The 72,089-nt window shown below is 43.0% G+C and overlaps 1 protein-coding gene across 1 annotated transcript; it reads left to right on the forward strand.

Moving 5' to 3' along the window:
• The first annotated feature begins 47,687 nt into the window (after positions 1 to 47,687).
• Positions 47,688 to 48,590, forward strand: LOC137352834 (probable G-protein coupled receptor 139). Its single transcript, XM_068018690.1, has one exon. It carries the CDS (start codon positions 47,688 to 47,690, stop codon positions 48,588 to 48,590), a length of 903 nt encoding a protein of 300 aa, XP_067874791.1.
• Positions 48,591 to 72,089: the final 23,499 nt, after the last annotated feature.

Genomic DNA, 72,089 nt, shown 5'->3' on the forward strand with positions numbered 1-72,089 from the left:
CTTCTTAAACAAAGGCCCAACATTGGCTATTCTCCAGTCCTCTGGGACCTCACCTGTAGCCAATGAGGATGCAAAGATTTCTGTCAACGCCCGAGCAATTTCTTCCCTTTCCTCCCTCAGTATTCCGGAGTAGATCTCATCAGGCCCTGGGGACCTATCTATCTTAATGCTTTGCAAGACACCCAACACCTTCTCCTTTCTGATAATGAGATGTCTGAGACTATCTACATTCTCTTCCCTAGGCTCATCATCCACCAAGTCCTTCTCTTTGGTGAATACTGATGCAAAGTACTCATTTAGTTCCTCGCCCATTTCCTCTGGTTCCACACAAAGATTTATTTCTCTGTCCTTGTGTGGGCCAACCCTTTCCCTGGTTACCCTCTTGCTCTTTATATACGGATGAAATGCCTTGGGATTTTCCTTAATCCTGTTTGCCTATGACTTTTCGTGACCCCCTTTAACCCTCCTGATTCCTTGCTTAAGTTCCTTCCTACTGTCTTTATATCCCTCAAGGGATTCGTCTGTTTCTAGCCTTCAAGCCCTTACGAATGCTTCCTTTTTAATTTTGACTAGGCTCACAGTATCCCGCGTTATCCAAGTTCTCGAAACTTGCCAACTTCCCCTTCTTCCTCACTGGAACCTGCTAGTCCTGGATTCTAATCAACTGAAGTTTGAAAGATTCCCACATGTCAGATGTAGATTTACCCTCAAACAGCCGACCCCATTCTAAATCCTTCAGTTCCTGCCTAATATTGTTATAATTAGCTTTCCCCCAATTTAGCACCTTCACCCGAGGACTACTCTTATCCTTATCCACAAGTACCTTGAAACTTATGGAATTATGGTCATTGTTTCTGAATTGCCCCCCTACTGAATCTTCGACCTGTGTTCATTCCCTAATACCAGGTCCAGTACGGCCCTATTCCTAAGTGGACTATCTACATATTGTTTCAAGACGCCCTCCTGGATGCTCCTTACAAATTCAGCCCCATCCAAGCCCCGAGCACTGATTGATTCCCTGTCTCATTGGAGTTAATATCCCACTCCCCAACGCCATCTGCTGGTGTGCTTGTCTCACTGCAGTTACTGTCCCCCTCTCACCATCTCCATCTGCTGGTGTCCCTGTCTCACTGCAGTTACTGTCCAGCACTCAACATCTCAGTCTGCTGGTGTCTCAGTCCCACTGAAGTTCCGGCCCCCTCTCATCATCGCCATCTGCTGGTGTCCCTGTCTCACTGCAGTTACAGCCCCTGTAACCATCTCACAATGAGGGGTAAATTTTTCACGCAGAAGAGACGTGTCGGTTTTTTTTTTAGAATTATAATTAGAACATTACAGCGCAGTACAGGCCCTTCGGCCCTCGATGTTGCGCCGACCTGTGAAACCATCTGACCTACACTATTCCATTTTCATCCATATGTCTATCCAATGACCACTTAAATGCCCTTAAAGTTGGCGAGCCTACTACTGCTGCAGGCAGGGCATTCCACGCCCCTACTACTCTCTGAGTAAAGAATCTACCTCTGACATCTGTCCTATATCTATCACCCCTCAACTTAAAGCTATGTCCCCTCGTGTTTGCCATCACCATCCGAGGAAAAAGACTCTCACTATCCACCCTATCTAACCCTCTGATTATCTTATATGTCTCTATTACGTCACCTCTCCTCCTCCTTCTCTCCAACAAAAACAACCTCAAGTCCCTCAGATTTTCCTCGTAAGACCATCCCTCCATACCAGGCAACATCCTAGTAAATCTCCTCTGCACCCTTTCCATAGCTTCCACATCCTTCCTATAATGCGGTGACCAGAACTGCACGCAATACTCCAGGTGCGGTCTCACCAGAGTTTTGTACAGATGCAGCATGACCTCGTGGCGCCGAAACTCGATCCCCCTACTAATAAAAGCTAACACACCATATGTTTCTTAACAGCCCTATTAACCTGGGTAGCAACCTTCAGGGATTTATGCACCTGGACACCAAGATCTCTCTGTTCATCTACACTACCAAGAATCTTCCCATTAGCCCAGTACTCTGCATTCCCGTTACCCCTTCCAAAGTGAATCGCCTCGCACTTTTCCGCATTAAACTCCATTTGCCATCTCTCAGCCCAGCTCTGCAGCCTATCTATGTCCCTCTGAACCCTACAACATCCTTCGGCACTATCCACAACTCCACCGACCTTAGTGTCATCCGCAAATTTACTAACCCATCCTTCTACACCCTCTTCCAGGTCATTTATAAAAATGACAAACAGCAGTGGCCCCAAAACAGATCCTTGCGGTACATCAATAGTAACTAAACTCCAGGATGAACATTTGCCATCAACCACCACCCTCTGTCTTCTTTTAGCTAGCCAATTTCTGATCCAAAGCTCTAAATCATCTTCAACCCCATACTTCCGTATTTTCTGCAATAGCCTACCATGGGGAATCTTATCAAACGCCTTACTGAAATCCATATACACCACATCCACTGATTTACCCTCACCCACCTGTTTGGTCACCGTCTCGAAAAACTCAATAAGGTTTGTGAGGCACGACCTACCCATCACAAAACCGTGCTGACTATCTCGAATGAACTTATTCTTTTCAAGATGATTATAAATCCTGTCTCTTATAACCTTTTCCAACATTTTACCCAAAACCGAAGTAAGGCTCACAGGTCTATAATTACCAGGGCTGTCTCTGCTCCCCTTCTTGAACAAGGGGACAACATTTGCTATCCTCCAGTCTCCCAGCACTATTCCTGTCGACAATGACGACATAAAGATCAACAACAACGGCTCTGCAATCTCCTCCCCAGCTTCCCAGAGAATCCTAGGATAAATCCCATCTGGCACAGGGGACTTACCTATTTTCACACTTTCCAAAATTGATAACACCTCCTCCTTGTGAACGTCAATCCCATCTAGCCTAGTAGCCTGAATCTCAGTATTCTCCTCGACAACATTTTCTTTCTCTACTGTAAATACTGTCTATGCTGTATGACTCTATGACTGTGATTTGCAGCGTTGTCCATGTTGCTGTGGGTCCAGAGTGGTTTTACTTGTCGTCCAGCTGAGCTTTTCAGTGACACCTTTTTGAGGAATAATTCACGAATTTTCTTCAGGGCACTTCCCGCCTCACTAGGTCAGATTATCAATAAAATATATTCTCAGAATGAGATTTAAATTCATTTCAGGGCTCTGTACTGTGACCATGAAATGTAAATTCTGTCCTGTGGGGAGTATAGGGAATATAATATGAAATGGGATTTAATCCCTGTGTTTGAAACCCTTCAGCTCTTTCTATGATCTCACTAATTTAACAATGAGATTGTGAAGGGATTTCACCGACTTCTTCATCTCCTGTCTGCATTTTGTCCGCATCACCGTGTTGGTGCAGGAACTGAGAAGCTGCAGCATCTTTGCTGTTTGAGTTGTGATAAAGAGAGGGCCAGTGTTGGAGCAATAATACCAAATAAACACAATTCACCTGTAAATGTTGTACACAACTCGGGTCAACCATAACAGTATAAAACTGCCGGATATACTGAACAGTAAAATAATTGATTTTCTGCGCTTCTCCATCTCTGGGTCCTTGTGATCCTTTCCATTTCTGTGGCCCCGGAATCCTCTGCGGGCTTTACTGGCAAATAAAATGCAACTGACAGTCAGAACATTGAGCAGCAAAATCAGAAAGACCGGGAAACCAGTGGTTAAAATGTAGTCAAACAATTCAAATTTACCCCGTTTGGGGGAAGTATGGAAGCTCGGTTTATGGACACAATTTATGGGAAGATAATCAATAATGCATTTTTGGTCCTGTGTAAAGTACCAGGGGACAACTCTAAACAGCCCAGCACACTCACAGTTCCTACAACCACAGCTGCCGGTTTGTCACTGCGATATTTTGTTTTCAGCTTCTCACAACAAATGGCCTCAAATAGATCAAAGGCGTAAGTGACTGTGAGCCAGACAGAAACAACTGTGGCTGCAGAAAGCAGAGCAATGATGAACGAACACACAGGAGTAATTCTAAGGAATGAATCAGGGAAATAAATTTCAACAATCCAATTCAATATGGCATCAGTGATAACGGCCAGGAGATCAGCCACTGCCATTCCCACCAGGTAGACAATGATACAATTGGAGAGAGCGTACTTTCCTCAGGACAGGATCACAATCGCCATCATGTTAACTGGAAGAGAGAGAAAAGGAAGCAGAAAAATTACTTATCAGACCTGGAGACAAAGCAGCAGTTTGATAGGATCTGGGCTGAAATTCCCAGCTATGTTGCAGCATCGAACAGTGGAAACTGATTCCTTGACTTGGGCAGTGCTTTGTCAGTGAAATGTTTGAAACACAATTATTAATAATGAATTTGGAAATTGATGCATAACGTGAATAACGTCAGCACCAGATCGACTGGAAGTATTGAGTGAGGATGCAATACCGGTGCAAAAATGAGCAGGGGTTTGACAGAGATCAGGCCCAATGGGTTAATTGGGAATTTGGCTCCAGACTGTTGGTCGGCAAAGTGTGAGGAGAGCGGGACGTGCAGCTCGGTAGATGCTCTGGGTTCAGCGAACTGACAGGGACTATTAACAAATGGAAAAGGGTCAACACTACAGTGCTGAGCTTGAGTCCTCATATCAGCCATGAGATAGAATAGCAGATCAGGCTTGAAGGGCTGAATGGCCTCGTTCTGCTCCTATATTCCTGTATTCCGATTAGATTGGACGAGGCAGCTGGTGATGGAACCAGTGAGTGAGATTTGGAGAGAGAGAGAAGGAAAAGGATATGTTGGAGCTGGAGGGGAGACTGGAGCAGATGGGTGGTAAAGTGAATAAACTGAAGCAATGGATGAACATTAGAACATAAGAAATAGGAGCAGCAGTTCGAGCCCACTCCGCCTTCAATGAGATCATGGCTGATCTATTACTATAAAACCATTTTCCTGCACTATCCCCATAACCCTCGATGTTTTTTATATGTTCAGATCTATCGATCTCTGTCTTTCACATACTTAAAGACTGAGCCTCCATCGTCCTTTGGGGCAGAGAATTGCAAAGATTCAACACTCTGAGTGAAGAAATGCCTCCTCATCTTAGTCCTAAATGGGCTGGCCCTTATTCTGAGACAGTGACCCTTGGGAGGGAGGCAGAAGGACCGAGATGGTGGGACAGAGAGTGGGATGGAAACAGAGGGATAGACAGAGAGAGAGAGAGCATGAGGGGAGACAGAGACAGAGAGAAGGAGGGAGACAGGGAGGGTAGGAGTGAGACAGTGGGAAAGAGGGAGGGAGACAAAGAGACGGAGGGAGTGGTACAGATAGAGAGCGGGACGAGAGAGTTAAGGGAGAGAGGAAATGAGAGAGAGAGTGAGAGAGATGGAATTAAAGAGGGAGAGAGGGATAGGAAGGGAGGAAGAGAGGCAGGGAGAGAAAATCGCAGAGAATAAGGGGGAGCCAGTGGAAGGGAAGAGAGAGAGAGACTGAAAGAAGAAGTGAGGGAGAGAAAGGGAGGTACGGAGTGGGAGAGAGAGAGACGGAGATGGAGGGGAGGTGGGGAGAGAGAGAGAGAGAGAGAGAGAGAGAGAGAGAGAGAGAGAGAGAGAGAGAGAGAGAGAGAGAGAGAGAGAGAGAGAGAGAGAGAGAGAGAGAGAGTGAGAGAGAATGAGTGAAACAGAGAAGAAGGGAGAGAAAGAGAGATAGAGGTAGAGAAAAAGAGGCAGTGAGATAATAAGGGAGAGACGAAGAAAGACAGAGGGGGAGAGGGATGGAGAGAGGGAGAAAGAGTGGGGGCGAGAGAGAGAGACATGGATCGTGAGAGAGAAAGAGAAAAGGAGGGAGAAAGAGACACAAAGAGGGAAGGAGAGGTAGAGATAGAGACAGATAGATAGATAGATAGATAGAGAGAGAGAGAGACAGAGAGAGAGAGAAGGAGGGAGGGAGTGAAAGACGAAGAGAGGCAGGCATAGAGAAATAGAGAGAGAGCGGGAAAGAGGGAGACAGAGATGGATGGAGAGGAAACGAAGATAGCAAGGGAGAGTGAGTGAGATGGAAAGACCAGGAAGAATTGAAAAAGTAAACTGGTGTTGAATTTGTGACTCCTGCATCGTGGAATGCTTTAGTATTTGCTGAGAATGTTGATCCAGTGCACTTTTGCCCCTGTGGGATGAATAAAATCTATATTAACTTATTAGAGTATTAAGCTGGCGTTTGTGCTTAGTGTAATGTTTACAGTTTCCATTCATATAATATACTTTGCTGACTGTATTATCTGAAAACAGACATAAAATATCCACATGTTTTGCTATTTATGGCGCGGCAGACAGGTGAAGTGTTTATTTTGTCTGTGATTTAACTTGACCCCTAATGATAGCCAGCATGGCGGGAGATAGTGTTAGACAGAGAGAGATGGACAGAGGTAAAGTACTGTAGACATAGGTACAGATAGAAACGGAGAGAGAACAGAGAGGTATTGAGGGATAGAGACAGAAGCAGAGGAATAGAACTTGGCAGAAGACCATGAGACACTTTAGAAGCAGGGGGACAGGAAGACAGGCTGTATGGGGACGCTGGGTTAACATTATGAGACCAGTGACAGAGACACACACACTTCCTCTATACGTATAAAATTGAGGGAGCTCTCCTCTCCAAGTATAGAATGGAGGGAGCTCCCCCTCTACATATAAAAGGGAGGGACCTTCCCTTCTGCCTATGAAATCGACGGAGCTCCCTCTCTGCATATAAAATGGAGGGAGGTTCCCCTCAACGAATAAAATGGAGGGATAACCCCTCTACGTATAAAATGGAGGGAGATTCTCTTCTATGTATATAAAATGGAGAGGGATTCCTGTCTATAGAACAGATGGAGGGAGATCTGCTCTACATATAAAATGGAGGGAGTTCCAACTTTGTGCATAAAATGCAGGGGAATCATACAGACACCTCACCTATTTTAAAGATTTTTCAACCATTTTTATGCCAGAGACAGGACTGAGTGAATTATAAGCAGAAGCATGGTCAAGTACAGTCTTAACTGGTGCATTCGAGTGAGGAAGAAAGAGAGAGCGAGACAGGCCGAAGGAGAGAGATACAAAGTTATGTAGGAAGGAAGCTCTGAGCAGGACACAAAGAGGTTGCAAAGGCAGATGGGCGGGTTAAGTGAGTGGGCACGAAAGTAGTGGCAGGAATATCATGTGGAGAAATGCGAGGTTCTTCACTCTGTCAGGAAGAATAGAAACACAGAACATTTTTCAAATGGTGAGAAACTGCTAAATGTTGGTGTTCAGAGGGATTTGGCTGCCCTTGTACAAAAATCACAGTAAGTTAACATGCAAGTACAGCCATCAATTAGGAAGGCAAGTGGAGTGTTGGCATTTATTGCAAGGAGGTTAGAGTACAAGAGTGAGGAACTCTTGCTGCAATGGTGCAGGGGTTGGTGAGCCCACACCTGGTGTAATGTGGACAGTCCTGGTCTCAGTACTGAAGAAATGATATACTTGTCTTTGAGGCAATGTAGCAACAGTTCACCAGATAATGGCAGAGCAGTCTTGAGGGGCCGTATGGCCCAGTCCTGTTCCTATTTCTAATGCTCTTATGACAGGAAGGGAGAAAGGGACAAAGTGGTGTTGATAGAGGGAAAGACACAGTGAGTGAGGTGGAGGGGTAGTGAGAGAAATGTGGGATGGATCGTACAGCTGAATACCTCACGAGAATGTCTACACAGAATTCAGAGGCAGTTCCCCAGTGTGCAGTCACTGGAATGGTGTGGAGATGGATTTGAACCCTGTATCCATTGATTCACAGCTGAAATGTTACCACTATACAGAAGCCTTCTTCTAGAACATTGGTGCAAATGCACTGATGGATTTTTGTTTGAAAAATGATGACCAGGCCGGGGTTCACACTGACTCCAATGAAATCTCCTCCCGGCCTAGTAACTACTCATGGACTCGTGTCTCAGGGAACTGGTCAATGTTTGTGGTACAATTTCTCTCTATGCTGACGGGTTAATAAAGCAAATGTGATCCTGAGCTTTATAAACAGGTGTAAAAGTCAGGAAGTGATGCTAAACCTTTACAAAACAGTAGTTTGTCCCCAGCTGGAGTGTTGTGCCCAATTTTGGGACCATACTTTAGGAAGGACATGAAGGCTTTGGTAAATGTACAGAATATGTTTATGAGAACAGTTCCAGGGATGGGATTATTACAGTCACTCTCATAGACTGGAGAAGCTGGGGTTGTTCTCCTTAGAGCAAAGAAGCTTCCAGCCTCCAACTGCATTTTACTACTCTATGATTCCATGGTCCTCTTCTGAGAGAGAGAACAATAGATGGGTTGAGGGAGAGTGAGAAAGAGAGAGATAAAGAGACAGGGTGAGGGAGAGAGAGAGAGGGGGCGTGGGAGAGAGTGAGAAGGATGAGGGAGAGAAAGCGAGGGTAAGGGAGATGGGCTGAGGGGGAGAGAGAGAGAGAGAGAGAGAGAGTGAGATAGAGACGGTGAGGAATAAAATGTCCCAAAGGGATGGGAAGGGCTTGAGGGCCGAACGGCCTCCTCCTGTCTTTCTAAGGGCTTTAATAATATGATTTACTAGAGGTGCTTAAAATGATAAAAGGTTTAGATAACGCAAACAAACAGAAACTGTTTCTGATGGCTGAAAGATCGATAAGCAGAGAGCACAGACTGAGGGAGATTGGCAAAAAAAAACAGAGACAAGATGAGGGAACCCGTTTCTTTTTAACAATGCGTCCTTTGTATTTGAAATGCACTGTCTGATAGGGTGGTGGATATGGATTATATAGTAGCTTTCAAAAGGAGAATTGGACAAATAATTGAAACAGAAAAAATGAAGTGTTGGGGAAGAGCAGCAGAGTGCGACTAACTGGACTTGTTGTCAAAAGAGACAGCACAGATTCAATGGGTCGAGTCGCCTCCAACTGCATTTTACTACTCTATGATTCCATGGTCCTCTTCTGAGAGAGAGAACAATAGATGGGTTGAGGGAGAGTGAGAAAGAGAGAGATAAAGAGACAGGGTGAGGGAGAAAGAGAGAGGGGGCGAGGGAGAGAAAAGATGGATGAGGGAGAGAAAGCGAGGGAAAGGGAGAAAGGCTGAGGGGGAGAGAGAGAGAGAGAGAGAGAATGAGAGAGACGGTGAGGAATAAAATGCCCCAAAGGGATGGGAAGGGCTTGAGGTCCGAACGGCCTCCTCCCGTCTTTCTAAGGGCTTTAATAATATGATATCCTGAAATGAACAATTTCGTGATGGTCATTTTTAGCAAATCAAATAGAATTAATTTACCTTTAAAATTCTTTAAAATTATTAATCCGAATTCAAAATATTACTTATGTGAATTTAGAATATTTGCTGTTTATTAACATCATGAAGAAATGAATATTGAAAGATTCAATGTCATTTTGTTTCCATCCTTGTTCAAACTCCTACTGACTCACTCGTAGGTCTAAATCTAAGGAACAGTTCTGTCGGTGCAGGGTCCCTTTAAGAGGTCGGGACTGAACCAGCGCTGCTCCCCTACCCCCACCCGCACCCCCTCGGGGTCGCAGCGCTGGGTCAAGGATCGCAGACTGCATGGAAACATTAAATGGCTCATGACCCCCCGACTCTAAAGACAAGAAAAGGAGACCAAAAATTCTTCTGAACCCTATGGAATCAGATTGACAATAATTTTAAACCCTGGGAGTGAAATACCATTGGAGAAAAGGGAGAATTGGATGTTTGCAAAAAACATTCTTTAAACAGGGGGAAGTGTTTGTGTTTATCTGTCTAAGTTGGTCAATGTGAATAGATGTGTCTCTGTGTGGGTTTTTCTCCCTCTCAGTCAGTGGGAACGGATGTACCTGGATGTGCATTTATATGTTTGTGTATGTGTACGTGTTTGTGTGCTTATCTGTACAGGCTTGTCCGCCTGTGTTTATTTGGCTGTATTTGTGTCTGTGTGTGGCTTTGTATCTCTTTGTGTTTGTGTTTCCAATGCAGGATGTGAGGGTGGGAGAGGATACAGAATGATACTCTCTAATCTTTTTATTAAAGATCTTTCATCTTCAACAACTCTGATGAGTAAACAGATATATCCTCCACGCAATGTCATGCAGTTATATCTTAATACTTGCCGGGAAAAATGTGCCTCTCTCAAACACTGCCTATGTTGGGTTTATATGGGCTGATGATGCAAAGTTTGGTAAGACAGTAAGCTGTGAGGCGGACACAAAGAGATGGCTAAGGAAGATGATGGGCTAAGTGAGTGGGCAAGAAAGCTGCAGCTGGAATACTGTGTGGGGAAATGTGAGGTTCTTCACTTTTGGAGGAGGAACAGAAACAGAGAACGTTTTTTCAAAGCGTGAGAAACTGTTACAAGTTGGTGTTCAGAGTGATTTGAGTGTCCTTGTACAGAAATCACAGAAAGTTAACGTGCAGGTGCAGCCATCAATTAGAAAGGCAAATGGAGTGTTGGTCGTTATTGCAAGGGGGTTAGAGTACAAGAGTGAGGAAGTCTTGCTGAATTGGTACAGGGTTTGGTGATCCCACACCTGGACTATTGTGTATATTCCTGGTTTTAGTACCAAAGGAAGGATATACTTGTCTTAACGGTGAGAGGAGAGAGAGAAAGATGGAGTGAGGTAGAAGGCATGAAATAAAAAGTCCCAAAGGTGCTACACAGGGTCCCACAGTGTCCATTATGAAAAGGAATCTAACATCAAACCCACACAAGGAGAGATTAAGGCTGATGACCAAACGCTTGGTCAAAGAGGCTAGTTTTAAGGAGCGACTTCAAGCAGGAATGAGAGGAAGAGAGGCCATGAGGGCGAGGGAAGGAATTATCTAGTATTAACAGGCAGTGGCATTAATTCTTGATTGTCGGTAGAGATTTGATAGGGAAGGGTATTAATGTATACGGAGACTGGACAATTCGATGTGGATAAGGAGCAAATCAGACATGACTTGATTGGGGCAGGCTCGAGGGGCCAATCGGCCTAATCCTGTCTTCGTCAGGACTTTATTAATATCACTGCCAATGCATTAATGGTTTTCGTTTGAAAAAATAAAGATGAACAGTTCACTGTTCCCTCTAGACCCCCCTAAACCCTCCTGCCAGCCTTGTAACGACTCATGGCTTCATGTCTAAGGGAACTGTTCAATGGTTCCGGTAGAATTTCAATCTTAGCTGATGGGATCCTGAGCTTTATAAACAGAGGTCCGAAGTATAAAAGTCAAAAGGTGATGATAAACCTTTATAAAATAATAGTTTGGCTCCAGCTGGAGTATTGTGTCCAATTCAGGGATCACACTTTAGGAAGAAAGCGAAGGCATTGGTGAATGTACAGAAAATATGAATGTAATAGTGGCAGCAGTGTGTACCATCTACAAGATGCACTGCAACGATGCATCAAGGCTCCTTCCACAGAACCTTCCAAGCCCGCGACCTCTACCACCTAGAAGGGGAGCAAATGCATGGGAAAACCACCAACTTCAAGTTCCCCTCCAAACCACACACCATCCTGACTTGGAACTATCTCGCCGTTCCTTCACTATCGTTTGGTCAAAATGCTGGAACTCCCTTCCGAACAGCACGGTGGATGTAACTACCTCACATGGACTGCAGCGGTTCAAGAAGGCAGCTCACCACCACCTTCTCAAGGGCAATTAGGGATGGGCAATAAATGCTGGCCTAGCCAGCGACGCCCACATCCTTAGAATGAATAAAAACACCTGGAACGGTTCCAGGGATGAGATTATTACAGCTGTGCTGACGGACGCGAGAAACTGGATAAATCCCCAGGGCCTGACCAGGTGTATCCTGGGATGCCTTAGGAAGCAAGGGAGGAGATTGCTGGGGCCCTGGCAGAGATTTTTGTGTCATCATTCGCCATGGGTGAGGTACCAGAAGACTGGAGGATAGCTAAAATTGTGCCTTTATTTCAGAAGGGCAGCAGGAATAAGCCAGGGAACTACAGGCTGGTAAGCCTTACAGTTATTGGAAGGGATTCTGCGAGACAGGATTTATATGCATCTAGAAAGGCATGGTCTGATTAGGGATTGTCAGCATGGCTTTGTGCATGGGAAATCATGTCTCACGAACTTGATGGAGTTTTTCGAGGAGGTGACCAAGATGATTGACGAGGGCAGGGCTATGGACGTTGTCTACATGGACTTTAGCAAGGCTTTTGACAAGGTCCCGCATGGTAGGTTGGTCCACAAGGTTCGAACACATGGGATACAGGGTGAGCTAGCAAATTGGATACAAAATTGGCTTGGTGATCGGAGGCAGAGGGTGGTAGTGGAGGGTTGTTTTTAAGATTGGAGGCCGGTGACCAGTGGTGTGCCGCAGGGATCAGTGCTGGGCCCTCTGTTGTTTGTCATATATATTGATGACATTTATGTGAATGTAAGGGGCATGATTAGTGAGTTGCAGATGACACCAAAATTGGTGTTACAGTGGACAGTGAAGAAGGTTGTCTAAGATTGCAACAGGATATCGATCAACTGGGAAAGTGGGCAAGGGAGTGGCAAATGGAATTTAACGCAGACAAGAGTGAAGTGATGCATTTTGGGAAGTTAAACCAGGGCAGGACATAATCAGTGAATGGCAGGGCCCTGGGGAGTGTTGTTGAGCAGAGAGACCTTGGGGTGCAACTACATGGTTACCTGAAAGTGGCAACACAGGTAGACAGGGTGGTGAAGAAGGCATATGGCATGCTTGTCTTCATCGGACGAGGCATTGAGTGCAAGAGTTGGAACGTCATGATACAGTTATACATACTGTTGGTTAGGCCGCATTTAGAGTACTGTGTGCAGTTCTGGTCGCCGCACTACAGGAAAGTTGTGATTAAGCTAGAGAGAATGCAGAAAGATTCACAAAGATGTTGCCTGGTTTGGAGGGCTTGAGTTATAAAGAGAGATTAGATAGGCTGGGTCTGTTTTGCCTGGAGCAAAGGAGGCTAAGAGGGGACACGGTAGAGCTTTATAAAATTATGAGAGGCATAGATAGGGTAAATAGCCATGAGTCTGTTTCCCATGGTCGGGGTGAGTTAAACTAGAGGGCATAGACTTAAGGTGAGAGGGAGGAGGTATAAAGGGGATCAAAGGGGTACATTTTTCACACAAAGAATAGTGGGTATCTGGAATGAGCTGCCTAAGGAGGTGGTGGAGGCAGGAACAGTAGCCGCAACTAAGAGGCATCTGGACAGGTATTTGAACGAGCAATGCGGAGAGGGATATGGAATTAATGCAGGCAGGTGGGATTAGTATAGATAGGCATTGTGGTCAGCGTGGACGCGGTGGGCCGAAGGGCCTGTTTCTATTCTGTCCGACTCTATGACTTTCTAAGCTGGAGTATCTCTTCATAGAGCAGAGAAGCTTAAAGGGAGATTTGGTCGAGGTGTTTAAAGTCATAAAAGCTTTAGATAGAGGAAATACAGAGAAACTGTTTCCTACAGCTGAAGAATTGAAAACCAGAGAGGACAGATTGAAGGTAATTGGCAAAGAACACAGAGGTGACATGATGTAAAACGTTTTTTTGTCACACGGGTGTTTCAGATTTGAAATTCAATGTCTGATAGTGCGGTGGAGACAGATTCAATTGTATCTTTCAACAAGAGAGTTGGATAAATAATTGAAGAAGAAAAGATCAACAGGCACTTGGAGAGGTTTGAGTTCATTAAGGAAGGCCAGTATGCATTTATAAAAGGCAGAATGTACTTGACTGATCGAATCGAATTGTTTGATGAAGTAACAGAGAAGGTTGATGACGGGAATGCAATGGATTTTACATGGATTTTAGGAAAGCATTTGACAAAGTAGCAACTAAAATTCTGTTAACAAAAATGAGACTCATGGAATAGGAGAGCCAGTGTTGGCTTTGATAAAGAAAAAAAATTGTGAACGGGCAGCAAACAGCGAGTCATGGGAAATTGTTGTTTTTCAGAGTGGAAGACGGTAGATAGTGGTGTTCCCCAAGAGTCAATGCTAGGACCACTGCTTATTTTGATATATATAAATGACCTGGATATTGGAACACAGAGTAAAATTTGCCAATGATACCAAACTTGTAGGAAATGCGAACAGTGAGGATGATACCAATCGACTGCAAACAGGACATAGCTAGGCGAGCAGAATGGACATGCAAGTGGCAGATGGAATTTAATACAGGCAAATTTGAGATGATGTATTTTGACAGAAGGGATAGGAAGAGGCAATATAGATTTAATGACACAGTTTGAAGGAGTGTTCATAGACAAAAGGACTTGCGGGTACATGTACATACATCTTTGAAGGTGGCAGGACATACTGAGAGAATAGTCAGCAAAGCATGTGACATCGTACGCTTCATAAGTAGGGATGTTGAGTGCAAAAGCATGGAAGTTATGTTGAACATTTACAAAGCCCTGGTTAGGCCACAACTAGAATATTGCATCCAGTTTTGGCCTCCACAGATTAGGAAGGATGTGTGGGCCCTTCAGAAGGATCAGCTGAGATAGTAGTTCCAGGGATGTTTTACCAAGTGGATTGCAAACAGCTACCTGAAGGTAAATGAGTGTCAGAGCAGTGACAGTTAGTGAGGGTTGAGAACAAGTATTTTCCCACATAGACAAAAAGGGTGAGACTCCCAAATATGGAGTCCCTATACAACAAGGATCAAACCGGGTAGAATAAGGAACAAAAGGGAATCTTATGTCTGATACCGAGAGCTCAATACCATAGAAAGCCGAGAGCAGTGAAGAAAGTGCAGGGGTGAAATTAAAAAGTAAATTAGGAACGCAAAGAGAGGGCCAGATATTACCAAGCAAAATCAGGGAAAACGCAAAGATCGATTATAAATGCATGAAGAGCAAGAGTATAACTAAGGATAGAGTATCAGGAACCAAAATGGGAACATGCGTGCATGGAGATTGGAGATGTGGCATGGTTCTTAATGAAAACTTCTTGCCGGTCTTCATAAAAGAGGGGAAGGATGCAGACATTGTAGTTAAAGCGGAGGAGTGTGAATTATTGGATGGGATGAACAGAGTCAGACGGGAAATATTACGTTGTATGCCATCTTTGAATGGGGATGAATAGTCAGGCATGGTTGGATTGGAGTCAGTTCAGAGAAGGTTCACTAGGCTGACTCCTGTGATGCAGGGGTTCTCATACTAGGAATGGTTGGACAGGTTGAGCCTATATTTATTGGAGTTCAGAAGAATGAGGGGTGGTCTTATTGAAACATAGAAGATTTTGAGGGGACTTTACAGGGCAGATGCTGGGGGCTGTTCCCTTAGTGGGGGAGTCTAGAACGAGGAGGCAGTTTAAAAATAAAAGGTTTCCAATTTATGACAGAGAAGAGGAGGAATTTATTTTCTCTCAGCGATTGGCTAGACTTTGGATTTCTCTTCCCAACGAGCAGTGAAGGTTGGGTCATTCAATATATTCAAGACTGTGTTGGACAGATTTATGATTGTTATATATTGTTATACTATCTGTAAAGTGTTAAGAAATAATTAGCTAGGAATTACTTGTTATGTCTAAGTGTTCCATTGGAGGGGGCACATTCATGGCTACACTGCAGAGTCATGTTCGATGTAACACAAAAAATAATTGTACTAGTTTCTACAGCAGACAGAATGGTGCTGTACTAAACAGACTGACTCCAGCACTTCCACGTCTAAAGTGACTATTTCCAACATCTGGGAACCAGAAAAAAAAAGAAGAAGACGTAAGAGATACAGCATTGAATTTGAGGATTAAATGAAATGTGGAGAAGCCATTGGAATTGAGTTTCAGGTTCTAAAAATGGATTTGTCAGTCACTCTTGTTGACACGCTTCAGTGCAGAGACTGTGAGTGGGATCAGCATTCTAATCTTTTCAAACTGCAGAAAAGTGCCTCTCTGATTGGGGGTGGACAAGAGAGACAGGATCTGGTGCTGTCCAGGGTGTAGTTTCTGTCCAGCTCCCAGCCTATGGAGTCAATCCTCTCATTCCCACCTTTCCACAAGGTCGGATATAGAAAAATCAATAATGGGACCGTAATGTTGAAAAATAAATGTTTCAAAGAAAAAGAACAAAGAACAAAGAAAATTACAGCACAGGAACAGGCCCTTCGGCCCTCCAAGCCTGCGCCGATCCAGATCCTCTATCTAAACATGACGCCTATTTTCTAAGCGTCTGTATCTCTTTACTTCCTGCCCATTCATGTATCTGTCTAGATACATCTTAAAAGGCGCTATCGTGCCCGCGTCTACCACCTCCGCTGTCAACGCATTCCTGGCACCAACCACCCTCTGCGTAAAGAACTTTCCACGCATATCCCCCTAAACATTTCCCCTTTCACTTTGAACTCGTGACCCCTAGTAATTGAATCCCCCACTCTGGGAAAAAGCTTCTTGCTATCCAACCTGTCTATACCTCTCATGATTTTGTACACCTCAATCAGGTCCCCCCTCAACCTTCGTCTTTCTAATGAAAATAATCCTAATCTGCTCAACCTCTCTTCATAGCTAGCGCCCTCCATACCAGGCAACATCCTGGTGAACCTCCTCTGCACCCTCTCCAAAGCATCCACATCCTTTTGGTAATGTGGCGACCAGAACTGCATGCATTATTCCAAATGTGGCCGAACCAAAGTCCTATACAACTGTAACATGACCTGCCAACTCTTGTACTCAATACTCCGCCCGATGTAGGAAAGCATGCCGTATGCCTTCTTGACCACTCTATTGACCTGCGTTGCCACCTTCAGGGAACAATGGACCTGAACACCCAAATCTCTCTGTACATCAATTTTCCCCAGGACTTTTCCATTTACTGTATAGTTCACTCTTGAATTGGATCTTCCAAAATGCATCACCTCGCATTTGCCCTGATTGAACTCCATCTGCCATTTCTCTGCCCAACTCTCCAGTCTATCTATATTCTGCTGTATTCTCTGACAGTCCCCTTCACTATCTGCTACTCCAACAATCTTAGTGTCGTCTGCAAACTTGCTAATCAGACCACCTATACTTTCCTCTAAATCATTTATGTATATCACAAACAACAGTGGTCCCAGCACGGATCCCTGTGGAACACCACTGGTCACACGTCTCCATTTTGAGAAACTCCCTTCTACTGCTACTCTCTGTCTCCTGTTGCCCAGCCAGTTCTTTATCCATCTAGCTAGCACACCTTGGACCCCATGCGCCTTCACTTTCTCCATTAGCCTACCATTGGGAACCTTATCGAACGCCTTACTGAAGTCCATGTATATGACATCTACAGCCCTTCCCTCATCAATCAACTTTGTCACTTCCTCAAAGAATTCTATTAAGTTGGTAACACATGACCTTCCCTGCACAAAACCATGTTGCCTATCACTGATAAGCCCATTTGCTTCTAAATGGGAATAGATCCTATCCCTCAGTAACTTCTCCAGCAGCTTCCCTACCACTGACGTCAGGCTCAGCAGTCTATAATTACCTGAATTATCCCTGCTACCCTTCTTAAACAAGGGGACAACATTAGCAATTCTCCAGTTCTCCGGGACCTCACCCGTGTTTAAGGATGCTGTAAAGATATCTGTTAAGGCCCCAGCTATTTCCTCTCTCGCTTCCCACAGTAACCTGGGATAGATCCCATCCGGACCTGGGGGCTTGTCCACCTTAATGCCTTTTAGAATACCCAACACTTCCTCCCTCCTTATGCCGACTTGACCTAGATTAATCAAACATCTGTTCCTAACCTCAACATCCCTCATGTCCCTCTCCTCGGAGAATACCGATGCAAAGTACTCGTTTAGAATTTCACCCATTTTCTCTGACTCCACGCATAACTTTTCTCCTGTGTCCTTGAGTGGGCCAATCCTTTCTCTAGTTACTCTCTTGCTCCTTATATATGAATAAATGGCTTTGGGATTTTCCTTAACCCTGTTTGCTAAAGATATTTCATGACCCCTTTTAGCCCTCTTAATTCCTCGTTTCAGATTGGTCCTACATTCCCGTTATTCTTTCAAAGCTTCGTCTTTCTTCAGCCACCAAGACCTTATGTTTCCTCGAGGAATTTGAAGAGGCAGCATCGCTCTTTCTGGGATCTGAGGGGAAACTTTGTGATTATCGCCATTGCCACTTGTGGGATCTTTCTGTGCATCAAGTGCATTGCAGAATTTCCTACAAGACAACAATGAGGACTCCTTAAAATTCAGCTGCCTGTGGGTCTGAGTGTGGATTTATTTGGGTTTCTCTCCATCTTCCTCTGGTCTTCTTTCCCCACACTTTTTCTATTTTAACCATTAATCACAGGAACATATGAAAACAGGAACAGGAATAGGCCATTCAGCCCCTCTCGGCTGTCCCGCCATTGAGTGAGATCATGGCTGATCCGCAGCCTAACTCCATATACCTGCTTTTGGCCCATATCCCTTAATATCTTTGCTTAATAAAAATCTATCTGTCTCAGACTTAAAATTAACAACTTTTCCAGCTTCAACTACTGTTTGAGGGAGAGAGTTTCAAACCTCTACCACCCTTTACGTGAAGAACTGCTTCCTAACAACTCTCCTGAACGTTGTGGCCCTAATGTTTAGACTATGCCCCCTAGTTTTAGAATCTCTAACCAGTGGAAATAGTTTTTCTTTATCGAGCCTGTCACTTCCTGTTAATATCTTCACGACTTCGATCAGATCACCCCTTAACCTCCTAAATCCCAGAGAAAACAGGCCTAATTTGTGTAATCCCTCCTCGTAACTTAACCCCTGTAGTCCAGGTATCATTCTTGTAAATATACGTTGCACTCCCTCCAAGGCCAATATATCCTTCCGAAGGTGTCATGCCCGGAACTGCTCACAGTACTCCAGGTGGGGTCTAACCAGGGTTTTGCACAGCTGCAGCATAACCTCTATGTCTTTGGACTCCATTCCACTATATATAAAGGCAAACTTTCCATCACACTTTTTGATTATTTTCTGCACTTTCTCGTGACATTTTACAGATCAATGCACCTGATCCCCCAAGCCTTTTTGGACATCTACTGTACTTAACCGCTTCCCATTTAGAAAGTACTCTGCTCTATCATATTTTGGACCAAAAGGGATAACCGAACACTTGCCCACATTGAAATCCATCTGCTACAGTTTTGCCCATTCACCTAGTCTGTCAATATTTCCTTGTTATTTTATGCTATCATCTAGACTGTCTACAATGCTGCCAAACTTTGTATCAACAGCAAATTTGGATATGTGACTTACTATGCCATAATTCAAGTCGTTAATGAATTGTGTGAATAATTGTGGCCCCAACACAGATACATGTGGGATGCCACTAGTCATATCCTGCCATTCAGATTACTTACCCATTATTCCTACTCTCTGTCGCCTGCCACTCAACCAACTTCCTAACAATGTCAATAATTTGCCCTCAACGCCATAGGCTTCTACCTTAGTTAGTCTCTTATGTGGGGCTTTATCAAATGCCCTCTGGAAGTGCATATATATAACATCCATAGTTATTCCATTGACCTTAGCCACCTTCTCAAAAAATTCAGTGCGGTTTGTTAGGCATGACCTTCCTGTCATGAATCCATGCTGGCTGTCCCTGATTAACAGAACTTTTTCTAGGTGTTCAGACACCCTATCCTTGATTATAGACTCCAGCAACTTCCTCACCACAGATGTCAGGCTTACTCGTCTATAAAATCCTTGGTTCCCCTTTCACCTTTCTTAAAAGGTGGAGTGCCATGTGCAACTTTCCAATCCAGAGGGACCACTCTTGAATCTAAGGAACTCTGACAGACGGCAGTTAGGGCATTTACAATATGCTCCCCTACTTCCTTTAACACGCTCGGGATGGAAACCGTGAGGTCCTGGGGATTTCTCACTCTTTAGTTCCTTGTTACTGATGTTTTACTTCCGACAATTTAATTAAGTCCCTGTATCCTATTGGCTATTAATTTTTTCGGAACTTCTGGCAAGTTATCCTCCTTTTCAACTATAAATACTGAGGCAAAGTAATTGTTCAATATGTCTTCCATTTTCCCATTATCAATGACAATATCTCCATTTCTGGCTTTTAGTGGGCCTGAATTGCTCTTGACCACCTGCTTTCCCTTGAAGTAACTATAACATTTCTTCTTATTGATTTTGATGCCCCTTGCAACTTTCTTTTCACCATCCCTTTTAGTAGCTCTTATGAGCTGCTTTGTGAACCTTTGCTGGTCTTTGTATCTATCCCATTCGGCCGGATCTGTGCTGAGTTTTGCATTTTTAAAAGCCTTTTCTTTTAGCTTTACGCTATTCCTAATCTCTTTAGTTGTCCATGGCTGTTTTTTTCCCTCTGAAGTGGAGCTTTATCCTCTCAGGGGTATATACTCGCTCTGTATTTCGTTAAATGTTTCTTTAAATATTCCCCACTGTTATTCAGTCGTTTGACGCATTAACAGATCTACCCAGTTTACCGTGGACAGTCTGTGTCTCATCCCGGTAAAATCAGTCTTACCCAAGTCTAAAATTCTAGTCGCTGATTCGTGCTTTTCACTTTCAAACACTACCTTGAATTCGATCATGTTGTGATCACTATTTGATAAATGTTCACGCACAGTTAGGATAATAGTTAAATTTGACTCATTACTCATAACTAAATATAATATTTCCTGTCCCCTTGTTACATCTATGACATATTGCTATAGGACGCATTCCAGAAATTCTCTACCTTTCTGACAGGTGCCAGTCTGCCTCTCCCAATCTATGTGTAAGTTAAAATCCCCCATTAATACTACTCTGCCTTTGTTACAAACTTGCCTAATTTGTGCATTTATGCAATCGAACACCTCAGAACTGCGACTGGGGGTCTTTATACAACACCCATGATACTTTTAGATTCTTTTTCTGCTCCTCAGTTCCACCACTGGATGCTTTCCCCTCATTATATCCTCCCTCACCAATGAGGTGATGTTATTCCTAATCAGTGAGGCTACTCCACCCGCTCTGCCTTTTCCCCTGTCCCTCCTGTAAACTTTATAACCAGGTATGTTTAGTTCCCAGTCCCGACCATCCTGCAGCCACGTCCCCGCAATGGCCACCACATCATAATCTTCCATCTGAATTTGCACCTGCAGCTCATCTAATTTATTCCTTACACTCCATGCATTTGTATATAGAACTCTTATTTGGCCTCTACCCCCTAACTTGTCTCTCAACACTAATGCTTTACTCCCCTGTTTATTATTTGCTCTTCTGGTTTAACCAGTATACTTCTTGCAGTTTTGCCATTACCAGCTGTTCTTGAGGTAGGGTTCCTGACAGTTTCTTTACTCTCTGCCCTGTTGCTTGGTTTTGAAATTGTACTGACTTCCCTGAGGCTCCCCCACCCCACCCCACCCCCACCCTGCGCATTTACTAGTTTAAAGTCCTTGAAACCACCCTATTTATCCTTCCCGGTACAACTCTGCTCCCAGATCATTTCAGATTGAGCCCGCCCCAACGGTACATTTCCCTCCTGTCCCAATACTGATGCCAGTGCCCTATAAATGGAACCCCTCTTTCTCACACCACACCTTTAGCCACGTGTTTACTTTCCTAATTTTCTTATGCCTATGCCAATGTGCAGGTGGTTCGGGTAATGATCCAGAGATTATAAATCTTGAGGACCTGTTTTTAACAAAAATGTTGTTCTTAGTTCCTGATAATCCCCCAACATGTCCTCTTGCCTAGTCTTGCCTATGTTGTTTGTCCCAACGTGGACCACAACAACTGGATACTCTCCCTCCCTCTCCAATATCATTTCAAGCCTGTTAGAGATGTCCCTCACCCTGGCACCAGGTAGGCAACATAGCATGTGGGACTCTCAGTCTTGCTTACAAAGAATGTTGTCAGTACCCCTAATTATGAAATACTCTACGACTACCACTTTTCTTTGTGCTCTCTCGCTTGAATGGCCTCCTGTACCACGGTGCAGTGGTCAGTTTGCACATCCTACCTGCAGTCCTTTGCCTTATCCACAAAGGAAGCACGTACCTCGTACCTGTTAGACAAGGTCAAGAACTGAGGCTCCTCCGTTCTGATTTCACGATCCCTCTACCTGCCTCACTTGCAGTCTCACCCTCCTGTCCCTGACCACCGGCCAAATTTGAGATACTTAATCTACGTGGTGTGACTGCCTTCAGCACAGTGCCCAGGAACCTCCCCCTCTCCCTGATGTGCCACAGTGTCTGAAGCTCGGACACAAGCTCATCAACTCTGTGCTGAAGATCTTTGAGCTGCAAACACTTGCTGCACATATGGTCAATGTGGCTCGCAATGGGATCTGCCAGCTCACTCATCATGCAGCTATGGCACATCGCTTGCTCTGCCATCTCTATCTTTCTTAATTAATTAATAAGCCAATGAAGAAAATGCCACAATGTGATGTGTCGTTATTTTAAACGGTGACAGAAACATTTCAGAGGACGTTTTAAACAAGATTAAATCCGATATCGAGAGAAAAAGTAACAGATGTGGATGGTGGTGGGGGTGGGGGAGGGTGGTTGGTAGGCGGAGAGGGGAGCAGGGGAAAGAGAGGGAAAGGGATGTTTCAGTTTTTCAATCTGCAGGAATGTTCCTCTCTGTGGGATACCTCAACTAACATCACGAATAACAGATTACCTGCATATTATAATATTGCTGCCTTTGGCGTCTTGCTGTGCACAAATTGCCACTGGGTTGCAACAGAGATGACCCTTTCAAAATTAATTCATTGAGTGTCAATTGCTCCTGAGGGTCATGAATAACAAGAGCTAAATGTGAATCCATATAAAGGCTTGTTATAAGTTCAAAGATGGAGTTTAACATTTTTTGAAGACTATGATGGATATCCGGCTATTATCTCATTGTGCGATCTTGCTGTTCATACATTCCAGGCATCAATTTAGACATTATAGCACTGAGGCAGAAACAGACAGACAGAACAGTAGGGACAGTGAGAAACAGCTGGAGATAGCAGGTGAAACGCCTGGAGAGAGAGAGAGAGAGGCTGTTGGAGAGTGTGGAGGTGTGGGGGTGGTGAGTGCAATGGACAGACAGAGCAAAATGGAGAAATACAGAGACACAGAGACTAATAAATGAACAATCAAAACCTTAGTAAACTGAATTTTGAAGTGGCATCTTACTGTGTCCAACTTGCCTGCAGAATTCCCTTTATTATAACAGTGATGGCATTTTAGAAGTGAATCCATTGTGTGTAACGCTTTCCTAAAGGCCTGGAATTAAAGTCCTGAGCTTGAAGCCATTAAAATTGGCAAATAATGCTGGTGTTTTAAGCAGTGCCGTAAATTTGAGGAATAAATGAAATGTGCAGCAGCCATTTGAATTCAGAGTGATGTTCTGAGAGTGGATCTCTCTCTCCCTCTCGCTCTCTCTTTCTCCCCATCTGTCTCTGAATGAGTGTAATGGGGGGAGAGAGATGCAGGAGAGTGAGGTAAATATGAAGGGAATCAATGGAGGAGAAAGGGGTAACCAGCTGTTATCACACTGCTGCTTGTGGGATCTTGTTGCACACAAATGACCTGCAGTGTTTCCAACATTGCAACAGTGACGACCACTTTAAAAATAATTTATTGAGTGCCAAATGGTTCCAATTCATTTCAATTCATTTTACTGAAGTTGCAGATTTAGATTTCTTTCTTTGTCTCTCTCCAGCTTTCTTTCCCTGTGTCTCTCTATTTCAACCTTTAATAGCTAAAGACAGGCATGCAATGCGATTTGTTGTTATTTTAAATGGACAGACAAAAATCTTTCATCGATCATTTCAATTAAGTTTACATATGAGTTATAGGTTAGAACAAAGATGGACAGAGAGACACACAGGGGCGACTGAGATAAGGACACACACACACACACACACACACAGACGTGACTGAGATAGGAACAGAGAGAGAGAAAGAGAGAGAGATAAAGAGACGCGTACACACACACATACCCACACACAGAGGCAACTGAGATAGGAACAGAGAGAGTGAGATACAGAGGCACGGGGAGAGATAAAGAGGCAGACACACACACAGATCATATGGTCATGCAAATCAGCCCACTCCCACCCAACCCGCCACCACAACCGCCCCCCCCCCCCTCCCCCAAAATACACACACAGAGGTGGAGGTAAATATCTCAATCCTTTTATCCCCTTGTTTATAACTGTGATTTGCCTACATTTCGGTGTTGCTGAGAGATTGTCTGTATAACTGAGGCGGAATTCCTGGGCTCTTGCTGTGCTATTTTTTAAAGTGCTGGTGCCTTTTAACCAGTTTGACTGGGGCCTGTTCTTGCCGCCGAGGTTTGGTGAAGAGGTTAGGGTCAGCACTGCTATATATATTTATAATATTGCTAAAAACAGATTATCTGATGACAATCAATTCACTAAGTGTCAAATGATCCTTAGGCTAGGAATCAAACGTCCTAAATGCAAAGCTGTCTAAAGGGTTGTTATCAGTATACCGAGGGAGCTTATCATTTACTGGGGGCTGTAATGCGATATCTTGCTATTATCATATTGTGGGATCTTGCTCTGCATAAATTGCCTGCATCAATTCCTACATTAAAATGCTGAGGCAGAAACAGATGGAAAGAAAAAGAGGGAGAGTGAGAAACAGCTGGAGGTGGCATGTTAAACACAGGGAGTGAGAGACACACACAGGCTGTGTGTGAGTGAGGGTGTGAAGGCAGAGAAAGATGGAGAAAGAGAGAGAGAGAGAGAGAGAGAAGTACACAATTAAATCCTTCGTAAACTGAATTTTGAAAGGGCTCCATTACTGTGATCTTGCAGTGTGCAGCTTGCCTGCAGAATTCCCTTCATTGCAGCAGTGTCTGTATTTTAGAAGTGAATTCATTGTATGTAAAACTCTACCGAAGGCCTGGGATTTAAGTTCTGATCTTGAAGCTGGTATAACTCCCCAACAATTCTGGCGTTTTGCATAGTGCCATAAATTTGAGGATTAAATGAAATGTACAACAACCATTTGAATTCAGAGTGCGGTTTTGAGAGTGGATTTTTCTGCCTATCTTTCTCTTTCTCCATCTGTCTCTCTGAATGAGAATAGCAGGAGGGACAGAGAGGCAAGAGAGTTAGGGAAACATGGGAATGAGAGTGGACAAGGAGGGGTAGCCGGCTGTTATCGCACTGCTGCTTGTTGCATCTTGCTGTGCACAAACGGCCTGCAGCATTTCCAGCAACAGCAACGACAACGTTAAACATTAATTCATTGAAAATTTAATTCTTCTGTGAGTCACGAATCAAATGGTCGGTATTTGAAGGTTTGTAAAGGCGTGTTATCATTCCTGAATAATGCTGGTGTTTTCGGCAGTGGGCTGAATTTTTGACAGTGAAATAAAACGCCTGGGTGGCCATTTGAATTCAGATTTTCAAGGATCAGAATGTGGATTTCTATCTCTATCCTTCTACGCGAGAAGGGATGGGGTTCACCAGTCTTTATGTGTTTTTACAATGAATAACCAATGTGGAGACACACATAGGGAAATAGAGGGAGAGTGAGAAAGAGAGAGAAAAAAACAGCTGGAAATGACAGCGTAAACACAGAGGCAGAAACACAAGTTCTTGGGGGTCAGCAGTGCTTTGGCACTGCCCAGCTGCCAGCCCCTGTAGAGAAACTCACTTCCCATTCCCCACCCTCTAGCTCTCACCCTTGCCGGATGTCTGATTTTTAATGATAAATGCTGGGGCAGTGATTAATTGTTCGTACTTTCATGTCAGTTTAAAGAGAGAATTTCACAGTTCTGGGAACAGAACGGAGCTGATTGCTGCGAATGTCTGTCTGTAAATTACAACAATGTTGTCCACAATGGGATTTGGAGTGAAAAGTTTGCAGGTCATCAGGAAGCAGCTCCTTGTCATGTCATTGCTCAGAGCTGGCTGTGTTACCTGGATGAACAGGACAGTGGGCATGTACTTAGCTCCCAAATCCCTATATCACATTTCCAATCACATCCAATTCTCTGGCTCTGTATCAGGGGATGTTTGTAAAATGGGGATTCTCTGAGAGATGTACTGGACCTGGTATTAGGGAATGAGCCCGTCCAGGTGGTCGAAGTTTCAGTAGGGGAGCATTTCGGGAACTGTGACAATAACTCCATAAGTTTTAAGGTACTTGTGGATAAGGGTAAGAATAGTCCTCGAGTGAAGATGCTAAATTGGGGGAAGGCTAATTATAACAATATTAGGCAGGAACTGAAGAATGTAGACTGGGGGCGGTTGTTTGAGGGTAAATCAACATCTGACATGTGAAAGTCTTTCAAACGTCAGTAGATTAAAATCCAGGAAAAGCACGTTCCTGTGAGGAAGAAGGATAAGTTTGGCAAGTTTCGGGAACCTTGGATAACGCAGGATATTGTGAGCCGAGTCAAAAAGAAAAAGGAAGCATTCGTAAGGGCTGGAAGGCTAGTAATAGACGAATCCCTTGAGGAATATAAAGACAGTGGAAAGAACTTAAGCAAGGACTCCGGAGGGCGAAAAAGGGTCATGTAAAATATTTGGTAAACAGAATTAAGGAAAATCCCAAAGCTTTTTATACGTATATAAAGAGCAAGAGGGTAACTAGGGAAAGGGTTGGCCCACTCAATGACAGAGAAGGGAATCTATGTGTGGAGCCAAAGGAAATGGACGAGGTACTAAATGAGTACTTTGCATCAGAATTCACCAAAGAGAAGGACTTGGTGGATGATGAGCCTAGGGAAGGGAGTGTAGATAGTCTCAGTCATCTCATTATCAAAAAGGAGGAGATGTTGGGTGTCTTGCAAAGCATTAAAGTAGATAAGTCCCCAGGGCCTGATGGGATCTACCGCAGAAAACTGAGGGAGGCAAGGGATGGAATTGTTGGGGCCTTGACAGAAATCTTTGCACCCTCATTGGCTGCAGGTGAGGTCCCAGAGGACTGGAGAATAGCCAATGATGTTCCTTTGTTTAAGAAGGTTAGCAAGGATAACCCAGGAAATTATAGGCCGGTGAGCCTTACGTTATTGGTAGGGAAATTATTAGAGAGGATTCTTCGGGAAAGGGTTTACTCCCATTTGGAAGCAAACGAACTTATTAGCGAGAGGCAGCACGGTTTTGTGAAGGGGAGGTCGTGTCTCACCAATTTGAATGAGTTTTTTGAGGAAGTGACAAAGATGATTGATGAAGGAAGGGCAGTGCATCTTATCTATATGGACTTTAGTAAAGCCTTTGACAAGGTCCCTCATGGCAGACTGGTACAAAAGGTGAAGTCACACAGGATTAGAGGTGAGTTGGCAAGATGGATACAGAACTGTCTCGGTCATAGAAGTCAGAGGCTAGCAGTGGAAGGGTGCTTTTCTGAAAATAGGGATGTGACTAGTGGTGCTCCGCAGGGATCAGTGCTGGGACCTTTGCTATTTGCAGTAGTATCAATGATTTGGAGGAAAATGTAGCTGGTCTGATGGTCTGATTAGTAAGTTTGCGGACGACGCAATGGTTGGTGGAGTTGCGGAGAGTGATGAGGATTGTCAAAGGATACAGCAGGATATAGATCGGTTGGAGACTTGGGCAGAGAAATGGCAGATGGAGTTTAATCTGGACAAATGTGAGATAATGCATTTTGGAAGGTCTAAAGCAGGTGGGAAGTACACAGTAAATGGCAGAACCCTTAGCAGTATTGACAGGCAGAGAGATCTGGGCGTACAGGTCCACAGGTCACTGAAAGTGGCAACGCAGGTGGATAAGTTAGTCAAGAAGGCATACAGCATGCTTGCCTTCATCGGTCGGGGCACAGAGTATAAATATTGGCAAGTCATGCTGCAGCCGTACAGAACTTTTGTGAGGCCACACTGATAATATTGCGTGCAATTCTGGTCGCCACACTACCAGAAGGACGTGGAGGCTTTGGAGAGGGTACAGAAGAGGTTTACCAGGATGTTGCCTGTTCTGGAGGGCCTTAGCAATGAGGAGATGTTGGATAAACTAGGATTTTTCTCACTGGAACGACGGAGGTGGAGGGGCGACATGATAGAGATATGCAACGTTATGAGCGGCATGGACAGAGTGGATTGTCAGAAGCTTTTTCCCAAGATGGAAGAGTCAGTTATCGGGGGCATAGCTTTGAGGTACGAGGGGAAATGTTTAGAGGGGATGTGCGAGGCAAGTTCTTTACACAGAGGGTGGTGAGTGCCTGGAACTTGCTGCCGGGGGAGATGGTGGAAGCAGGTATGATAGCGACGTTTAAGAGGCATCTTGACAAATACATGATTAGAATGGGAAGATAGGGATACGGTCCCCGGAAGTGCAGAAGCTTTTAGTTTAGGCAGGCATCAAGATCGGCGCAGGCTTTGAGGGCCGAATGGCCTGTTCCTGTGCTGTAATGTTCTTTGTTCTTTGTTTGTTCTTTGATTGTTTATGTCATTAAGTGAGAGAAGTAGCCCTGAAGTGCTGTAACCAGCAAGGCTATGGACCATGTGCTGAAAGGTGGGATTAGATTGGGTGGCTAGTTTTTTTTGACCGGCACAGACACGACGGGCTGAATGGCCTCCTTCTGTGCCATAACTTTTCTATGGTTCTATGGTTTTACGAGCTTTTCAGAGGCTGGAAACTCTGTAGCGAGTATCTCACCGCCTGACTCCACAAACTCTGTCGAACTTCTACCAGACACAAGTCAGGAGTGTGATGGAGTACTCTTCACTTACCTGGAAAGCTGCAGCGTCAACATCATTCAAGAAGTGACACCATCCAGGACAAAGGGGCGGCACAGTGGCGCAGTGGTTAGCACCGCAGCCTCACAGCTCCAGCGACCCGGGTTCAATACTGGGTACTGCCTGTGTGGAGTTTGCAAGTTCTCCCTGTGTCTGCGTGGGTTTCCTCCAGGTGCTCCGGTTTCCTCCCACATGCCAAAGACTTGCAGGTTGATCGGTTAATTGGCCATTATAAATTGCCCCTAGTATAGGTAGGTGGAAGGGAAATATAGGGACAGGTGGGGATGTAGTAGGAATATGGAATTAGTGTAGGATTAGTATAAATGGGTGGTTGTTGGTCGGCACAGACTCGGTGGGCCAAAGGGCCTGTTTCAGTGCTGTATCTCTAAACTAAACTAAAGCAGTTCGTTTGATTGGCACTCCAAGCACAACTTTCAACATTCAATTCCTCCACCACCAATGCACAATGGCAGCAAGGTTTGCCATCTTCAAGTTGCACTGCAGCCACTCACGAAGGCTTCTACTGCAACACCTTCCAAATGCGCAGCTGCTTCCACTTAGAAGGACAAGGGCAGCATATTCATGGGTATATTCAAGTGCCCAAACGGCACATCATCCTCCCTTGGAACAATATCGTTGTTCCTTCAATGTCGCTGGTCAAAATCCTGGAACTCCCTCCTGAAAGCACTCGGACTATACCTACACCACATAAACATCAAGAAGGTGGCTCACAGCCACCTTTTCAAGGGTAATTAGGGATGGGCAATAAATATTGGCCTCGCCAGCGATGCCCAAATCCCGGCAAAGAATAAAAGAAAACTGTATGCGACTCAGTAACAAACTGTGGCACATTTAGCAATCTCAGCACTGGCCAAATGGAACCTAACCCCATCCCGCTGTGTGCCGAGCTCCATACTATACTGGGTGTGATCTGATAACTCGACACAGTTCAAGAATCGATATTCGGCACTTGTTGCAGAATTTGGATCTGGTTATCAGAGGAAGTGAGTTCCGCAAAATGCAACTTGTCAATGCAGCCGTAGGCCCTTTTTGCTCTCAATGGGCTTTGGGTGAGTTTAATTAATTCAACATTCATCGGGAATGGAGTCTTGACTCTTTCTGAACTGTGTGGAGTGCAGTGCCATGTTCGAGGAGATCAATTCACTCAGCAGAGGCCGGGTAAGAAGCCTGGACTCTTTCTGCTTTCCCTCAGTGTCAATCCGACAAGGAATCAGATTGGTGGATGCAATACGGGCTGTGAGGAACCTGGGTAATTTATGTGAGGCTCGTGTCGCACTGGTTGAGATCAGCCAAATAAGCATAGATCGGGTATGTAGTTTTGGCACTTTCTACACTCTATGTGCTTCAGTACCACTCCAGGTACGAAGAGTTAAAACTACAGGGCAAGGATGGAAACGAGACCGTTTCTGGGAAGTAATCATAGAATCATAAGCTTTGGGTTATTTATGGAAAAGGACAGGGAGCAATCCAGACCAAAAATGTACAGGAGTACCAATTTCAATAGGGTGGTAAGGGATCTGGCCCAGGCAAATTGAAAAAAAAAGGGTTGGCAGCAAAATGGCAATGGACGAATGGGTTACCTTTTAAGAGGAGATCAATCAGTTACTGTCGAGGCATTTTCCAACGAGGTGTAAAGGTAGGACAAATAAAAGTTGGATAGAAGCATTGGAAAAAGGCATAGAATAAGATGAAGCAGACAAAGGGTAGTTATGGTGCCTATGGCAGATGCCAGGTGGATAATTCAAGTAAGCTGACTACAGGAAGTTCAGAGAGAAGTTGAAAACATTAATCAGTCGCAAAGTGAGTGCATGAGAAGAGACTGGAAACTAACATTAAAGGTAATCCAATTTTTTAATACAGGCGTATAAGTAGTAAAGTAGTAGTAAAAGGAGGAGTGACATCAAAATGACGACTTGTACATGGAGATAGAGAGTATGGCTGAGCTACTAAACCAGCACTTTACATCCGTCTTGTTGCAGGGTATTCCCAAGCGCAGAGGCACCTGCAGTAAATATCATACTGTTTAAATGTTATTTGAGTAAGTAGATTCATATAATCCTAGTGAAACTATATATATATACACTCATATACAAGTTGAAAGTATAGCCACATATTGTTACATAAAGTTAAAAGGAAGACTCAATGATAGTTGATGGGGGGTCTGGGAAACATCACAAGATGATCAGGGGGCTTGCACGAGCTGATCACGTAGCCACATGATGCCTAATGAGTAATCTAATTGGTAATATGTGTAATGGACGTAATCAATAACCGTTATGATTGGATTATGTCCAGCCAGGATGGGCTGAGTAACTGCATATCTGTTGTGGATTTTCCTTTGTTCGGTGGAGAGGCATCTGGACAGGCCAGTGACCTGCTCCCCGCTGGCGTAATAAACTGTTTGACATTGGAGCAGACCTGAGTGTCGAGTGATTCTTCCAGATTCATTCCTGCTAACAATCTTTACTAAGAAAGAACATCCTGTCAAAGTCAGAGTGAAAGAGAAGGTAATTGAGACAATGGATGGGCCAAGACTTCATGAAAGGCTGGCTGGACTGAAAGTTGATATGTCGACAGGGCCGGATGAGATGAATCCAAGAATACTTAGGGAAGTAAGAGGGGAAATGTAGGAGGCACTGGCCATAATCTGCCAATCCCTTTTGGATACAGGAACGCTGTCAGAGGATTGGAGAATTCCCAATGTTACACTGTAGCTCAAGACAGGGTGGAAGGTTAAGCCCAACAACTACAGGTCAGCCGGCTTAAACTCAGTGGTGGGAAATCTTTTAGAAACGAGAAATTAGGACAAAATTTACAGCCACTTGGACAACATTGGATTAATTAAAGAAAGCCAGCATGGACAAACCACGTTTAATTGATTTGAATGAGATTGTTGATGAGGTAAAAGAGCGGGTTGAAGAGGGGGGTGAAGTTGATGGCGTCTCCATGGACTTCCAAAAAACGTTTGAAAATTTCCACTCAACAGGCTTTTCATCAAGTTAAAGCTTATGGAATAAAAGGTAGCATGGATATGAAGTTGGCTGAGTGGCAGGAAACAAAGTGGTGGTGAACCGTTGATTTTCAGACTGAAGGAAGTTATGCAACGAGGTTCTCCAGGGATCCATATTAGGACCACTGCTCTTCCTGATCTCTAATCATGACCTACAATTTGTGTGCCGGGTGCAATATCACAATTTACAGACGATACAAAACTTGAAAATATTGTGAACTGTGAGGAGGATGGGGATAGGCTTCAACAGGACATGGACGGGTTGATGGAATGGGTGGACACGTGGCAGATGAAATTTGATGCAGGGAAATGTGAAGTGATACATTTTGGTTGAAAGGACAAGGAGAGACAATATATAATAAACTGATATAATTCTAAAGGCCATGCAGGAGCTTAGGGAGATGTGGGTGTATGTGCACAAATCGTTGAAGTTGGCAGGACAGGTTGAGAAAGTGGCTAAGAAGGCATACCGTAACTTGGGAAGTATAAATAGAGGCATAGAGCACAATGGTATGAATGTTATGGTGATATTTTATAAAACACTGTTCTGACCTCAATTGGAGTATTGTGTCCAATTTTGGCACCACACTTTCAGAAGGATGAGAAGACATTAGAGAGGGAAAAATTTTACCACAGTGGCATTACTGGTGACTTACGTGGATACGTTCCAGAAGCTCAGAATGAGATTACATCTGGAGTACAGTTTGCAGTTTTGGTCTCCATACCTAAGGAAGCGCTTGTTTAGTTTAGAGATACAGCACTGAAACAGGCCCTTCGGCCTACCGAGTCTGTGCCGACCATCAACCACCCATTTATACTAATCCTACACTAATTCCAGGAGGAAACCGGAGCACCCGGAGGAAACCCAAGCAGACACAGGGAAAACTTGCAAACTCCACACAGACAAGTATCCAGAATTGAACCCGGGTCGCTGGAGCTGTGAGACTGTGGTGCTAACCACTGCACCACTGTGCCGCCCACTGTGTCTTAGCTATCGTGGAATAAAGATTGACTAGATTGTTTCTGGGATGACAGAGCTGCACGAAGCGGAGGGATTGAGTAGAAAACATATCTTTTCTGGGCTTTCGAATCATGACTTGGGATGTCTTTGAAATGCATAAAATACTTAGAGGACGAGACAGTGTAGATGCTGAGAATGTTATGTATCCCCTGACTGCAGAGTCAGAACTGGGGCCATAGTGTCAGGATCTCTAGTTTGCCATTCCAGACTGAAAAACCGAGAGATTTTTTTTTCCAGTCAGAGGGCTGTTAATCTTTGCAGATCGCTTCCTCAGAGGTCTATGGATGCTAAGTCGCTGAGTATATTCAAGACTGAGATCGATATGTTTTGGAGCACTAACGGAATCAAGAGATATTGTGAGAGGGCTTGAAAGAAGAGTTATGATAGAAGATTCACCATGATCTTGTTGAATGGTGAAGCATATTCACATAGCCTACTCCTGCCAATTGTTCTGCTGTTATTAAGTTGAAATTAAATTGTAATTCGAGCAAGTCCTTAGTTGCTTTCCTTATCTAAACAAAAATGCTGAACAAACTGTTTCAATGGATATATCACCATTTTCCTTAACTCTTCTCTGAATTTAACCTGGGTCACTGCATAAATAAATGTGTTCGTGCAGCAGCTCAGAAGTAGGAGCATATATCCTGTCTCTTGAAAGATATAAACAGGATCATCGTAGCCTGTGTAAGAATAAGTATTATTCATTCGATAATACATGTAATGGATTGTGTGCGTCAGCCATAACAGTATAAAGTTGGCTGATATGCTGAAGAGTAAAATTATGGATTTCTTCCTGCTCTGCATCTCAGAATCTGAATTATTTGCAGAGCTGGTGTTGCCTTTCAGTGCCCTGCGGACTCTGCTGGCCACTAATATATATCTTACCGTCAGTGCATTGAGAAACAAAACAATGAAAAATGGCAGAAAAGGAGTCGCTATGGAGCTTGAATAAGAAAATGCTTGCCACAACGGTGAGCTATAAAAAACTGACCTGATCCGACAATACCAGGGCAATTTGTTATCTATGTACAGAGGTTCATATATGAAGTACCAGGGAATGCTTCTTAAACAGCTCAGAGTGAACACCATGCCGATAATTGCAGCTGCTCTTTCTTTGTTGCAATACCTGTTTTTCAGCTTCTGGAAACAAATGGCTATGGAACGATCAACGGTGAATGCGACGGTTAACCAGACAGAAATGTCTTGGGTTGCATAAACTAGGACGGTTTTTGTCCGACATACCGGGGTGAGGAACAGATAATTTCCTGGAAAGTAAATGGAAATGATCCGATTGAGTATAACGCCTGTGATTACAGCCATCAGATCAGCCGTTGCCATAGCCACCAGGTAGTAAGTGATGCATTTGGAGAGACCGCACTTTCGCGGGCGAGGATCACAATTGCCACGAGATTAACTGTGGAGAAGCGTAGAAAACACGTGATTAAGTGTAGAGAAGGGGAAAAAACCAAACGATAAACATTAATACAAAGAACCAGAGTGTGCCCACAATAGAAAGTGGCTGGACATTGACTTTGCACGATTATGTGAAATGGTGAGAGTGAGTCACCATCTGTTTTCTCTCTCCATTAAAGTCAATGGGAATGAAAATCAGTAGTGATGCAAAACCCCTGCCACCTCATTATCACTCATTGTACACTATTGCACAATTTCAAGATTGATGCCTTTGTACTGCATCCCATAAGGAAACAACATTTCCGTTAAACATATACATATATATATATATATATATATATATATATATATATATATATGCACATATATATTAGATACAAAATATGTGTCAAATTATAACATTTAAAATGAAATAAAAGTGAAATAGTCTGGGTTAATCTTTCAGGATATTTGTAAGTTATACGAAGAAACCAGTCTAACCAAGAACTCGAACATTAGTATTTCAAATGGACTAGCTTTTTTTTTTAACGAAAACAGGAATGATTTAAAAATAGATTACCATAAATTTAGTTGGAGTAAATAATTTTCCAATAAGTAACGACATTAAGAAGAAACAATAATTAATCAGTTAATTGAACAAAAGACAAAATATATCTCAGTAGAACGCGATTTAAGTAATTCATATTCAAATTGGAACTGCAAAATAAAATTAGGAAATGTCATGAAGAACAGACAGCTGGATTGCCCCTCTAAAGCATGCGATCCATCGTGTGGAAGAATGAATAAACTGATTGAGTTCATATTGTTTCTTCAGAAAGGCTATTGAAACATCATATAAGGCAAAAAAAACAATCTTGGAATGAGGATAGGGCCACTCACTGACCAACACTGCTCTTCAGACTCGAGGGATTTTTCAAAGCGCCAAACGTAGCTCTTGTGGCCTTGTGTCCAGAAGAACTGATTTGTCAAACTTACAAAACAGCGAGTAGCAAGGGCAGTAAAAGCAGAGGGAGGATTAGTGAAAATGGCTAAGTGTAGCTGATATGAAATAACAATGTGGAGCTGTGATGCAATATCTAGGAATCTAAATGAATGAGCCTCCTTTCAAAATGGCGCATTCATAGCTAACATAGAGAGGAGACGTCTGCCAGCATCAGTGGAGAAAGAAGCAGGGTTAACGTTTCAGGTCACTGACCCTTCTTCAGTTCACTGACCCTTCTTCAGTTGAATCAATGCTCCATTGCATACGCAAATCCTAATATCACAACATTGCTCATTCTCGCAATGCAACTATTATTATTTCTGGAGGATGTCAGGCAACAGCTTTAAATCTTTACGTGCATCAAATTTCGCTGCGTCTTTTTCAATTGATAAGTAGAATTTATATGGCGCAGTTTGTCTTCATGATAGATTGCATTGCATGTAAGCTTAAAGCACCAGAACTCTATTGATAGGTTTCAAACTAAGCTGCAGAAATAGGGAAATCGAGCATAATTCCTCATCGCATCTATCTGTTGATCTCAGAGGTTTTGATGTTTGTGATGCAACAAGACTCAGGAATGAGGGTAGAGCAAGTAATGCAGCCGATGTTCTCTATCAGGACTAAAACGTAAGTGAGTGGATGCTCCAGTGAGGGCAAATCTAATCAGTGAAATCACCTCCGTGGTGAAAAGTTTGTTAAGTCTCCCTATCACGTGGCATATGAAGAAGAAATTGGACATACAACGGCTGGAAGAAACTATGGAACCTGAACACGTGAAGACAAGTGAGAACAATAATTTCTTCTGGAAGTTCATGAGTGCTATGTTTGGGCTTTGGATGCTGATCTACACCCAATAGAAGCTTAAGCAACATGCAGCACCAATGAACAACATTTATAATCTGATTAACAGTTCATTTTGGTTCTGCGATAACAATTTATTTGAAAGAAATGCTTGAAAATTCCAGTCAGTGTTGGAAATCAGAAAACCACATATTTATTCAACATTAAATTGGATATATAATTCATGCCAAACTCTAACTTAGTCCTTGAGTGGTTACCTCAGAAGATGTGACGACTGAGAAAGCACATGCACCCAGGCAGATTACGTTAGCAAATACGCAGCAAAAACAATGAAACAGTTTAAGGCAGGTTTGCTGGGCTGGCAAAGTTACAACTTACCTGGGACACCAACAGCAGCAAGATTTGGATAGTAAATCGAATACACTGGACCAGTTGCTGGCTGATGCATTTTCTTTCAGAAGCGATTATGTCTCAACTGTCTCAACACAGGTCTGCAGCAGAGTCAATATATAGATCATGGAAGTCCCCAGTGAGAAAGTTAGGTAATGTTTTGATTCGGTTAGTTCCATGCGTTTGCACAAACAAACTGAGCGAGATATCTTTATTCCAATGCTTATGATTGTACTTTGTTAAAGGTTATTCGTTGTTTTTTTTTCCTTTATTGGAAACATCTAACGGACCAATTAATATTGTGTTTACATTGGTTCTGAAATACAATTGAAAGGAAATACAAGCAATGATTCAGATCGTTCTAATGCCCAGATTTGATCTTTGGAGTGTGTTGATTTGGATGCGTTATCCACAAAATGATAGCGGGACTGATGAAATTGATTGACAGTCCACAAGCTGGACAGATTGAAAATAAGCCCACGTGTAGCAGACATGGTCTCTTCAGACTACTAGAAAAGATCGGATGTCCACCAAAGCTGCTAAGTATCATCGCCTCATTCCATGACAATATGAAAGGCACAATTCAGCATAGTGGCGCCTCATCAGACCCCTTTCCTATCCGAAGTGGCGTGAAACATTGCTGTGTTCATGCATCCGCACTGTTTGGGATTTTCTTCTCCCTGCTGCTCTCACATGCGTTCAAGTCTGCAGAAGAAGGAATTTTGCTCCACACAAATCAGGTGGCAGGTTGTTCAACCTTGCCCCTCTAAGAGTGAAGACCAAAGTACGGAAAGTCCTCATCAGGGAACTCCTCTTTGCTGACGATGCTGCATTAACATCTCACACTGAAGAGAGTCTGCAGAGTGTCATCGACAGGTTTGCACCTGCCTGCAACGAATTTGGCCGAACCATCAGCCTCAAGAAAACGAACATCGTGGGACAGGACATCAGGTATGCTCCATCCATCAATATCAGTGACCACGCTCTGGAAATGGTTCAAGAGGTCACCTACCTAGGCTCAACTATCACCAGTAACCTGTCTCTCGATACAGAAATCAACAAATGCATGGGAAAGGCTTCCACTGCTATGTCCAGACTGACCAAGACATTGTGGGAAATTGGCGCACTGACACGGAACACAAAAGACCGAGTTTATCAAGCCTGTGTCCTCAGTGCCTTGCTCTATGGCAGCGAGGCCAGGAGAACGTATGTCAGCCAAGAGCGACGTCTCAATTCATTCCATCTTCGCTGCCTCCAGAGAATACTTGGCATCAGGTGGCAGGACCGTATCTCCAACACAGAAGTCCTCGAGGCGGCCAACATCCCCAGCTTGTACACACTACTGAGTCGGCGGCGCTTGAGATGGCTTGGCCATGTGAGCCTCATGGAAGATGGCAGGATCCCCAAGGACACAATGTACAGCGAGCGCGCCACTGGTATCAGACCCACCGGCCGTCGATGTCTCCACTTTAAAGACGTCTGCAAACGCGACATGAGGTCCTGTGACATTGTCGTGGGAGTCAATTGCCAGCGATCGCTAGATGGCAGGCAGCCATAAAGGCGGGGCTAAAGTGTGGCGATTCGAAGAGACTGAGCAATTGGCAGGGAAAAAGACAGAAGCGCAAGGGGAGAGCCAACTGTGTAACAGCCCCGACAACCAATTTTTTCTGCAGCACCTGTGGAAGAGTCTGCACTCTAGTATTGGCCTTCATTGCCACTCCAGGCGCTGCACCACAAACCACTGGCCACCTCCAGGCGCTTACCCATTGTCTCCCGAGACAAGGAGGCCAAAGAGAAAAGAAGAGCTTGCAAATTAATATCCATTGATCACTACTGGGAAGTTTTTATTGTGACCAATGGGTTAAAATATTGAATATCCTGGAAACATAGAAAATAGGAGCAGGAGTAGGTCATGCGGCTCTTCGAGTCTGCTCCACTGTTCATTATGATTATGGCTGATCTTCCAACTCAGTCACCTATTCCAGCCTTCGCCCCATACCGTTTGATCCCTTTAGACCCAAGAGCTATATCGAACACCTTTTTTAAAAGAATACAATGTTTTGGCCTCAATTCCACATGATCACCACTCTCTGGGTGAAGAAAGTTACCCTGTAACCTTAGACTATGGCCACTGGTTCTGGACTCCCCCACCATCAGGAGCATCCTTCCTGCATCTACTCTGTCAAGTCCTGTTAGAATTTTATAGGCTGCACAAATATCCCCATCCTCAATGGTGGGGGAGCCCAGCACATCAGTGCTGAGGCCGTTGCAACAATTTTCAGCCAGAAGTGCCGAGTTGATGATCCATCTCGGCCTCCCTCTGAAGTCCCCAGCATCACAGATGCCAGAATTCAGCCAATTCGATTCATTCCGCATGATATCAAGAAATGACTGAAGACACTGGAAATTGCAAAGGTTATGAACCCTGACAATATTCCGGCAATAGTACTGATGACCTGTGCTCCAGAAGTTGCTGGGCATCCAGCCAAGTTATTCCAGTACAGCTACAACACTGGTATCTACCCTGCAGTGTGGAAAATTGTCCTGTACACAACAAGCAGACAAGTCCAGCCCATCCAATTACTGCCAAATCAGCCTACTTTCAATCATCAGTAAAGTAATGGAAGTTTTCATCAACAGTGCCATCCAGTGGCACTTGCTTAGCAATAACCAGCGCGGTGACGCTCAGTTTGGCTTCCGCCAGGGCCACTAAGCTCCTGGCCTCATCATAGCGTTGGTTCAAACATGGACAAAAGAGCTCAAGTCAAGAGTTGAGGCGAGAGCGGCAGCCCATGACATCAAGGCAGCATTTGACCGAGTATGGCGTCAAGGAGCCCTAGCAAAACTGAAATCAATGGGGGAATCAGGGGGAAAACTCTCCGTTGGTTGGAGTCATAACTAGCGCAAAGAAAGATGATTGTGGTTGTTGGAAGTCAATCATCCGAGCTCCAGGACATCACTGCAGAAGTTCCTCAGGGGATTTCCGGTGACAATTTCACAATGTTCAGCACCATTCGCAACTCCTCAGATACTAAAGCAGTCCGTGTAGAAATGCAGCAAGACCTGGACAATATCCAGGCTTGGGCTGATAAGTGGCAAGTAACATTTGCGCTACACAAGTGCCATGTAATGACCATCTCCAACAAGACAGAAACTAACCATCTCCCCTTGACATTCAACGGCATTACCATCGCTGAATCCCCCGCTATTAACTTTCTAGTTGCTACAATTGACCAGCAACAGAACTGGAATAGCCATATAAATACCGTGGCGAGAAGAGCAGGTCAGAGGCTAGGAATCGTGCGGCGTGTAACACACCTCCTGACTCCCCAAAGCCTGTCCACCATCTGCAAGGCACAAGTCAGGAGTGTGATGGAATATCCACCACTTTCCTGGATGGGTGCAGCTCCAACAACACTCAAGAAGCTCGACACCATCCAGGAAAAGCAGCCTCCTTGATTGGCAACCCATCCACACAACGAAACATTCACTCCCTGAACCACCGATGCACAATGGCAGCACTGTGTACCATCTGCAAGATACTCTGCAGCAATGCACCAAGGCTCCTTCGACAGCACCTTACAAACTCGCGACCTCTGCCAACTAGCAAGGCAAGGACAGCAAATGTATGGGAACACCACCACCTGCAAGTTCCCCTCTAAGTCACACAACATCCTGACTTGGAACTATATCGCCGTTCCTTCACTGCCGCCTGTTCAAAATCCTGGAAATCCCTTCCAAATAGCACTGTTGGTACACCTATATCCCATGGACTGCAGTAGTTAAAGAAGACAACTCACCACCACCTTCTTAAGGGCAATTAGCGATGTGCAACAAATGATGGTCTGGTCAGCGACGCCCACATCCCATGAATGAATAAAAAAGGTGGAATAATTAAGGAAAACCCACAAGGATATTTTATGGGCAAATTGTGTTTAATTGACTTGAATGATTTTTTTTTGTTGAGGCAGCAGAATGGGTTGAGAAGGTAATGAGGTTGATGTGGTCTACTTTGACTTCCAAAAGGTGTTTGATAAATTTCCACTTGAAAGGTTTGTCAGAAAAGCTAAATCCCATTGAATACAAATATAAAATTTTCTGAGTGATAGGAAAGAGAGTCTGAAGGAAGGTGTACAGTGGGATTCCCTATGGATCCTTATTTGGAACGCTGCTCTTCCTGATTTCCAAAATTGGGGGCGCAGGGCACAATTTCACAATTTACAGATGATAAAAATCTTGAAGTTATTCTGAACTATTCAGAAGAGAATAATCGACATCAACAGGACATAGGCAGCTTGCTGGAATGGGCAGACCCATGGCAGACGATTCTTAATGCAGAGAAATGCGAAGTGATACATTTTGATCTGAAGAATAAGGAGTGGCAATATAAAATAATGGATATAATTTAAACGTGCCAGCTGGAACAAAGGGACCTGTGGCTGAATTATAATATTTTGCACCTTTCTGGGCAGCGAGCTTAAAAAGGTGCATTGCACATGCATGAGACGTGTGCCGTCGATACGCCGTGCTATTTCACGTGGTAGCTCCTTAACATGGACAGTCTAAAGGCCCGCCCCCGTTGGCGTTGAGGGGACGGGCGCTCCGTCCGCTGGAATGGCGTCCAGCACCACCGTGCAGGTGCCGACGCCATTTTTAAAGGGCCTTTCAGTTAAATTTATTTTTAAATATCCCACTGCTATAACAACGACAATAATATTTGAACTTAACTTTGAATCGCCTCTCACATTCTGAGTACTCAATAAATAAATTGACCTGCCTCCCTAAAAAACATTTTTTTGCTGTGCCGAACTTGCCCTCATGATCTTCAGCACCTTTGATCCTCAACCCTTTCCCACCATCCACATCATACGAACGGAGCATTTTACCCCACTAACTCCGCCGCCCGAAACATTTTAATTCCCCTCCCCCCTCCCCAGCAGTTTCGCGCCTCGATCTCCGATCAGAGATTCAAAAGTGCGGGAGTTCTGGCCATGGACCGGAATATCGGCGTGGGATGGCCGTCAGGGAAAAATAAGTGCTTTTGCACGTATTTAAATTTATTGTAATGTTGAAATGGAGGCTCTGCCGCTGAGCGGCGGGGAGGCTGAATCGAGGCCTCGCCACCTCTGTTAAAATGCGGCGGGGCCTTCCCAGCATCGCGGCCTCTGGCGGGCCTCTCCAGAAGTAGTTTCCAGGCCCCCATGCCACCATCCCCGACATCAGAGTGCTGGTAAAATCCCACCACTAGCAGTCTATGTGCACAAATCGTCGGAAGTGGCAGGACAGGTTGAGAAAGCGACTAATGAGGCATGAGGGATCCTGGGAAGTACAAAGAGAGGGAAAGAGTACAAAAGCAAGGAAATTTAATAAAACACTAGTTTGGCCTCAACTGGAGTATTGTGTCCAATTTTGGGCACCACACTTTAGGAAGGATGTGAAGGCGTTAGAGAGGCTACAGAAAGGTTTTATCAGAATGGTTACAGGGATGGGATACGCGGTTCCATTGGAGAAGCTGGGACTGTTCATCTTCGAGAACAGAAGGCTGAGCAGAGTCTTGATGGAGATGTCCAAAATCGTGAGGAGTCTGGGCAGCATAGATAGGCAGAAACTGTTTGCATTGGCGGAACCAGAGGATAGCGATTTAAGCATAATGGCCAAAGAAACAAAGGCGGTAGTGGGAAAAGTTTATTTCTTAATGCATTGTGTGGTTCGGATCTGGAATGCACTGCCTGAGATTGTGGTGGAGGCAATTTATTCGTGGCTTTCAAATGGCAAGTGGCCAATTGTCTGACAATAAAATATATTTAGAGCTATGGGGAAGGAAGGGGGAGTGGTACTAGCTGCTTTGATGTAGCAGAGAGCAGGCAGAGGCACGAAGGCCTGTATGGCCTCCTTAGGTGCTCTAAGTATTCTATGATTCTATGTGGCTCATGACCACTATCAATGAAATGAACAACAGCACTGGCCGCTAACGGGTCTGTCTACTTATTCCTTTCAGTGAGGCTCAGTAGCAAAGGTCTGTGATCTTCCCATCAATTGGGGTCGGATCTTGACTCTTGCTGCAGTGTGTGGGGCCCAGTAACACATTCAAGTGTATCCCTGAGAATGAAGCCGTGGCACCTCGGGCTAAATACCACACAGGCATTGATCTACTCGAAGCAGATTGCAGGGAAGGCAGGGTTTTTCTAGATCTCTGTGGAGCTCAGAGACATACTGAGTGATTTCATTTAAACTGCCACAGGCCAACTATGGAATTCGGTCCTATTCTGCTCAGTTCTGTGCTCAATACCACACTGGTTATTATCAACACACTTGGCACAAGCATGGTATGGAGTCTGGTTCCATTCTGCACTGTGTGTGACTCAGTACCCCGGGGTATTAATTAACTAACCGCACAAAGTGTGAATGAAGTCTGGTCCCTTCCTGAGCTTTGTGCGTCTTAGTAGCACACTGGGAGAATTTGACTTACTCACCACAGGCCGAGGATGGAACGTAGGGTCTTCCTGCTCTGTGTGGAGCTCAACACCACACCGGATGGGTTCAGCTAACATAGCACGAGCCGGGAACGGAACCTTAGCCCTTTCTACACCTAGTGGGGTTTCAATATCACAGGGATTGAGAGTAGTGTGCAACACTAAACCAAATTTATCTTGGCCCTTCATGTTTGTGTGCAGTTCAGGACCATGTGGAGAGGGAGAGAGTGAGGGAAACTATATCAGCCTGGGCAGGGACTGAAATCTAAGGCCTTCAAGCTTTTTATTGGGCGAAATAACATGTTGTGTGGCCTGAGCTATCAGCACAGGATGGAGATGTAAACGAGGCACTTCCTTCTCTTTGTGGGGCTCAGTTTTACACTGGGTGAAATCAGCTAACACAGCACAGGCTGGGGTTGGATCTGGGCCCTTTTTGCTCAGAGTGTGTGGCGCAGTATCATTTTTAACAAAGGCCTTGCAGAAAGCCAGGGCCCTTCCTGCTCCACGTGGGAATCAGTGATGCACGTTGCAATTAGTTAACCACACATGACAGGGGTCGATATCAGATACTTGCAGATATGTGTGGAAATCAGTACCATACTGCGTGAAATCAGTGAACTCATTATGAGAAGAGGATAGAGTCTGGGACCCATCTACTCAATTTTGCTCAGTACCACGCTGGCGCGGATCAACTAACACAGCACAGGATGGGGTTGGAACGTAGGGCCTCCCCGACCGTATTGGGGATCAATAACACTCCAGGTGAGCTGAGCTAATAGCACAGATGGGGTATGGAACCTAGGTCCTTGCTTTCCTCTGTGGGTCTCAGTAGCACACAGCCTGAGATCAGCTAACAGAGCAAGGCACGAATGGAACTTGCACATTCTCCCCATAACAATCACTAACACCAATCCACCCCTTCCCAAGAAAAATGCGCCCTCCCCACCCATCAATGCCCCTTACCTCCAGACACCCACCCACTCCTCTTCGATATATCCAGGCGCCCTCTCCTTCCATCAACGTAGATCCCTTCTACGGACACGTCCCAACTTGCATACACCTCTCTACACTAACCTACCACTCCTGCACACACCAAGCGCCCATCCTCGCCCACACAGACTCGTCTCACCCATAAAAACAACTGCTTCTCTCCAGCAGGAGGGGTCGACCTCCCACACACGCATCCTCCTCCCCAACACGAACCCATGCCTTCACTCCACACGGACCTATATGTCCCCCGACACAGAGACACGTCCCTCCCTTACAAGCACGGCACGCCACCCCAGTATGGATGCAGACCTGGAACATGGGACCTTCTTGCTATGTGTGCACTTCAGTTAAATTATCTTACACATCTATGACCAGGAATTGATGCTGACAACTTTCTACCTTGTCGCTCAGTCCCATGCATTGTGTACACAGCAGCTTGATTTGGCATTCGAGTTCTGGCACAGTTTTCTTGCCCACTGCAACACAGCGTACATTTGAAATCCTATCTTTTTCATATGTCAATGTCTTACATGGAAAGATTAACACCTCCTCTTCTCACAACCTTTTCTTCTATCCGCGATTAATTCACCTCCTTGACTCCCTTACTTCCCAGTCATTGACACGGTCGTGTGGCCTTACCTACTCTGACTTTCACTTTGCGGCTCTCACACCTTTACATTTACTCTGCCGCTTTGTCCAGGATCACATTTCCCAGCTGCCTTTTTGTCTATAGCGCTCCAGCTAACCCTATCAAGAAGCAGCTCAGAGAGTGGCATACACAAACTGAAGACTCGACACTGCACTACATGTTCTGGCTTCACGGGGAAAGTCACTGCCCACAACTGGGCAGGAGTTAGTGGAGGCTCATAGCACACCATAGATACCAGTTTACTTGAAGGCATGGTCATATATTAGCTCTGCCTCAGAGGGTTACGAGGGCCTAGATTACTGAACAAGACTGATAGGCATAAATGAGTGATGTTATTTGTACTGGTCAGCCAGCCAGTGGGCTTGGATGCAATTGTTCCGAGCGTGAAGGAGTCCAATTCTGTAACTGAGCGGCCGATCATGCCACCATCCTAAATTATATGATTTCACTTAAAGCAGACGGGGCAACATTGGAACCATTTCATCTTAGATGTGTGATGCAGAATTATTTTTTGCAAAACAATTGGCAAAATAAAACTGGCTGGTTGGCACTGAGACATCATTTATCTTTTCTTGATTGCATTAAATCCAGTAAAGGGAAAAGGTCTTGTTTTGTTCAAATGCATATCACTAACATCAGTAATGATGTTGCATCATTTATTCACTGGGGACGTTTCTCAAGTTATATATCAGGTACTGGGTTTACATCATCCCAGTGCATGTCCCTGAACCATTAATTTCGCATTTCGAATCAAACAGAAAATGCATGAACCAATAACGGGTGTCGTGTATGCTATTTATTATCCAATTCTTGCGGCTGTTGGTGCTCCAGGTACGCCATTTTTTTGCCATCTTGTTCATTACATATTAAGAGTTTATAATATATACATAGAATTAGCTGGTACGTAGAGCACAGGAAGATGCTATTTTCCCCAGTTGGAGTCTGTCGGTGTTCATGCTCCACATGAGGCTCTTCCAATTCTCTTCATCTCACTCTGTCCTCTATTCCATTCCCCCCATGTGCTTATCTAACTTCCTCTTACATGCATCTATGTTCAGCTCAACCACTCCTTTGTGGTAGCAAAGTACACATTCTAGCCACTCTCTGGGTAAATACATTTCCCCTGAATTCCCTAATCGGTATATTAATGACTATCTTATATGTTTATGGCCGCAAATGTCGATCACCCCCACAAGTGGAGACATATCTCCACGTCAACCCAATGAAAATCTTTCATATATTGACCTCAATTCTGTCGCCCCTCAGCCTTTTCTTTGCTATAAAAATATTCGAAGTCTACTCAAACTTTGTTGATAGCTGTGCCATTTCAGTTCTGGTATCAATCTTGTAAATCTTTTCTGCATCCTCTGCTGCACTTCTATATTCTATTTTAAGTATGGTGATTAGAACTGCGCTCGCTAATCAAAGTTGTCCTTTGTCTTTTATCTTTATGCATTCTCCATAGTCAGCTGTTCAATGGGACACATCACATCAGCAGAAGGAAAACCTTCGTGAAAATAATGTAAGAACATTTCTGGCACAACTTCCAGGCACATGCACAGTTCAGCTGAAATCACTGAAGCTCATTGTGACCAGATAGCATCAAAGAAGAAATGTTTTTTAAATTGATGTTGTTATGTATTAGGTCACTTTGAACCTTGTCATAGTGGTAGAGTGACATGTGTAACACGTAGAATGAAGCGATAGAGGCCATTTTCTGAAACAATCATTCATTTACTACATGTCCACTACCCATTCCCCACGTTGTTTTCTCTTTTCCGAATATTTATCCACTTCAGTGGATTCCACATATGCCATCATCCCACCATCCCACCATCCCACCAACCCGTTGCCCCTTCTCTGCTCCCCGCCCACGATAAAGAAAACACTTTCCTATGATTCTTTGGTGATGACATTATATTTATTCTTCTATATTCCGTCAGTTAGCCCAGCAGAACAAATATTTTTTCACCCCCTTATGAATCTCATGGAAATATTTCAGATGTCTGTGCACTTTAACCAGAGCTCCTGATAAACTCTCCTATTCCAATGCAACGAGTTGTAAATTCTCTTGTAATTTTTGGCAATTAAAGCCACTTAGAGTCATAGAATCATATACAGCACAGAATGAAGTTGTTCAGCACATCGAGACCATGCAGACTCTCTGAGGAGAAATTCAATCGATCCCGCAACCCGCTCGATCCCTGTGGCCCTGAAAGTTTATTTCCTTCAAGGGACCTCCCAATTTCCTCTTGAAGTCTTTGATTGTTTCGTTTTCCACCACCCTTGTGAGCAGTGAGCTCCAGGTCATTACCATCCGCTGTGTAAAAAAGTTCTTCCTCACATTCCACCAGCTTCTCTTGCCTGAAACTTTGGATCTCTGTCCCCTAGTCCTGGCATCATCAGTTAATAGGAGCATTTTTTCCTTTTCTAACTTATCTAAGCCTGTCATAATCTTGAACACCTCTATTAAATCTCTCCGTCTCCTTTGCTCTGTGGAGAACAAACCCAACTTTTCGAACCTAACCTTGTAGCTGAAATTCCCACCCCTGGAACCATTCTAGTGAATCTCCTCTGCACCATCTCAAGGACCTTCATATCCATCTTCATCTTTAACTGATAATCGGTATTACGCTAGTCGATTTCCTCTGCACCCTCTCCATAGCGTCTGCATTTTTTTCTATAGCAGAATTCAGACAACTGGCCAGGATGGTGTAAATGTTCAACTTGCCATCGGGAATATAACTAGCATTGCATATTAGCCGCCCATTACAGTATCTGTTATGATTTCAATTCTACTTATTTCAATGGTACACTGTGGGCGGTTTATCTGGAAGTCATGGCTGCAGCAATTCCAATTTTGCAACCTTCATTTACATTAGTTTCGATTCATTTCTCCGACCCACTTCATTATATTTCCTTTTAAATATTAATTTTCGTTTAACGGTCACCTGAAGCCTACTCCTGCTCCTATGTTCCAATGTTTTAAATGTACATTTTACTTATTATTTAGCTTTATTTTGAAACTAAACTAACCAGCTCCTTGGAAAGCTGACGGGATTGAGTGGAACGCTGAATCTGAATGGAATGCAACGTTGGGCGGTGTAGTAACAGCGTTCTACTGGATTCTGTCGGTGGGTTTGGTTTACGCTACCCTCAGTCAACACTTTTGGCATCGTAGGTGGGTGGAAACGTCACCTTCCGCAGATACCATACTGAAACTTTGAATTTCAGGCAAAATACTGATTTTTTCGACTGGGAGTCTAGTTAATAATTTCCATCTTCCTTCCAGTTAACATAATGGCAATTGTGGTCCTGTGCCGGGGAAAGTGCGGTCTCTCCAAATGCATCACCCAGTATCTGGTGGCCATGGCTGCAGCGGATCTACTGGTCGTTATCACCGGTGTGATATTGAACCGTGTCATTGGCATTTACTTTCCAGTTAGCGCCTTGTCCAATACTCTGGTGTGCCGTGTCAAAGCGGTCCTGGTTTATGCTTCCAGAAATAGCTCTGTCTGGTTAACAGTCTCTTTCACCCTTGATAGATTTGTTGCTATTTGTTGCCAGAAGCTTAAAACGACATATTGCAGCAAGAAAATGGCGGCTGCGATTGTAAGCATGGTGTTTGCTCTGAGCTACTTGCAAAATATCCCCTTGTATTTTGCATTTGAACCTATGTATTTTATTAACAATGTCCCAATGTACTGCATCATCAAATCCAACTTTTATACTCTCACCCCGTGGATCGCGTTTTCCTGGATTAATCTCATTTTAACACCGTGTCTTGCATTTTGTCTGATTTTACTGTTCAACCTCCTGACAGTAAGACATATATTAGTTTCCAATAGAGTTCGACGGGCATTGAGGACCATTAACAGTGCTGGAAATAACATTGATCCAGAGTTGGAGAACCGAAAAAAATCCATTATTTTACTGTTCACTATATCCGGAAGTTTTGTCATGTTATGGGCGACATACACCGCGCATCACCTATATTACCGAATTACAACCACTTACGTCTATAAAGGTGACAACGATCCTGTCTTTATCCTCCAAGAATCCGGCCATATGCTTCTCCTTTTGAGCTGCTGTACAAACACTTGTATTTACGTCGTGACCCAAAAGAAATTCAGAGAGGATTTGAGCAATGCGGTGAAATATCCGATGTCACTGATAGTCAAATTCGTTAAATTATGGAAATAAATGGCATCTGCTGATTTTTGTATTTAGCTCTCGACCTCTTGCATCCATTTGCAATGAGGGACAAGGTTGATCTTTTGTAGTTTTATGACACTGGGAGTAGCTTTGTTAATTGGTGTTTTATATTTAATGCCTCTCTGGCCTGTTGAGCTGTCCTGCAAAACTGACTTGATTAGTAGAGCTTTACGATAATTTAATACTACATAGTGATGAAGCATGGTATTTTCTGATAGCGCTGGCTTGGAAGATGCTCAGGAGTGGTAGTAAATGTTGCGTAAGAAAATTACTTCTTTGTTACTTGTTTTCCGGCATGATCAACCCAGCAGAAGAAAGGAGTTTTAGATTTGAAATACTTCATGTTGAAAATGATTCATGATAATATTAATGTTGAACTAGTTGTAACCCATGTGCAGAAATGCAACATCTTTATGGGTCCAGAAGAATCTGCCGAGAAATTCATGTCTACTATGTCTACTGAGACTGATGAAGATTGTGTTGTACCATCTTTCATGGTAGAGTTACACTCTTGGCATTCAAGCCCAGAAGACTTAACTGTAGGTAACCTAACTGTAGAAATGCCAACATCAATTGTATGAAAGTTATTGCTGGTGTTCAGGTGGTAAAGATAAGCCCTAAATGTGCTAGTATACAAACGGATAGCTTTAGGATGCTTTTTCAGCTCGGCCTATTGGCTTGCAGGATTATCGAAAGCCAAATGGAAAGAATCAGAGCTAAGAGCGGCAAATCTACTTTTCCAGTCCCCACAGTCCCAGTAAGTAACTGGCTCACTGTCAGCAGTGTTGCTTTTTCCCACCAGTATCATTGCATTGTCACAGAAGACCCAGATATGCTGCAGAACACATTATCATAACATTGCTTAACTCTGTTAATGATACCAATATCAGACCTGCCAACATACGAAAATCACATAAAACGATATTAAACTTCAGGATTCCAATACGTGTTTCCCAGAGCTATGCCTTTACAGCTTTTGTACAGTTGACTCCAATAGGAATGTGTCATCTTATCGTTTAGTCAGCACATTGGACCACATGGATTCTGGAGCGAATTATATGACGTGGTTGGTGATGGAGCAGTTTATTTGTCAAATGCAACGGTCATTCTTTTCTTTCTCTGCAGTCTATTATTTATGAGCTCAGGTAGGTTTTAGTGAGTCATCAAAAGGGGGAACAGACTTATAATGAAGCCTTTTAAGCAACTACATTGTAATAATATACTGTGTTCTTCTAGTACGTTGCATTATCGTCGAAGTACATAATGCTCATTATTTCTTTGAAGGGAAAATGTAGACTATCCAAAGTGAATGCACAGTGGATAATAAAGAAAATAACAGTTAAAAGAAAACAGAAAAAAGGCTTATGACAATTTTCAGGAGCAAGATTCATTTAATCACTAGGAGGATTATAGAACATATAGAAGGAAATTGGAATAGTTAATGCAGGAGGCAAAGAGCTGTTCTGAGAATAGATTAGCATTAAATTGAATCGGTAGACGTTTTATTTTCTTAAAACGTGTGGGAGGCTAGTTCGGGAAAGGTGGGCTTATTAAGGGCCCAAAGAAAAGTCTTTATACAAATGCAGAGGACATGGCCAAAGTATTAAATGAATAGTTTGCATTTGTTCTCAAAAAGAAAAATCAGAATGTGAAGCTTGCAGTAAAAGGGAGATGTGAGTTATGAACAGGATAATAATAGAGAGCGAAGACACATCAAAGTGATCAGCATTTCTCAAACTTGGTTAATCACCTGGTCCGGAACAAATGCATCCTTGGCTACTGAAAGAAGCGAAGGTAGAAATAGTGGCGACATTGGCACAATGTTTCAATCGTGATTGGATACAGGGTTGGGATCAGGTGACTGGAGGGTTGCTTTACTACTATTGAAGAAAGGGGGAGGGATATATTGGGAAATATATTGGCCAGTCAACCTAACAGCAGTGGTGGAGATGTTATTGGCAACTACGATCAGGTGCAAAATAAACTTTCGTTTAGAAATACATGGTGTAATCATTGAGAGCCATATTGGATTATTAAAGGGAAATCATGTCTGACTAACTTAATTGAATTCTTTGATGGGTTATCAAAGATCATTGGTCAAGGTAGTGCAGTGGATGACTTATATATGGGCTTTCAGAAGTAAAAAGTGCCATCTAGGAGGCTTGTTAATGAGATTTTAATCCATGGAATTGGGAGGAAATTAGCGATATGAATATGGAATTGTCTCAGTGACAGAAAGCAGAGAGTGATGGAGAATGATTGGGAGGTGATTTACAGTGGTGTTCTCCAAGTGTCACTTTGGGTCCATTACTCTTTCCAATTTTCATTATCGACCTAGATTATGGTGCAGGGAGCAGCATTACAATGTTTGCAGATGATACAAAGCTCAGCAATGTAGTAGGTAGTGATGACTATAGCTATATGCTTCAGTATGACATAGTCAGGACGGTTAAATCGGCAGAAACTTGGCAGATGGCGTTCAATTAGCTGATGTACTATGGGAGGACTTACATCAAAAGACAAGGTGTGATAAATGACATTATTTTGAAAACTGAAGATAAGCATGGAGTCCTCCGTGTCCATATGCACAAATCGTTAAATGTGAAAGAACAAGTTTCTAAGAAGGTTGAAAAACGCACATGGGCTACTTGGGTTTATAAAATAAGGCATAGAATATGTAAACGACGAGATAATGCTAGAAATTTATAAATCACTGGTAAGACCTCATCTGGAGTATTGTCGAGACTTCTGGATATCACACTTCCAGGAAAGATGTAAAGGCCCGGAAAGGGTAGACAGCAGGTTTACCAGGATATTACAGGTAATGCGGGACTTCATTTATGAGAAAATTTGGAAATGTTAGGACCGTTCTCTTGAGAGAATGTTAAGAGGTGACCAAATAAACGTTTTCAAAATGATGAAAGGTTTTGATATACAGATAGAAGAACATTATTCCCTCTGCAGCGTGGATCAATACCCAGATATTGTAAGCTTCAAATCTTTGGGAAAATGTCCAGAGGGAAGATGAGGAAATTATTTTTCAATTAGAGAGTTGTAGGGATCTGGAACACTCTATCTGAAAAGATGGTAGAAGTTGATTCCATTTATAATTGCAATAGGGATTTGGCTAGATACTTGAGGATGAGGAATTTACTGGGTTACGGTCAAAAAGATGGGGTGCGAGTCTGAGCACAATTGCTTTTCCAAAGAGCCACCACATACACGATGGGCCGAATGGGCTCCTTTATAATCTATAATTCTATGATACTCCAGGAGCTCTGACAACAGTATGATCTAATATTATTTAGGGATAAAAGCTTTCTTTGATATATCTCTATGAAATAGAACGTATTCAGTGGTTTATATATACATTTACATATAACTCTAACTGTAATTTTCCACAAGGCTTAGGATGGTTTTGGCTTTAACGCTCTGAATAAAGCAATAACAAAAGTAGATGTATAAAACTACTCTGGACAGTTAAGAGATTTTTTGAACTCGTTGTTCAAAAAATCCCAAAGCAATGATGTTTCCAAGGAACCATCGGATTGTGCTAATCCCGCATCCATAGGAACATAGGAAGGTAGGAACAGAAGTTGGCCATTCATCTCCTCGAGCCTGTCCCACCATTCAATGAGATCATGGCTGATCTTCGGCCGAACTCCATATACCTGCCTTTGGCCCATATCCCTCAATATCTTTGCTTAATAACAATCTATCCATCTCAGACTTAGAATTGACAACTGTTCTAGCTTCAACTGCTGTCTGTCGGGGAGAGTTTCAAACCTCTTCTACCCTTTGCGTGAAGATTCATAAATTGTCACCATATAAGAAACCTTTTATGAGCTGGCAACAGAAATAAAAACTTCACTCAGGTTAGGCAATCAGTCGAATATTGGCCACAGAATTGTTGCCACCCCCCATTCAACCACCCACCACGGTAGAATGCGGAGTATTCCTGACGTTGGCTGCAATCCCACCACGTTTCCCTATTGGTTCTCGCCTGGGGATAAGGGGTGTGGACCAACGTAACCAAAAAAGACAGGTGAAGTAATTACAAAATCTGAAAAACATAGAGATAAACCTATCTTAAAAACTATAAATCTGACCAAGTGTCTACAACAGCAAATGATTTGCCTCCTTCAAAGATGAAACTGACCATTTGTTTGTTGTTGTTTTCAGCTTTTTCTGTTTCCATTACTTGCATCCTGCGCCTACAGGTTTTTTCCTCCTTTTTCTCTGAAATATCCATTACCGCTAGACCATTAGAACATAAGGCATAATCAGCAGCAGGACATATGGCCTATTAAGCTTGTTCCATCATTCAATGATATCATAGTTGATCTTCGACCTCAACTCAATTTCCTCGTCCTATCCCTACTTTCCTTGATTCCTTCGTGTCCCAAAATCCATAGATCACATTCTTGATTATACTCAACGACTGAGAATCCACAACCCAATGGGAAAGTGAATTCCAGAGATTCACGACCCTCTGGTTGAAGACATTTCTCCTCACATAAGCCAGAAAGCTGCACATTTTATCTCATTTCACTGGTTCAAAACTTAATACATTTTAACCTTTCCTAGTTTTGCTGAAAGATTCCAGAGCTACAACATTGACTCTGCTTCTCTCTTCACAAATACTGCGAGATCTGTTGAGTATTTCCAACATGTTCTGTTTTTATTTCAGATTTCCAGCATTCACAGTATTTTGCATTTGTATTATCCTTTATCCTGCGACTGTTCCTTCGAATTCTGGACTCTCCAGCCAGAGGGAACATTATCGAAGCATCTCCCCTGCAAAGCCCTCTCAGAAATTTATACCTTTCAATGAGATCACCTTTCATTCTTCTAAATAATATAGTCCCATTCTACTCAACCGTTTCTCGCACGCCAAACATCCCCCCCTTCCCCAACCACCACCGCCCTCCACCCCACCCCCACCGCACCTCGTCCAGGTACCTATCTAGTTTCTTTCTTTTTGGCCTCCTTATCTCGAGAGACAATGGATACACGCCTGGAGGTGGTAAGCCTTTGTTATACCGCCTCTAATGCAAATATTTCCTTCCCAAGGTAAGGGGATCAATGCTGTACAGAATGCTCCAGGTGTGGTCTCACCAAAGCGCTAAATAACTGCAATAAGGCTTCCTTTCTGTTATGCTCCAAACTCCGTGTAATAAAAACTGACATGCAATTTCCCTTCCTAATTTCTTGCCGTACCTGCGTGTTAACCTTCAGTGAATTCTGTACAAGAACAGCCAAATCACTTTGTTTACCAACCTTTACTAGTCCGTCACTTTTTAAAATGTTGTGCTTTTCTATCCTTCCTGCAAAAGTGGGCAATGTCACATTTCTCTGCAATATGCTCCATCTGTCAGGACCTTGATCATTCAAATTGAAGCTGTACACATCCGTTTGCAGCCTCTTTGCGTCCTCCGCATTTCTTAGTTTCTAACCTAGCTTCGTATCATCAGCAAACTGGGATATATTTTACCTGACCCCCTCATTTAAGTCATTGATATAGATTGTGAATATCTAAGGCTCAAGTACCGATTCTTTTGGCACCTCCATTAATTATAAACGGCAAACCTGAAACAGGCCCATTTAATGGTCTATTTTCTGTCTGTTAACCAATCCTCAGTCCAAGTTACCACATTATCTATAATATATTTTGGCCAATCCTTGAGATCTAATCGTGTATAGTATAAAGACAAGGTGGCACAGTCGCTTGTTTGTGTCACTTAGTTAATTGAGGTACTTGTTTGTGGCACCTTGCTGCACTGCCCTTGGCTGCCACGTTTATCAATAAAACAGCAGTAAGTTTATTTCAAAATGATAGCTAGTCAACTGTCAAACATTTTGAGAGGTCCCGAGAAAGTAAAAGGCGCTAAATGAATGTAACATCGATATTTCGCAACCTCAAGCGCCCTTACTGTTGAGACGATTCAATGTACTTCTGAGACGATTATTTACGTAACTAAGCGAACCCTGCAATGGGCCACAAACAGGCCATTTAGAATGCTGGAAGTGGACCTGATTTTAGCACTTCCTCGGAACTTGAAGGGATTTATGACTTTAACCCCTTATACAGACTAATCCAAATCAGGAGTATATTCCTCTGAATCTCCTTTAATGAAGTGTAAACCTGACAAACTCTTCTGGACACTTATTTGAATTCAAAGAATTGAACGAGCTTTCCCTCAAAGGAAGAAAACTAACAGAGAATATTACCATCATTTACATAGCCTAATTTTATTAATAATGGCTAAGTCATAAATATCCCAGATATTATAAGGATCTGGGAAACTCTGTTCAATACGTATCTCCCCACTTAAAGTGATACAGAGCGGGGGTTCTTGTAGTTGTATATAGAATACTGCATGAGACGATTTATTAAATGTTATATATTTGTGATAGAATTTAACATGCAATACGCTTCTGAAGTGGTTAAGTATATTGCAATATTAAATATTACTATAAGATATAACAAATAATCTTATTTCTAATATAGAATCCAAACGTTTAACCTTGTTAATGTTGTAGCAAAATATCTTAGAATATCCATCAAAATGTTACCTTAAATTCCCCGTAGTTGAGAAGCATTATTGAGGATTCAACGCTTTAAGTTTTCATTTCAGAACCTCTCATGTTTATACTGACTCTAAGATGTCATATGATGTCTTAGCATAAAGGTGCTACCTTTTTGTGTGCGTTTTACTTGCATTCAAGATCCATATTTGCTAGTATGATCAATTAACTCTCCACTTAATGTTTTGCTGGAAATACTCTGATTTTGTTATTGTGAGCATTTACCTGGTCAAAATGTTTATAATTGTGTTTATTTGACCTTTTGTTCTTGTAATTGCATTGCATTTATTGTTTTATTATCTATAATTCCCTTTTTTATGGTACCTTAAAGCAGCCTTTTGAGCCGATTCATCTGCCACAACAACCCCATAAACTAATTAAGTTGATTGCTACCTCTTACTGATGTCACACAGGGTATCTCAATGTGTGTGTTTGACTTCCAAGTCCCCGACAGCGGAAATGGTATTCTAACAGGGACCTTGAAATGTTGTAACTCTACGTTCACAAAGAGGAATATAACTGAGTCTTGAAAACTAACCATTTGTTCAATCTTTAATTCTAAAAGGTATAATATATTCACTATATTTAAATGTTACCCAACGAAGCCTGTTATTCCATCACCCCACTCCCGTCTCCACATCGCACCCCCGACCAGTATAAAGGCGAACAACAAAAATACGTTGTTTAAACTAAACAAGGCCTAAAATATCATTATTTAATAAAGTGTCATAACCGATGATGTGAAACAGTGCAATGAGACAAAAGACCACATCGACAACAAGCATAGATTACGTTCTTATATGGATCGTCCAAATTCTCCAAAAATAAATCTGACAAAGCTATCACAAAGCTCAGAATAAAACTATGTGAAGTGCCCGTAATCTGAGGTCGCAAACTGTTCAATAAGATGTCTGTATCTCGATATGTCAAACATGAATGATCAATTGATGGAAGGATCCATAGCTGCCACTTGATCTGGATCTGTTAAAGTGCTGTTAAGATGAACTAAAATGTGCTTCAGTCCATTTTCAGTCAAATTCCAGCCAACGTACTAATTCCAGGAATAAAATGAAAAGAGCTGAACATCCTGGAATGTGAGGTCACCTGGACAGAAGTGTCATTCAGAACCTTCAGAATCTTTATTACAGGTGTACAGTCCATCAGAAGCTAATTTGGTGATACAAAGAAAAAACATTCAACCATGTTTTCCTTTGTACCATCGCACTCTTCCAATGTTGTAATAAATACGAACATCACTTGCATTGCCTCCCTACCATAGTCACTCAGAGGAAATGCAGAAAATGTTTCATTTCAGCTTCTCTGCAAGAAATCGCATAGTGTAAGCTGTTCAAGCAGTAAGACATCTCTGACTTGTCACATGCAATGCCTACAGCCAGAAGACCTGTAACAAAGAATCCTCCAGTACCTTAATCCTTGCTTTACGTGAGAACAAGTCCCATCTTTGAGATAAAAACAAGAAATGCTGGAACCACTCAACAGGTCTGGCCGCATCTGTGGAAAGAGAAGCAGAGTTAACATTTCGGGTCAGTGACCCTTCTTCGGAACTCAATTTTGCTTTTATCCCATCCTTGAGAGTCTGCAGTGCTTCATTCCAGTCCCACAGTGTTTTCCTCTTCCATCGTTATGAATTGAATATCTAACAGTCCAACACAGTCATTTCCTTTGTTTTGCAAATTTCTGAAGATCTGACGTTTGTCTGAAATGACCACGTCCTTTCAGAATCTGAGCGCCTGTTCATACGTTTCAGCGTTTTCAGTGTCATTACCTTTGTCCTCTTTACATTGGTGTATAAAAATTGCATTTCGATATTTTATTTCCTTTAACGGTGGGTGATGTTATAATTTTGTGCGAATTCCACAAATAAAAATATTTCAACACTTTACACCTACGTGTGTGTTGCTGCAACTGATGTCCATAAAAAGTGACCTAGATGCAAAGGCACTATCTGACCGCGGTGCCAACAGCTCATCCGGAGCTTGCTCACTGGTGGTGTTACATTTCCATAACAAAGTGCTGGATGCAAGCATCTGGTGGTTGTGATTCTCACAAGAAGGGATACTCCTCTGCTCACCCAGCTGCAGAGGCTGCGCCGAATCCATGCTGGTTGTATGTGAGTGGATCAGGAGCCCGAGGATGTCAATGTCCAGGAAAATTACCCTGTTTTACGAGATGCTGCTGTGCCAAGTAGTTCTCAGTGGTAAGACATGTAATGTAATATACTTTCCATAGGGCTAAAGGGAGCACTTGCTGGTTAGAGGAAACGAATGCCACAGTATCGATGGGCCTAGAAATTATACAATCACAATAGTTTTATTTACTTCTGAGGATAATGTGATTTTACAATCAGGTAAATTCCTCAATTAATGCTCGCCATTTTGCAAAGTAAGATATGCAGCCTGAAAGAGCGAGCAGCGTATTTCTTGTCAATTGTACTTCGTCTTTTAAAAAACTGCTACAGAATCATAAAATTTGAAGGTTAATCAAAAATAGTAGCAGTAGAGGGAAGTATTGTGTGACAGAAGGATGAGACCAAGCAACGGATGATTTTCTCAGGTTAGTGGGTACATGTTTGTGAGGCCACCTTCTCGCATGTTTTCCGGATGCTAAAAGAGTAACAGTTGCAGATACCACCGCAAAGGACGTCATCAACATAAGGAGCCAGAGCCAAATGACCTTGACAGGGGCGTTGAACTGATCCCAGGAAACTACACTCTTACCGCAGCGATTGCCAGCTGAAAGTTTTATCGGAGTAAGAGAGTGACGGTTTGCGGGCAGCCTTTTGTAAGCAGATGAGTGCCATTGCATAGAGATATAACATGGGTAGCCTATCTGTAACTGAATATTTTTAACGTTAATGTTATTCATAAGTGCAATTAGCTAACAAGATTGGGGAAAACTAGGGGCGGCACAATGGCGCAGTGGTTAGCACCGCAGCCTCACAGCTCCAGAGACCCGGGTTCGATTGCGGGTACTGCCTGTGTGGAGTTTGCAAGTTCTCCCTGTGTCTGCGTGGGTTTTCTCCGTGTGCTCAGGTTTCCTCCCACAAGCCAAAAGACTTGCAGGTTGATAGGTAAATTGGCCATTATAAATTGTCACTAGTATAGGTAGGTGGTAGGGAAATATACGGACAGGTGGGGATGTTTGGTAGGAATATGGGATTAGTGTAGGATTAGTATAAATGGGTGGTTGATGTTCGGCACAGACTCGGTGGGCCGAAGGGCCTGTTTCAGTGCTGTATCTCTAATCTAATCTAATCTAATATTTATAGTTTAATTGCGCGCAATCTTTCTTTCACCTCCTTGTCAATGGGTCAGTGATTAGAGGTTGTCAGTGGTTTGTGGAGCAGCGCCTGGAGTGGCTATAAAGGCCAATTCTAGAGTGACAGACACTTCCACAGGCGCTGCAGATAAAATTGGTTGTCTGGGCGATTACACAGTTGGCTCTCTCCTCGCACTTCTGTTTTGTTTTCCTGCCAAATGCTAAGTCTCTTCGACTCGCCACTCATTAGCCCCGCCATTATGGCTGTTCATGAGCTCTGGCGATCACTGGCAACTGACTCCCATGACTTGTGGTCAATGTCACTGGACTTCATGTCGTATTTGCAGACGTCTTTAAAGCGGAGAATTGGATGGCCAGTGGGTCTGATGCCAGTGACGAGCTTGCTGTACAATGTGTCCTTGGGGATCCTGCCATCTTCCATGTGGCTCACATGGCCAAGCCATCTCAAGCGCCGCTGGCTCAGTGTCAATGCTGGTGATGTTGGCCGCCTCGAGGAATTCTGCAATGGAGATACGGTCCTGCCACCTGATGCCAGGTATTTTCCAGAGGCAGCGAAGGTGGAATGAGTTGAGAAGTCGCTCTTGTCCAGACCTCGCTGCGGTAGAGCAAGGTACTGAGGACACAGGCTTGAAACACTCGGACATTTGTGTTCAGTGTCAGTGTGCCATTTTCCAACACCCTCTTGGCCAGTCTGGACAAAACAGCAGACACCTTTCCCATCGTTTGTAATATTTTATGTTAAACTATATTTCACATAGTTCAGCAAATAAGTTGTATAAATAACAAATGCACATCTGGGAATGTTGCTGGGCAAGTTGATAAAGCTGTTTGCAAAGCATAAGGAATCATTGGCTTTATAATAGAGGCATAGAGTACAAAATGTACATACAAATGAAGATACGAACATACGAATTAGGAGCAGAAGTTTGCCATTCCATAAGATCATGTTGGATCTGCTTGAGTAGCGAAAATCATTCGTTAGGCCTCTGCTGAAGTATTTTGCCCAATTTTGTGTAAGAAGTGTAAGAACCAAACCTAGGCCTTGGAGCTGAAGCAGAGATGATTTAACTAGAATTGCAACAGGGATGAGGGACTTCAGTTATGTTGAGAGGATAGTGAAACTGGGATTGTTGTCCTTGGAGCAGAGAAGCTCAAAAGTAGATTTAATAGAACTGTTCAAAGGTATGAAATGTTTTGGTTGGAGCAGATAAGAACACTGTTTCCACTGCTAGAAGGGTCTATTACGATAGGCCATAGGATTCAGATTGTTAGCAAAACAACCCGAATATGACATTTTTTTCACACAGTAGGTTGTTGGAGTCTCGAATGTCCTCCTTGAAAGGGTGGTTGTAGCGGATTCAATGCTTACTTATATAAGGGAATTGTATACATTCTTTGAAAGGAAAATTTTGCAAATCCATAGGGAAAGAACAGGGGTGTGGGACTAATTGGATAGATCTTTCATTTATGCGCTGAAAAGTCCCATTGGCCTCCTTCTGTGCTGTATGATACTATGGCATTTATTCTTTCCAATTATTGATGACAATTTTTCCGTGTATGTATAGCATATAGCTCAAAGGTACTGAGGTTTCAAGCAACCTGTCACAAAGGTTTGGAATAAAGATGGAATAGGTAACAAGTGTATGCCATGTGCAGAGTGAAATAAAGACAAATGTGTTTGACATTTCAATGTGCTGTGGCTCATCCAAGACCGGCTGCAATGTGATAAACCTGATGACAGAACGACAGTAGATCATTCCACAGAGGCAGTACAGAGATAACGCTGGGTGCAGTAACTTATTTGAACAACTTATATTTATATAGCATTTTTAACGTGATAAAATGTCCCAGAGTTTCATCGGAGCATTATATAACAACGTATGCCACCAAGCAACATAAGGAGATATCTGGTCAGGTGATCAAAAGCCAGGACAAAGAAGTAGGTATTAAAGAGTGCCTTAAAGGTGGAAAACGAGGTGGAGCGGTGGAGAGGTATGGGGAGGGGATTCCAGAGCTGAGGACCTACACAACTTAAGGCATGGCCACAAATGGAGAAGCGATTAAAATTGGGGTTTCTCAAGAGGAAAAAAATAGATGAGTACACTATCTCAGAGGGATGTGTGACTGGAGGGAATTTCAGAGTTGGGAGGGGTGGGGCGATGGAAAGGCTTGAAAAGAAGGACGAGAATATTAAATAAAAGAAACGAGGCCTTGATTTACCGGGAGCCAAGGTAGGTCAGTGAGCACTGGGGTCATGAGTGAACAGGATTTGGTGCAATTTAAGACGGGGGCAGTTTGGGTTGACATCAGGTTAGCAGAGGGTAGCATGTGGGAGACCAGCCAGGAGTGTGTTCTAATAGTCAGGTCTGGAGGTAGCAAAGGCATGAATGAAAGTTTCAGCAGCTGATGAGCTGGGACAGGGTGGACGTCAGGTGATATTACAGAGGTGGAAAAAGCTGGTCTGAGTGAAGGCGCCAATATGAAGCTGAGGTCCTAAGCTCTGGAATTCCCTCCCTAAATATATCTGCCTCACTCCCTCTCTTTCCTCCTTTAAGAATCTGACGAAATTTGTGTCCATCAATTTCAATGGAAATTTTGAAACAGAAAGAGTTAATGAGATACGTTAATTCAATGCCAAATCATGGACCAAAAGTAAACTCAGGGAAGAGGGCAGGGCGGGGGTTGGGTGTGTATGGGGGTGTGGAGGTGGTTTGGAAGAAAGATGCAATGAAGAGATGGAATGACTAAAGAACCAGAACAAAAACGTTAAAAACAGAAAACGAGGTCATAATAAAAGTCATAACTTTCTTATATTTCGTAGTTTCCACCAAGAATAATGGAAAGCTTTAGGAATGAGACGGCAACGCTGCATCTGTTGCGAGGAAATTTCTGGAGTATACAATTAAGGATAGGGTGACTGCACACCTGAAACATTTTCAGCTGATCAGAGAGAGCCAGCATGGATTTGTAGTGGGTAGGTCATGCCTGTTAAACCGGATTTTTTTAAATTCACAGTATCACAGAATGATACAGCGCAGAAGAGGCCCTTCGGCCCATCGGGTCTGCACCGATGCATTGAGGACACCTGACCTGTCTACCTAATCCCATTTGCCAGCACTTGGCCCATAACCTTGAAGTTATGACGTGCCAAGTGCTCATCCAGGTGCTTTTTAAAGTATGTGAGGCAACCCGCCTCTACCACCCTCCCAGGCAGGGCATTCAAACCGTCACCACCCTCTGGGAAAAACAGTTCTTCCTCAAATCCCCCTTAAACCTCCTGCTCCTTACCTTAAACTTGTGTCCCCTAGGAACTGACCCTTCAACTAAGGGGAACAGCTGTTCCCTATCCACCCTGTCCACGCCCCTCATAATCTTGTACACCTCGATCAGGTCACCCCCTCAGTTTTCTCTGCCCCAGTGAAAACAACCCAAGCCTATCCAACCTCTCTTCATAGCTTAAATGTTCCACCACAGGCACCATTCTCTTTTGATTGTCATGATTGAATCTGCCTCCACTCTCAGACAATGCATTCTTGATCCTAACCACTTATTTCATTAAAAATGTGTTTTCCTCATGTGCTTTTGCCAGTCACCTTAAGTCTGTATCCTTTGTTTCTCGACCCATTCCGCAATGGGAACAGTTTCTCCCTATCAGATCTGTCCAGACCCCTCATGATTTTGAAAACCTCCGTCAATTCTACTCTTAACCTTCTCTTCTCGAAGGAGACAAACCCAGCTTCTCCAATCTATTCAGGTAACCGAAGTCCCTCATACCTTGAACTATTTTTATTAATCTTTTTCGCACCCTCCCTAATGCATTCACATCCTTTCCTTGGTATGCTGCCCAGAATAAGTGAAGGACGCTCGGAGGTAATGCGCAGGAGGTTTCCTTACTCATTTTAGACGCGTAGCCACAAGACTGCACGGGGTCCGAAGTCAAAGTTGAGAGCTCCCAAGCCACTCCCTCCCGCCTGTATATCCTGTTGGTTCTGTCCTTCTCGATGCAGAGGATCTACCAATGGATAGTGATGAAAGAGTCTGAGATGTTGACTAGTCGGTACAAATCTGAGAACATGATTATGTCAGGCTGTTGCTTGAGTTTGCTCCGACAGCTCACCAATCTTTGCACCTTGCGCAACATGTTCAGGAGGAGGACTACGCAGGGAGACTAGGTTGAATGTGCCAGTGTCATGCCCTGATTTGATGAATAGGACATAACCGATTCATCCATTTTCCTTCAATCCTAGTTTCCTTTCTTGTGGTTTGAAACATTGAAGGGGATTGTTCGGCACTTAAGCGTCAAAAATGTTGATGTGGAACTGATGGAAAAAATAGACCATACTTGGTAAGGACGGAAGATTTCCTTTCCTAAGTGTTATGAGGACACTAGTTCAGTTTTTACAGAAGTCAAACAACATTATGTTCACTCTTATTGATAGCTCAAGAAGTCTACAAATTGAACTCTGCGTCACAGCATGTCATAGTGAGCTGTGGACAACTGTTTCTTGGTTTATTAGTTCAGCCTTTGGAATTCATGTCCAGTGACAGAGCCACTACACTGTTGCCCTTCATACCATCCACTTGGCTCAATTCAGATAACCTGGATTGGGGCAATTAAACTTGCGGCTTTTGTGCATCATCTGCTTTGTGAAGATTTAATTGACACCAAATGATTCGAGTAGTTTTACTAAATGCACAGGATGGACTGCAATGCCATAGAATGCATACGGAGGAAGGAAGAGAGCAAAAGCAATTTAAATAACTACAGCATTACAGGGGCAAAAGTACTTTTGTTTAGTGACTTGCGATTTAAATCGATTTTGTACTGTATCTTTGAATATGCTAACTAACAACAAATGCTGTGTGCAATTCCTTACTCGCTGATCTTCCTGCACTGTGTTGCCTCTGCCTCTTTCAAGGAGACCATTCTGCAGGGTATTTGTGGTTATTATCTCTTTACTTCTATACTATTCTATACATTCCCCAGTTATCATTATAGTTTGTAATATAATGACTTATAAATCTAACGAAGATTTCAGGAGACACAGGGTGGTTAGAATATGGAATTTCCTACCCCGTGGCAGTGAATGTCGTAGATGCATTTGAGACGAAGCAAAGTTAGTACACGAGGGAGAAAGCAATGGAAGTTTATGCTGATAGGGTTCGTGGAAGTAGGGTGGAAGGTGGCTCATGTACAGCATTAACACCGGCATGATACCAGTTGGGCTGAATTGCCTATTTTGGACTCCAGATGCTTATAAGAAATTAGAATAAGAACTTCAACTATGCTTGAATATTTACTAAGTAATTCTTTTGATTATTGCAGAGCTGATTGTAAAAATAAAATGTGCTTTCCTGGATTTTCAGTTTCAGGAATCAAGCTGAGTGTATATTTATCAACTAACTAATTTTTGTCCCTATTTTGTGAAATCTATTTTTTGTATGCATATAGTTAGAAACGCAAGCATTGTTCTATGTTAACGGTGTGTTGTCGTGGGGAGACACAACATGAACATTTTGGAATATAAAGACAACTATACACTAGAACGTCACAAGTAGTAAATCTTCGTCTCTCAAAGGCCCAGTTTAACCCATTTAATGTCCTTTTCTCAACACTGTAAACGCTGAGGCCCAGTTTAGGTAGCGACCAATAAATACTCGATAAAGCACAAGGCCACCCCACCCACCGTCCGTTTCAGTCTGAGGGCTTAGAAGCGACTGTCCGTGCGAGTGAGGGCCATGGGGTTGTTGGGGAGAGCAATATGTGTCTGTTGTAAAACCACTCAGCATGCACGTTATAGGTTATAATTTCTCCCCACAGGGAACACAATGTGGGCAATATTACATGGACCGCTTATCATATGCCCTGTCTGATATACAGTCAATTAAATGTCAAGTGCGGAGTATCCACCAATGCAATATCATTCCATCACATCTTGTTAGAAATAATCGGTATTAGTTAGCACATGTTGTTCCTCAAATACTCGGGAAGGTAAAGACTTAACTGAAGTGTTTTAGTTTATGATCTTCCGAATATATTTGTTTTGAACAAGGGACAATACATTTCATCACCTGGTGCTGTAAGAACACAGAGGTCAAGCAACGTCTAAATTTTAACATTTTTACCATTGTTTTCAAACTAGAATCATCTAACTTCATTGAAACTTTAACGCACAGAAGGAGGCCACTTGGCCCATCGCATCTGTGCCAGCTGAAAAGCGATCCACCTATTCTACTTCCACCTTCCAGCATTCGGTCCGTAACCCTGCAGATTGCAGCACTTGAGGTGTATATTCAGACTCCTAGTGAATAAATTGAGGGTCTCTGCTTTCAGGCTGTGAGCTCCAGACTCACAACACTCTCTGGGTTAAAAAGCTTTTACTGACCTCCCCTCTAATTTATCGGCCAATCATTTTAAATCTATGCCCCCTCGTCACTGACTTTTCTGCTAAAATGAATAGACCCTTCACCACCCCCCTATCCAGGCCCATCAAAATGTTGTACATTTCAATCCGATCTCCCCTCAGTCTTCTCAGTTCCAAGGAGAACAACACCAACCTATCCAAACTTTCCTCATAGCTACATTTTTCCAGTCCTGGCAACATTCATGTAAATCTCCTCTGTACCCTCCCTAGTGCAATTACATCCTTTCTGCACATAGTTCTCAAGTTGTGGCCTAACCAATGAGTATACAGTTCCAGCATAACCTCCCTGCTCTTATACTCTATACCGCAGCTAACAAAGGAAAGGATTCCATATGCCTTCTTAACCACCGTATCTAACTGGCCTGATACCTCAGGGATCTGTGGATATTCAGTCCAAGGTCCCTCACTTCCTCTACACTTTCCAGTGTTTTCCCATTAATCGTGTAATCCTTTGCCTTGTTTCACCTCCCAAATGCATCACTTCAGACTTCTCCAGGTTGAATTCTATTTCCCATTCTTCTGCCCATCTGAACAGACCATCAATATCTCCTTGCAACCTGCAACTATCCTCCTCGCTATCTACCACATGCCAATCTTTGTGGCGTCTGCAAACTTCTTGATTATCCTCCCTACATTTCCGTCTAAATCGTTAATAGAAACCACAAAAAACAGGGGTCCCAGTACTGAGCCCTGAGGAACGCCACTGGTACAGCACTCCAGTCGCTAAAACAGCCGTCAACACTTACACTTTGTTTCCCGCCACTGAGCCAATTCTGTATCCACCTTGTTGCATTTCCCTGGATCCCACCGGATGTTATATCTTTACCCAGTATGTTATGCGGGACCTTGTCAAAATCCTTGCTAAACTACATGTGGACATCAACTACACTACCCTCATCAATCTTCCTTGTTACTTCTTCACAAAAATTGATCAAGTTGGTCAAAAGAGATCTTCACTTAACAAATCCATGCTGACTATCCTTGATTAACCTATGCCTTTCCAAGTGACAGTTTATCCTGTCTCTTAGAATAGTTTCCAATAATTTGCCCACTACTGAGGTTCGACTGACTGACCTGTCATTATGTAGATAATGTAAAGGCGTTTGATGCAGTGCCAGACAACAGACTTTTGAGCAAACCTTTAGCTCATGAAATAAAAGGGATGGTAGCAACATGGGTGCGGAATTGGCCGAGGGACAGGAAGCAAAGAACAGTGGTTAATGGATGTGTTTCGGGCTGGAGGACTGTTTGTAGTGGAGTTCCCTAGGGATCAGTGTTGGGACTCCTGCTTTTCTTGATCTATATTAATGACCCAGGCCTTGGTGCAAAGGGCACAATTTCAAAGTTTGCAGATGATACGAAACATGGAAGCATTGAGAACTGTGAGGACGATAATGTAGAACTTCAAAAGAACATAGGCAAGTTGGTGGAATGGTCAGACAGGTGGCAGATGAAGTTCAATGCAGAGAAATGTGAAGTGATTCATTTTGATAGGAAGAACATGGAGAGACAAAATAGAATAAAGTGTGAAATTCTAAAGGGGGTGGAGGAGCAGAAGGGCCGAGATGTATATGTGCATAAGTCATTGAAAGTGGCAGGAGATGTTGATATAGCGGTTAATAAAACATACAGTATCCTGGGCTTTATTAAGAGGGGCATAGAGTAGAAGAGCAAGGCAGTTTTGTTGAACTTGTAAAACAGACTAGTTCGGCCCCAGCTGTAATTCTGTGTCCACATCTGGGCGCTGCATTTGAGGAAAGATGTGAGGGCATTGGTGAGAGTACTGGAAAGCTTCACATGAATGGTTCCAGGGATGAGGAATTTCAGTTATGAAGATTGATTGGAGAAGTGGGGACTGTTTTCCGTGGAGAAGCGAAGGCTGTGAGGTGAGTTGATAGAAGCATTCAAAATCATGAGGGGTCTGCACAAAGCAGATAGAGAGAAAGTGATCCCACTCGTGAAAGTATCGAGGACCAGACGGCACAGATTTAAGGTATTTGGCAACAGACGCACAAGTGGCATGAGGAAAAAAAATTTCATTCCTCCATGGCCTCTCCCCTCCCTATCTGTGTAATCTCCTCCAGCCCCAAAAACCTCTAAGATATCTGCACTCCTCTATTTCTGGCCTCTTGAATATCCTTGATTTTGGTCACAGGAGGACTTTGATGGGTTTGCCACTGTCGTTTGCAGTGCCCAGGTCGATGGCAGTTGCTATGTCGAGTTTCATTCCTTTACTTAGGCTTTGTAGCGGTTTAATAAAACTGAGTGACTTGGTGGGCCATTTCAGAGAGCATTTAGGAATCAAAAGAATTGCTATGGGTCTGGAGTCACATGGAGACCAGACCAGGTAAGGACAGCAGATTTGCTTCCCTAACGGATATCAGTGAACCAGATGTGTTGCAATAATCAACAACGGTTTCATTGCCAACATTCGATATTAGACTAGCTTTTAATTCCAGAAATCTATTAATTGAATTCAAATTTCATCGTCCACCATGGTGACATGCAAACTCATGTCGCCAGTCCATTAGCCCAGCAAGTGTATTATCATTGCAGTGACATTACCACTACACCACCACTTCCTGAAATATAACAACAGGGAATATTATAATTTTAATAGGTTTAACTTTCCTTTGCGTTCACATAATCAACAACCTTAATTACTTTTCAACAAACGGTAGCAGATTTGGTCAGCAGTTCGATTTATTTAGGTAAAGGTATCACCGGATATGGATCAACAGCAGCTAAACGGATGTGAGGTGCAGATGAGACATGATCTGATTGAATAACTGAAAACTCTAGAGGCTGCATTGTCCACTGTTGTTTTCCAACTTCCTGTCAGTTCTTGAGATTGCCTTGCCAATATCCATTCTTTCTTTCTGTAATGGAACTATTAATGGTTTAATTGTATAACTGGAGGGGCCTCCACTGAAACAATTCAGGGATGATTCTGGTGCAGAGTGGTTTGTTATTAACACGATTTCAAATTGACGCCATAGATAAAATGGGAAGCAAAAGTAACTGCACATGACTGAGTCGATATAATACATGAATCTACCATATTTCAGCAATGATTTGAAATAAGCGATTTTCAGTTTAACTGCAAAATTATGAACTGTTTTATTGAGATATACAAAACACCATGAAAAAAACCTTACCGAAACATTCCATGATGGCATATTCCTGAATGAAATTCCCCATCTTACATTCTGAGTTTCTCAGACATTCGAAAGTACGTCCATCATATCCAATATAATTATCAGTATTTACAATGGTGCAATTTTAATTTCTTCGCCAAATGCAATCCATAATTCTGAACATAAGTTGTGAACGCCTGGGCGAAGCAGAATGAGCCTGAACTATTTGTCCACATTGGAGCAACAACAAACTGCATCAAAATTTAATATTAACGTATTAAATTACAAAGTAATATCGAGTGACCGTGGATTAACATAATTTAAAAAAAACTGCAACAGGACCTTGGTGTACAGTATAGAATTTCAAAATGCAGATGATACGCAACCTGGAAGGATTATGAACTGTGAGGAAGATAGTGTAGAAATTCTAAGGCCATAGACAAATTGGTAGAATGGGTAGACAGGTGGCAGATGAAGTTCAATGCAGAGAAATGTGAAGTGATTCATTTTTATAGAAAGAACATGGAGAGACAACATAGAATAAAGGGTACACATCTAATGTGGGTGCAGGAGCAGAGGGGCCAAGGTGTATATGTGCCTATGTCATTGTAGGTGGCAGGATAGGTTGAGAGAGCAGTTGATAAAGCATAGTGTCCTGGGTTTTTTAAATAGGGACATAGCGTGCAAGACCAAGGAAGTTATGTTGCACCTATATAAGACACTAGTTCGGCCTCGTCTGGAGTATTGCATCCAGTTCCAGGCGCCTGACTTTAGGAAAGACGTGAGGGTATTGGTGAGAGTGCAGAAAAAAATCATGAGGATGGTTACAGGGCTGAGGAATTTCAGTTACGAAGAATGATTGGAGAAGTTAGGAGTGTTTTCCTTGGAGAAGAGATGTCTAAGAGGTGATTTGATAGAGGTATGCAAAATTACGAGCTGTCTGGATAGAGTAGATAAAGAGAAACTGTTCCCACTCCTTAAAAGATCGAGAAGGAGAGTGCACAGGTTTCAAGTATTTGGTCAGAAAAGTAAAAGTGACATGAGGAGAAACCTTTTGACGCAGCGAGTTGTTAAGGTCTGGAATGCACTGCCTGAGAACGTGGTGGAGGCAGGTTCAACTGAAGCATTCAAAAGCAAATTAGACTGTGAGATGGACAGGCAGAATGTGCAGGGTTATGGGGAGAAGGCAGGAGAATGGAACCGTTGGAATTACTCTTTCAGAAAGCCAGCGCTGACTCGATGGGCAGAATGGCATCTGCAATGTAACGATTCTGTGACTCTGTGATCGTCCAGCTTCCGAAATCACCCAGCCTTAAATGCAACCTGAAGTCACTTGCTTTTGAGCCTACAACTAGCAATGCTTTGAGAAATGAATGAAATTAGAATGGAAAAAGCAACTGGGCTATCCAAACCCCCTGTTTGTGCTGATCTGTATGTAACAGACGAATCCACTCCCACCCCTCTTCATCTAACTTGATCAAAACATATGTCTATTCCTTTCTTCCCAAATATGGTTGTCTAGCCTTCCTTTAATTGTGTCAATTCTATTCGTGAGTTGCACCTTCTTACAACTCCTGGAGTCAAGTAAATACTCCAGAATTCGTTATTGGATGTTTTGTTTTTTGGCCTCATGCACATGTGGAAGCACCTTCTTACTTCTACTCTTCAACCATTTCATTATCTTAAAGTACTCTATTCTGACACTGCTTAGCCTTCTATTTTCTAGGAAAAGAAGAGCACCAACCTGTTTCGCTATTCCTGCGTGGTCTGACATCCCAACACTGCTATCAATCTCGTAACTGATTTTTCTACTTCTGCAGTGCCACAATCCTCTTTTTATAACTTGAAGACAAAAGGCAAGAATTGTGTATAATAATTAGAGTCTAACGAAGTTTGATAACTGTTTAACACAAGTTCGATGCTTTTCTGTTCCATTCCTTTAGGAATGAACCCCATTACTTTATCTTCTTGTTTATAATTTTATGAAGTTGCATCATTATTCTAAGTGGTTTGTGTATCTATACCTCAGTTCGCTTTGCTTCTTTATCCCATTTAGACAGTTATTTTCCCAGCTGCATTTTGCTTCGTTATTGTTCAAGTCTCTATGTAGCACCTCTCATTTACCTATATTGATATCTATTCGCCAATTAGATGCCCATTCTACACGTTTTAATTTCTTGTTGTATCATTACGTAGTAGTACATTTCCTGACCTTAGCTGTGTTCACGGATAAGAAAAGAGAGCAACAGGCCTGATACAGTACCGATACCTTTTTCCTAAACTGTCTTAATATGATTTTCTTCCCTCTCAAGACACTCTGGCATCGTTCCAGCGTCCTTTTGCAACAGTACAAACAATTTAAACCTTCATACACCTTCTCTTTACAACCTTTTAAACAAAGTTTTTTTTAAAAATACAAATACAATAATCCTTTCAAAATAAAACGCTTTTCAGAAACTGGTTTAAACATAGTTTACGGTCTATCCGATCAAAACATGAATTTAAATATATTTAAAACTCTTTTTAATAAGAGCATGAATTGAAACAGATTTTACACCTCTCCACGTATTCTTTGACTGTATTAAATGTACTTTCCAATAAAGTTTAACCAGCAAAATGTGACGTTGTGTTTCCAATTGCCAAGTCCAAATCATTGATGTCAATTGTGAGCAACAGCTTTAAAACTACCAGTCACTGTCGAACACCACGTGCACCTTTTGCCTGTCTGGGTAGCTATCCTTTATGCCAAGTCTCTGTTTTCTCTTTCTTCAGTTTTGTAGCCAGCTTGCTAACCTTTCCGCTACGTGTGCCCTGACTTTACATGCTGTGAACGAAGACAGGAGACTCTTGTGCAGTACCTTGTGAATGGCATATTTTAAAATCTAATTATATTACAACACTGCATTACACTTGCCCATTATTTATTTCAGATCTTCAAAGAATTCAATGCAGTTTTGCCAAGCATGACCTTTTGCAGCACTTGCTGACTGCAGTTTGTTATAATTTATGTTTCAGATGCGTTCAATTATTTTTGTTGCCATCAATGTTAAGCGACCTGGTCTACAGTTCCCTGGAATTGCTTCATCTCCCTTTTTTAAAATTCAGGTATGACATGAGCTGGCTGCCAGTGCCTTGACACTATCATGTTTTCAAATGATTTTTTTATGCACATGTAATAGTGCTTCTGCTGCTTGTTCCTTTTTAAAGCGGTGCTGTATCGGCGAGACCTGCGGGTGTATGTCTCCCATTCTTTGAATGTGGCAGGACAAGTTGAAAAGGCTGTTTAAGAAACGAAAAAGCATATGGGATCATGGTGTTTATAAATAGAGGCATGGAGTACAAAACCCAAGAAGGCATGCAAACCTTTATAAGTTACTGGATAGGCATCAACTAGTGCATTGCGTTCTATTCTGGACACAACACTACAGGCAGGACCTGAGAGAGAGTGCTGTAGCATTTTACTAGAAGTTTCACTGGGAGTGAGGAATGGCAGTTCATTTGGGTGATTGGAGAATCTCGGATGGACCTCTGTGGAGCAAAGAAGGTCAAGGTGAAATTTAATGGAGATGTTCCAAATTATGAGTGGCGCATATATAGCAAAATGGTTTATACTGGTACGAGAGTTGGTAACCAGACGACACAATTAACAAATGGGAAAAAAACAAGGGGCAGATGTTGTTTTTCATATGCAGTGATTTGTAATGTTCTGAAGTGCAATGCAGAAAGGTGTATGAATGCAGAAAATCCACAGCAAATTTCAAAAAGAAATTGCATGCACACCTGGAAAGGAGACATGTGCAGGGCATTGAAGAAAGAGTAGGAGAGTGGAACGAATTAAAAGCTCTTCCAAATTCGGCACAGGCATTAATGGCCTCCGACGATGCAAAACATTCCATGATTCAATGACTGTAAATGTGTTGCAGAATTCATTCTGTTCATGAACCATTCAGAAGGATCTGAGTTGTTTCCGTAGGTCGGGAACAATTTGAAACTTCTCAGTGCTGGTGAGTGAACGTGCTCGGTTCCAGTACAGATGG

The sequence above is a fragment of the Heterodontus francisci genome, chromosome 39, assembly GCF_036365525.1.
Source record: "Heterodontus francisci isolate sHetFra1 chromosome 39, sHetFra1.hap1, whole genome shotgun sequence".
Classification (NCBI taxonomy): domain Eukaryota; kingdom Metazoa; phylum Chordata; class Chondrichthyes; order Heterodontiformes; family Heterodontidae; genus Heterodontus; species Heterodontus francisci.

Excerpts from the sequence above, each read along its gene's own strand:
- LOC137352834 (XM_068018690.1), top strand. The coding sequence starts at position 47,688 with ATGGCAATTGTGGTCCTGTGCCGGGGAAAGTGCGGTCTCTCCAAATGC.